The sequence below is a fragment of the Myxine glutinosa genome, chromosome 9 (assembly GCF_964187855.1).
Source record: "Myxine glutinosa chromosome 9, kmMyxGlut1.1, whole genome shotgun sequence".
NCBI classification, from domain to species: domain Eukaryota; kingdom Metazoa; phylum Chordata; class Myxini; order Myxiniformes; family Myxinidae; genus Myxine; species Myxine glutinosa.
The window spans coordinates 97,374,161-97,446,249 of record NC_136269.1 but is presented as its reverse complement, the minus strand read 5'-3'; the positions used below and the strand labels follow the sequence as shown (position 1 = coordinate 97,446,249).

The following is a 72,089-nucleotide window of genomic DNA, read 5'->3' as shown; positions in this document are numbered from 1 at the left end:
TTGAAAAACCACTTTTCGCACTTGTGTTAGTTTTGAAAAACCACTTTTCGCACTTTTGTTGGTGCAGGAAACCACTTTTGCACTTGTATTACTGTGGAAAAAACACTTTTTGCACATGTGATAGTGTTGAAAAACCACTTTTCGCACTTGTGTTAGTGTTGAAAAACCACTTTTCGCACTTGTGTTGGTGCAAGAAACCACTTTTGCACTTGTATTAGTGTGGAAAAAACACTTTTTGCACTTGTGATAGTGTTGAAAAACCACTTTTTGCACTTGTGTTAGTGTTGAAAAACCACTTTTCGCACTTGTGTTGGTGCAGGAAACCACTTTTGCACTTGTATTAGTGTGGAAAAAACACTTTTTGCACTTGTGATAGTGTTGAAAAACCACTTTTCGCACTTGTGTTAGTGTTGAAAACCCACTTTTCGCGCTTGTGTTGGTGCAGGAAACCACTTTTCGCACTTGTGATAGTGTGGAAAAACCACTTTTGCACTTGTATTAGTGTGGAAAAACCACTTTTCGCACTTGTGTTAGTGTTGAAAAACCACGTTTCGCACTTGTGTTGGTGCAGGAAACCACTTTTGCACTTGTATTAGTGTGGAAAAAACACTTTTTGCACTTGTATTAGTGTGGAAAAACCACTTTTCGCACTTGTGTTAGTGTTGAAAAACCACTTTTCGCACTTGTGTTAGTGTTGAAAAACCACTTTTTGCACTTGTGTTTGTGCAGGAAACCACTTTTGCACTTGTATTAGTGTGGAAAAAACACTTTTTGCACTTGTGATAGTGTTGAAAAACCACTTTTCGCACTTGTGTTAGTGTTAAATAACCACTTTTCGCAATTGTGTTAGTGTTGAAAAACCACTTTTCGCACTTGTGTTGGTGCAGGAAACCACTTTTGCGTTTGTATTAGTGTGGAAAAAACACTTTTCGCACTTGTGTTAGTGTTGAAAAAACACTTTTCGCACTTGTGTTAGTGTTGAAAAACCACTTTTCGCACTTGTGTTAGTGTTGAAAAACCACTTTTCGCACTTGTGTTGGTGCAGGAAACGACTTTTGCACTTTTTTAGTGTGGAAAAAACACTTTTTGCACTTGTGATAGTGTTGAAAAACCACTTTTCGCACTTGTGTTAGTGTTGAAAAACCACTTTTTGCACTTGTGTTGGTGCAGGAAACCACTTTTGCACTTGTATTAGTGTGGAAAAACCACTTTTCGCACTTGTGTTAGTGTTGAAAAACCACTTTTCGCACTTGTGTTAGTGTTGAAAAACCACTTTTCGCACTTGTGTTGGTGTTGAAAAACCACTTTTCGCACTTGTGTTGGTGCAGGAAACCACTTTTGCACTTGTATTAGTGTGGAAAAAACACTTTTCGCACTTGTGTTAGTTTTGAAAAACCACTTTTCGCACTTGTGTTAGTGTTGAAAAACCACTTTTCGCACTTTTGTTAGTGTTGAAAAACCACTTTTCGCACTTTTGTTAGTGTTGAAAAACCACTTTTCGCACTTGTGTTGGTGCAGGAAACCACTTTTGCACTTGTATTAGTGTGGAAAAAACACTTTCTGCACTTGTGATATTGTTGAAAAACCACTTTTCGCACTTGTGTTAGTGTTGAAAAACCACTTTTCACACTTGTGTTGGTGCAGGAAACCACTTTTGCACTTGTATTAGTGTGGAAAAAACACTTTTTGCACTTGTGATAGTGATGAAAAACCACTTTTCGCACTTGTGTTAGTGTTGAAAAACCACTTTTTGCACTTGTGTTGGTGCAGGAAACCACTTTTGCACTTGTATCAGTGTGGAAAACCACTTTTCGCACTTGTGTTAGTGTTGAAAAACCACTTTTCGCACTTGTGTTAGTGTTGAAAAACCACTTTTCACACTTGTGTTGGTGCAGGAAACCACTTTTGCACCTGTATTAGTGTGGAAAAAACTTTTTGCACTTGTGATAGTGTTGAAAAACCACTTTTCGCACTTGTGTTAGTGTTGAAAAACCACTTTTCGCACTTGTGTTTGTGTTGAAAAACCACTTTTCGCACTTGTGTTGGTGCAGGAAACCACTTTTGCACTTGTATTAGTGTGGAAAAACCACTTTTCGCACTTGTGTTAGTGTTGAAAAACCACTTTTCGCACTTGTGTTAGTGTTGAAAAACCACTTTTTGCACTTTTGTTGGTGCAGGAAACCACTTTTGCACTTGTATTACTGTGGAAAAAACACTTTTTGCACATGTGATAGTGTTGAAAAACCACTTTTCGCACTTGTGTTAGTGTTGAAAAACCACTTTTCGCACTTGTGTTGGTGCAGGAAACCACTTTTGCATTTGTATTAGTGTGGAAAAAACACTTTTCGCACTTGTGTTAGTGTTGAAAAACCACTTTTCGCACTTGTGTTAATGTTGAAAAACCACTTTTCGCACTTGTGTTGGTCCAGGAAACCACTTTTTCACTTGTATTAGAGTGGAAAAAACACTTTTTGCACTTGTGATAGTGTTGAAAAACAACTTTTCACACTTGTGTTAGTGTTGAAAAACCACTTTTCGCACTTGTGTTGGTGCAGAAAACCACTTTTGCGCTTGTATTAGTGTGGAAAAAACACTTTTCGCACTTGTGTTAGTGTTGAAAAACCACTTTTCGCACTTGTGTTAGTGTTGAAAAACCACTTTTCGCACTTGTGTTAGTGTTGAAAAACCACTTTTCGCACTTGTGTTGGTGCAGGAAACCACTTTTGCACTTGTATTAGTGTGGAAAAACCACTTTTCGCACTTGTGTTAGTGTTGAAAAACCACTTTTCGCACTTGTGTTAGTGTTGAAAAACGACTTTTCGCACTTGTGTTAGTGTTGAAAAACCAATTTTCGCACTTGTGTTGGTGCAGGAAACCACTTTTGCACTTGTATTAGTGTGGATAAAACACTTTTCGCACTTGTGTTAGTTTTGAAAAACCACTTTTCGCACTTGTGTTAGTGTTGAAAAACCACTTTTCGCACTTTTGTTAGTGTTGAAAAACCACTTTTCGCACTTGTGTTGGTGCAGGAAACCACTTTTGCACTTGTATTCGTGTGGAAAAAACACTTTTCGCACTTGTGTTAATGTTGAAAAACCACTTTTCGCACTTGTGTTAGTGTTGAAAAACCACTTTTCGCACTTGTGTTAGTGTTGAAAAACCACTTTTCGCACTTATGTTGGTGCAGGAAACCACTTTTGCATTTCTATTAGTGTGGAAAAACCACTTTTCGCACTTGTGTTTTTTTTTTTTAAACCACTTTTCGCACTTGTGTTAGTGTTGAAAAACCACTTTTCGCACTTGTGTTAGTGTTGAAAAACCACTTTTTGCACTTGTGTTAGTGTTGAAAAACCACTTTTCGCACTTGTGTTGGTGCAAGAAACCACTTTTGCACTTGTATTAGTGTGGAAAAAACACTTTTCGCACTTGTGTTAGTTTTGAAAAACCACTTTTCGCACTTGTGTTAGTGTTGAAAAACCACTTTTCGCACTTTTGTTAGTGTTGAAAAACCACTTTTCGCACTTGTGTTGGTGCAGGAAACCACTTTTGCACTTGTATTAGTGTGGAAAAAACACTTTTTGCACTTTTGATATTGTTGAAAAACCACTTTTCGCACTTGTGTTAGTGTTGAAAAACCACTTTTCGCACTTGTGTTGGTGCAGGAAACCACTTTTGCACTTGTATTAGTGTGGAAAAACACTTTTCGCACTTGTGTTAGTGTTGAAAAACCACTTTTCCCAATTGTGTTAGTGTTGAAAAACCACTTTTCACACTTGTGTTGGTGCAGGAAACCACTTTTGCACTTGTATTAGTGTGGAAAAAACACTTTTTGCACTTGTGATAGTGTTGAAAAACCACTTTTCGCACTTGTGTTAGTGTTGAAAAACCACTTTTCGCACTTGTGTTGGTGCAGGAAACCACTTTTGCACTTGTATTAGTGTGGAAAAACCACTTTTCGCACTTGTGTTAGTGTTGAAAAACCACTTTTCGCACTTGTGTTAGTGTTGAAAAACCACATTTCGCACTTGTGTTAGTGTTGAAAAACCACTTTTCGCACTTGTGTTGGTGCAGGAAACCACTTTTGCACTTGTATTAGTGTGGAAAAAACACTTTTTGCACTTGTGATATTGTTGAAAAACCACTTTTCGCACTTGTGTTAGTGTTGAAAAACCACTTCTAGCACTTGTGTTGGTGCAGGAAACCACTTTTGCACTTGTATTAGTGTGGAAAAAACACTTTTTGCACTTGTGATAGTGATGAAAAACCACTTTTCGCACTTGTGTTAGTGTTGAAAAACCACTTTTCGCACTTGTGTTGTTGTAGGAAACCACTTTTGCACTTGTAATAGTGTGGCTAAACCACTTTTCGCACTTGTGTTAGTGTTGAAAAACCACTTTTCCCACTTGTGTTAGTGTTGAAAAACCACTTTTCGCACTTGTGTTGGTGCAGGAAACCACTTTTGCACTTGTATTAGTGTGGAAAAAACACTTTTTGCACTTGTGATAGTGTTGAAAAACCACTTTTCGCACTTGTGTTAGTGTTGAAAAACCACTTTTCGCACTTGTGTTAGTGTTGAAAAACCACTTTATGCACTTGTGTTGGTGCAGGAAACCACTATTGCACTTGTATTAGTGTGGAAAACCACTTTTCGCACTTGTGTTAGTGTTGAAAAACCACTTTTCGCACTTGTGTTAGTTTTGAAAAACCACTTTTCGCACTTTTGTTGGTGCAGGAAACCACTTTTGCACTTGTATTAGTGTGGAAAAAACACTTTTTGCACATGTCATAGTGTTGAAAAACCACTTTTCGCACTTGTGTTAGTGTTGAAAAACCACTTTTCGCACTTGTGTTGGTGCAGGAAACCACTTTTGCACTTGTATTAGTGTGGAAAAAACACTTTTTGCACTTGTGATACTGTTGAAAAACCACTTTTCGCACTTGTGTTAGTGTTGAAAAACCACTTTTCGCACTTGTGTTGGTGCAGGAAACCACTTTTGCACTTGTATTAGTGTGGAAAAACACTTTTTGCACTTGTGATAGTGTTGAAAAACCACTTTTCGCACTTGTGTTAGTGTTGAAAAAACACTTTTCGCGCTTGTGTTGGTGCAGGAAACCACTTTTCGCACTTGTGATAGTGTGGAAAAACCACTTTTGCACTTGTATTAGTGTGGAAAAACCACTTTTCGCACTTGTGTTAGTGTTGAAAAACCACGTTTCGCACTTGTGTTGGTGCAGGAAACCACTTTTGCACTTGTATTAGTGTGGAAAAAACACTTTTTGCACTTGTATTAGTGTGGAAAAACCACTTTTCGCACTTGTGTTAGTGTTGAAAAACCACTTTTCGCACTTGTGTTAGTGTTGAAAAACCACTTTTTGCACTTGTGTTGGTGCAGGAAACCACTTTTGCACTTGTATTAGTGTGGAAAAAACACTTTTTGCACTTGTGATAGTGTTGAAAAACCACTTTTCGCACTTGTGTTAGTGTTAAATAACCACTTTTCGCACTTGTGTTAGTGTTGAAAAACCACTTTTCGCACTTGTGTTGGTGCAGGAAACCACTTTTGCACTTGTATTAGTGTGGAAAAAACACTTTTTGCACTTGTGTTAGTGTTGAAAAACCACTTTTCGTACTTATGTTAGTGTTGAAAAACCACTTTTCGCACGTGTTGGTGCAGGAAACCACTTTTGCACTTGTATTAGTGTGGAAAAACCACTTTTCGCACTTGTGTTAGTGTTGAAAAACCACTTTTCGCACTTGTGTTAGTGTTGAAAAACCACTTTTCGCACTTTTGTTGGTGCAGGAAACCACTTTTGCACTTGTATTAGTGTGGAAAAAACACTTTTTGCACATGTGATAGTGTTGAAAAACCACTTTTCGCACTTGTGTTAGTGTTGAAAAACCACTTTTCGCACTTGTCTTGGTGCAGGAAACCACTTTTGCACTTGTATTAGTGTGGAAAAAACACTTTTTGCACTTGTGATAGTGTTGAAAAACCACTTTTCGCACTTGTGTTAGTGTTGAAAAACCACTTTTCGCACTTGTGTTGGTGCAGGAAACCACTTTTGCACTTGTATTAGTGTGGAAAAAACACTTTTCGCACTTGTGTTAGTGTTGAAAAACCACTTTTCGCACTTGTGTTAGTGTTGAAAAACCACTTTTCGCACTTGTGTTGGTGCAGGAAACCACTTTTGCACTTGTATGAGTGTGGAAAAACCACTTTTTGCACTTATGATACTGTTGAAAAACCACTTTTCACACTTGTGTTAGTGTTGAAAAACCACTTTTCGCACTTGTGTTGGTGCAGGAAACCACTTTTCGCACTTGTGATAGTGTGGAAAAACCACTTTTGCACTTGTATTAGTGTGGAAAAACCACTTTTTGCACTTGTGTTAGTGTTGAAAAACCACGTTTCACACTTGTGTTGGTGCAGGAAACCACTTTTGCACTTGTATTAGTGTGGAAAAAACACTTTTTGCACTTGTATTAGTGTGGAAAAAACCACTTTTCGCACTTGTGTTAATGTTGAAAAACCACTTTTCGCACTTGTATTAGTGTTGAAAAACCACTTTTCGCACTTGTGTTAGTGTTGAAAAACCACTTTTCGCACTTGTGTTTCGCACCGCGGCCCACAGTTCACGTCCGAACTGTGGGGCGCGGTCGCCCGCACGTTGGGCGTTACCCTGCACCACACCATGGCCTACCACCCCCAGGCCAACGGGTTGTGCGAGCGGTTCCACCGCTCCATGAAGGCCGCACTCATGGCCGGCCTCCAGGACGACAGCTGGGCCGACCGGCTCCCGTGGGTCCTTTGGGGCCTCCGCACGGCTCCAAAGGAGTACCTCCAGGCGTCCACCACCGAGCTGGTGTACGGCCAGGCCCTCCGCGTCCCGGGCGAGTTTGTGCCCGACACCACCAACCCCTGGTCCGCCGCGCGCCAGCGCACGGACTTCCAGGCGGCCGCCCAACGTTTCGCCCCGGTGCCCACGTCCCGCCACGGCGACCCCCCAATCCTACGTCCCCCCAGCACTCCGCACGGCAGAGTACGTCTTTGTGCGCCACGACGTGCACCGGGGGCCGCTCCGGCCACCATACGACGGACCCTTCCGGGTCCTATCACGGGACAACAAGTCCTTTGTCGTCAGCATCGTCGGCCGGGTGGACCGGATTTCGGTGGACCGCCTCAAGCCGGCCCACATGGACGTCGGCCAGCTGCCACGGCTGGCTCTCCCACCACGGCGCGGCCGCCCCCCGTCCACTGCACCCCCCGCCCGGCCACCCACCACCACACCGGACCCCCCCCCCCCCCCCCCGCGACCAGCCAGGGGTCGTTTCGGTCGGGTCATCCGGACCCCCCTCAGGTTGACCTTCCTGGACCAAGTCGATTCTGGGGGGGGCGTGTGTAGCGACCCATGGGTCCCCCAAAGCTCGAGACCAGCAACATAATCTCCTTGCCCCAGCCGGTGACGTAACCGGCGGACAAACCGCGGCGCCGAGGTTATAATTGCTTGCACCTGTCAGTCACATGACCACCAAAGCGTGCCTCGCCTGAGAGGCGTGGCTTTGGTTCTGACGTGTGCTTTTTGGCTTGGATTATATGTATGCGAACCCGATAAACGGGTTTTCAGAGTTCCCGAGTTCATTATACATTAAACATCTTCTCGGACGAATTTGTGTCTTGTCCGTCACTTCGTCCGTCTCAAGCAGGAGCACTGCTCCTTCAAAGTCATGGTGTATGTGTTCATGAGAGCCAGAGATGCCATCCGACTTTCTCCCATGGAATTTCTTAGGTAGGTCTTCAGACGACGCAGGTAAGAAAATGAGCGTTCGGCCTCACAGGAGCCTCCAGGGAGGGTGGGTGCATCCAATATGGAGTAGGACTTTGGTGGATGGAAATTCGCCTCCATCTACTGCGCAGAAACAATCCATGAATGTGCTTGGAAGCGTGTTGTTGGGTTTCCCTCTCCAAAACACCTGCCGCTCTCTCAGCTCATTTATCAGTCCTGCGGGATGTTCCACGTCGTTTTTCCAACGCAATAGCTTCTGATGTAGGGCTGGAATGTCGCAGGTATCGGCGATTATTGTAGATGGCATCAGCACAAACAGATCACGACCTTCCCGATTTTCAGCACAGAATCGGGTGTCCATTTCCTGGCTGAGGTGGTCGAGAAATGGAATGCACATGCTTCTGAGGTAGAAGAGCAAGGGAGTATTGGCGGCAGTGTTTGGACGATGGATTTGTCGTTTTACAACTCTCCGCATTACATCCATGCCGTTGCGTTGAAGAGGGGGGGGTGCGCACCCCCTGCACCCCCCCCCCCACCCCCTGGATCCGCCCCTGCAGCATACTCTGGGACCTTTCCATACGACGTAGCCATGGTCCGAAAAATCCTCGTCGCCAATTGTAATGTCTTTGTTATAAAGATGCGGACACGCGGAGAGGATCAAGCATCATCTTTATTCCAGGCAACGGCAACGCAACCCTCACTCGGCCCCGCCCACAGCGGCCTCACTCGGCCCCGCCCACAGCGGCCTCACTCGGCCCCGCCCACAGCGGCCTCATTCGGCTGTACACGGCACTAGAGGAAAGTAATGGCAAACCACCCAGTGTCGTGCTTGCCAAGAAATTGCTTCTACAGCACCAACGCTCTGTCAAGAGTTCGATACATCAAAATTCATCTACATTTACATCCTCGATGACGCGCTCGCCCCGACGTCACCACTTGCCTTCAGACCCATCTCTGTACACAATTGTCTATCGGCCTAATTATCAGAAAGCTGTCGAGGCGGGGTTCGAATCCCGACTCAGCTATAAACTGCCATCCTGGTGCTTCACAGGCGAGGTGGTTCATCAATGTGTGGCGTCAGTCGGACGGACGTCAAACTGGCGCCCCATCGGTCGGCATTAGTTGGTGGACGTGAATGTCCCACAGAACCCTTGGCCAAGAGTCGGCGAGCTATCGCCGGCACCCTGAACCAAATGTCAAATTCCTGCCCTGACCGGCAGGGGGCACTGCATGATCGTCACATCCGCACACTCAGCAAATAATGTCTCCCACAGCCTTGTGCTGAAAACGACAGAAAGCAAATTTGTGACGTCACTCAAGTTGAATTATTAAAAATTATTTGTCCACAAAAAAGTGGAAAGTTGCACTGTCAAACAAAACTCACAATCTTGGGATAACGGATTGGACATGTTCGCTGTGATTTTCAAACCTTGAAAGTGAGAGTCAGTCGATGAAAGCGGCTCGGACAATTTGCAATTGGAAACCAGAACGGTACTCGGTAGAGAGCACACCTCCGTCAGGTTGAACAGTTTACGTTTTGTATCCAATGATAGGCCGGATCTGGATTCGGACCTGAACCAAAATCTCATCGGTTTGTTCTCGTCACCAAACCAACTTGTCCATCAAGTTTAGTCATAACTCGTCCATAACTTTTTTTAATAACATGTTATATTTCGCTTTTCACCCGATCTCTCAATGGTGAAGAATCACTTAAAAATTAAATAATCATTGTAGCCGAATCCATATTCAGATCTTCACCAACATCGAAAGGATTAGTCCTTTTCACACACCCAACCTCTCCACCAAGTTTCGTCCAAATCCGTGCACAACTTTTTGAGATATCCTGCTATGTATCATTTTTGGCCGTATCACTCAATGGTGAAAAATCACTTTTAAAATTCCACTAGCCGGATCCGAATCCGGATCTTCACCAAAATCTAATCGATTCTTCCTTGTCACGCACGCAACATGTCCAACAAGTTTCGTCCAAATCCATCCGTAATTTTTTGAGATATCCTGCTATATGTTGGTTTTAGCCCTATTTCCCAATGGTGAAGAATCACTTAAAAAATTAAATAATTCTCCTATCCGAATCCATATTCAGATCTTCACCAAAATCGAATCTATTTGTCCTTGACAGACACCCAACCTGTCCACCAGTTTCCTCCAAATCCGTCCATAACTTTTTGAGATACTAGGGCATGCCCGTACTATATATATATCTAAAATTATATCCCCCCCCCCTCTATTTACATGAAATGGTTTGGTCCATTCGCAAAGCCAAAGCGAACGGCTTGCGAGTCCGGTGACAATCCCCCCCCCCTCTATTTACATGAAATGGTTTGGTCCATTCGCAAAGCCAAAGCGAACGGCAGTTACGAATCGCAGTTACGATGAATCGCAAAGTAGTTTTAATTAGTTTTAAAACATAGTTTAACGCCAACATAGTTTGCCAACGTGAAATAAATGAATACGCTCTCAAATGTGCCGTCCGAGGCAGAGTCTGTTCGCCACGTTCGGCACACGTGATAACTCGCTGCTCTCTGATTGGTTGAATCGTTTTTTGGACATAGCTCGGTAACTACTTGTCCGATTAATATGAAACCTTGAAAAGGCACATCCTCGGGTCCCCAGCAATATACCTGGCAAGTTTCAAGTATATCGGACCGGTAGTTGTCGAGAAACAGCGGTCGCATACACACACACAGACAGAGATTAGTGGAATTATAGATAGATGCTGCTATGTATTCTTTTTGGCCCTGCCTCCCAATGGTGAAGAATCACTTTAAAAATTAAATAATTCTCCTATCCGAATCCACATTCAGATCTTCACCTAAATCGAATCTATTTGTCCTTGATAGACACCCAACCGGTCCACCAAGTTTCCTCCAAATCCGTCCATAATATTTTGAGATCTCCTGCTATGTATCATTTTTGGCCCCATCTACCAATGGTGAAGTATCACATAACAAATTCTTCTAGCCGGATCCGAATCCTGATCTTCATCAAAATCGAATCATTTCGTCCTTGTCACACGTGCTACATCTCTGCCAAATTTCGGCAGAATCCGTCCACATATTTTTGAGATATCTTGTTCACAAACGGACAAACAGACAGACAGGGGTGAAAACATACCTTCGATCCACCTTTGGTGGCGGAGGTAATGAGATGTATGACGTAACAAACACGAAGTACTGGAACGCCCTCGTGCGTGGATACCGGATCGTTTACCTTTGTGTTGATGCCTTCTGAACCTGACTCGGAGGTGTAACCAAACGGTTGTCTGTAACGGTTCGAACCCCCAGGAATTGTGAAGGCAATGGCAAACCACCCAGTGCAACCCTTGCCAAGAAACTGCTTGGGCAGCACGGACGTTTGCGATACGAACTCCCATTGCGTTGTACAATGTAAAGAAGCTTTAACTACACAAAGCTCGTCCGATGAGCATTTGAAAAAAACAACAACACGAGCAGTCCATTTATCATTCGTACTAATCGTGCGACGTCAAAGAATCGTTATGACGCATGCACTTGAATCACGTGTTTTGTTTTTGTTTCATCGCTCGCTTAACGAGCTCCTTGTTGTGAAACATTTTCAAGCTTTTAATTGTTTTCTTAAATATTCAAATTTCACTGCTTTGCATTGGACAAGGTAATGCTGGAGGGAAAGGGGGCGAGGTGTGCGAGGAGGGGTGTATCAAAATATGTATATGAGGTGTGGTGAAGGTGGGGTAGGGGTGGTGAGGAGTGGGATGACGGGATGGATGGGGAATCCGGTTTATAAACCATGGAAGTTGTTACGATAAAAAAATATTTATTCCCATGGGAATTGATGGATCGATTTAATCTGTGTTTGGTGCAGCGCAGGTACGATGGCCTCAAATTGTTATGATTACCTTCACCACCGAAGGTGCACCGAGCTCATGTTTTCACACCTGTCTGTCTCTATGTTTGTGAGCAAGATATCTCAGAGTTGTGGACGGATTGCGACGAAATTTGGTGGATAGGTTGGGACAATACATTATTCAATTTTGGTGAAGATTCGAATCCAGATCCGGATTTGAAGATGAATTTATTCTTTTTCTAGTGATTCTTCACCATTGAGAGACAAGGTAAAAACCAAAATATAGCACGATATCTCAAAAATGTGTGGACGGATTGGGACGAAATTTGGTGGATAAGTTGGTGTGGGACAAGGACGAAATTATTCGATTTTGGGAAGATCCGGAAGCGGATCTGATTTTTGTTTTCAGTGTTTCTTCACCATTGAGAGACAAGGTAAAAACCGACATATAGGACGACATCTCAAAAAGTTGTGGACGGATTCGGACGAAATCTGGTGGACTGTTTGGGTGTGTGACAATACATTACTCAATTTTGGTGAAGAGTCGAATCGAGATCCGGATTTGAGGATGAATTTTTTTTTTTTTTAAGCGATTCTTCACCATGAGTGATAGGGACAAAAACGACATATAGCATGATATCTTTAAAAGTTGTGGACGGATTCGGACGAAACTTGGTGAACATGTTCGGTATGTGACAAGGAAGAATGTGTTCCATTTTGGTCAAGATACGAATCACGATCCGGTTACAGGAATTTTTTAAGTGATTCTTCACCATTGAGAGATAGGGCTAAAAATGATATACAGCATGATATCTCAAAAAGTTATGGACGAGTTATGACTAAACTCGGTGGACAAGTTGGGTGTCTGACAAGGACGATTCGATTCGATTTTGGTGAAGATCTGAATATGGATTCGGATATGAGAATTATTTAATTTTTAAAGTAATTCTTCACCATTGGGAGATCGGGCCAAAAACTATACATTGCAGGATATCTCAAAAAGTTATGGATGGATTTGGACAAACTGACAAGGATTGTGTGTCTGACAAGGAAGAATCGATTTGATTTTGGTGAAGCTCTGGATCAGGATAGTATAATTTTTAAAGTGATTTTTCACCATTGGGAGATCAGGCCAAGAACGATACAGAGCAGAATATCTCAAAAAGTTGTGGACGGATGATTTTGATTAAATGTGATTATGTATTGTGATTTTCTGGTCTACTCTGGGATATAAAAGGTAAACTGTTCACCTGGCGGAGGTATGCTCTCTACTGAGTGCCGTTCTAGTTCCTTGTGATTTGATTTCTTGCGAATTGATCAATTAAACGTTTCCTTTCGTATCGACGAACATATTAAATCCGAGCTTGTGTAACGAAATTAAAGGGTTAATTACACCGAGCGACCTGCGTTGATCCACACGCACCACGAGGACCGTTGGAAAGATTTCTCAGAGTCGCAATCGAGATCCCAATCATCGATCCAATGAACTGATTGATCATCGAGCCATTCGATTGATTGGGAGCGCTTGTTGTACGGAGACCTGGTCGTCTGGTCTTGTGTGTTTTGGGATTTTCAGCACCTTCTCCACCGATATAAACACCGAATCAGGTCGGCATAGGTATCGGAATGGGATTCCAATTTAACGACGAAAATCAAACGGGCATCGAACAAACCAGCGAACCGTTTTGGAACGTGAATCCCGAGATAAATACACCGCCTGCCAAACAAACAATCGATTAATAAACGTTTATTAATTTATTGATTCGTTTATTAATTTATTGATTCGTTTATTAATTTATTGATTCGTTTATTAATTTATTGATTCGTTTATTAATTTATTGATTCGTTTATTAATTTATTGATTGATAATGCTGCAGATCTGATAATGAACTTCATTTCTATACTATGGTAAGTAATCATGAATATGTCTAATTTCATTCCAATGTCATCGATTCCCAATAAGCACAAATTAATAAAAGTGATTATTAATATGTTAATTGTTATTAATTGACGCTCCATTATAATTTTATTCGATTGCACATACCAATTGATAACGGGGGAATGCTTCTTCTTCCTCTTCTTGATTTAAAACAAATATAAATTCTTTCATTGCATGAATGATGAATGAGTTTAGGTAAAATCTTGGTGAAATAATGTAAACATTCCATTTTGTGGAATGTTAATATCGGTTAACCCTTTACGTGCAGAACGAGGTGTAGTTAATACAACCATTAATTGTTCAGACGTCGATTGTGAATTGCAAATGAAAATGCACCTCGTTGTCGATGAGGTTGTACACATTGACCTCGTTGTCGATGAGGTTGTACACATTGACCTCGTTGTCGATGAGGTTGTACACATTGGCCTCATTGTAAACAATTTAATCTTTCGAGCTCGACGAACGTTTCGTGAGCGAAGGTTTCTATCGGGGTGATTAACACGTCGTTTGTTAATGAAAGCCGCTTCATGCAACTGGGTCGGTTAACGTTAACAACTACAATGGTCGACGGTGTAATACGAATGAGATAAATAGGCACGCGCACGCGCTCACCTCTTGTTCACACCTCTCGTCAGGTGGGGGTTAATGAGCGAGCACCTGCGCTCGGTTACCTGCGGGCGTTCGATGGTCGCAGCTGAACGAGTTCGGACGAGGATTTGAAGAGTTTGCTGGGAGAGGGCGACTCCGCCCGAGCCGAGATTCACAATCTCCCGGCGGACTCCCACCCGGACTACCTTTCGCCCCCACCGGGAACCTCCGCTCCGGCCCCGTGTGAGCAGTCGCTTGGCGTGGTGGTGCATGGCCGCGTTCGCCGGGCCCCCTACCCTGTGCGAGCTCGCCCGCATGACGGCCACACCTTCCCTGCAAGACCTCGGCGCCGCGTCCGTGTCCGCCGAAGGCTCCCGGACCGTCGAGCTCCTGCCGGCGTCGAGTCTCCGCGCGGACCCTCCGTCGGGAGACGACTCTGCGAACTCCCTCGGCTTAAATGACTCCGAACTGTCGCAAAACGAGTCGGGCGCCGAGCACCTAATGCCCAACTTCGTCATCAGCACAATCTTGGACATGGTCTCTTCGGCCGAGGAGGAGCTCGCTGCCTGCAGACTCACCTCGTACTCGGGAGCGGCGCGGTCGAGCCGGTGTCACGCCTGCACCTTCGGCTCGGCCGCCCTGGCAATGTGCCTCGACTGCAGCGAATGGTTGTGCGCCGACTGCGTGCACGCTCACCAGAGGGTCAAGCTCACCAAGGAGCACCGTATCCGCTGGTCGAGCCCGGAGATGCAGCACGAAGACCTTACCTCGGACAAAGATGCACCGAGCCCCGTGATTCGCGAGGAGCGCTCCGGGTACTGTCGGCTGCACGAAGGAGAGGTCAGTTGTGCTGCGCTTCAGGTGTCCCGGACGAAAGGTGCTGCTCGTGCAGGTTACCTACCGTTAGATTTTTTAAAATTTAACGACTTTTTGAATGTTTCTTGGAATTCGTGCTGTAGTTCCTCCACGTGAAATCGAGCGCGATGTTTTGCTTATTAAATGTCCGAAAGTTCCTCGAAAGTTTACACTTTGAAGTTTGAACGTCTCCGCACTTCCGTCCGGCTCGTCCCTAGTGGTTGCTCTTCGTGCTCTAGTTGTCTACAACGGATTCTAATCGAGACGCACGTGGATAAAACGACATATATATACACACATATCCGATTCTCTGGTATTTTTTGTCCAAAGGTGTCGAACGTCTCCATCGAATTGCACGAAATTGAGTCGCGCAGGATTTATTTCCAGTGAACCTTTGACCCCGGCTTGAGCATTCGTCTTCGTGTCGACAAGTTTTCTCGTGTTGCAAAGCGGATGTTCATTTGTGTTGGTGTTGTGACGTCATTTCGGAGTTTCCCTGAAATGCGGAGCTATTCGCTGTGGTGCGATGTTTGAGTTGGTGTTTAATCCTGGTGTGTGGACGATGTAAAGATGCTGCAATAGGTAAACGTTGGTGGTGGTTCATGTTGTAATGGCAGTTGAGAACCAAGGTTCAAATCTCGTACCAATCACCATGTTTGTCTATTGTCGTTGGAATTTGTCTACTGGCATGTCCTTGATGAACATTGAAATATTAGGAATCTGTCCGTAGGAGTCGTGTGTACGTCCTTTGTGGAGTTGAGGACAAAACTTTGGCAATTGTAACCCTCGTTCAGGCTTTTCATTAATGGCTGAAAGTTTAACTGACCTGTTCGTGGTATATTTGGACTCAATTATTATCTCCACTTTTACTCTGACGTTTGTCATTGTTGTACAATGGACCTTCGTGGGCAGCAAGTTTGTAAATTTGTATTTGCTACAAGTGTAACATTTGTGATGAGCTCAAGTTTATTTTTGGGGTGGTTTGAGGTTTATGGAGGAGATTCTACCTTGACCATATGCAGGATGAGATTGAAGCCCACCTACAACGTACTTTTTTTCTTTTTTTTTTTCCTGTATACCTGCACTGTTAAGCTCCCATTGGCTCTCCGCTTGGAACTGCCCGTAACGGACAAATTTGAACTTTAAGCGAAGACTTGAAGTGTGTGTGTGTGTGTGTGTGTGTGTGTGTGTGTGTGTGTGTGTGTGTGTGTGTGTGTGTGTGTGTGTGTTTGTTTTGTGACCTGCCTGTTAATGGATGATTGTCTTGTGTGTGCGTGTTGTGACCTGCCTGTTAATGGATGATTGGTGTGTGTGTGTGTGTGTGTGTGTGTGTGTGTGTTGTGACCTGCCTTTTAATGGATGATTGTCTTGTGTGTGCTGTGACCTGCCTTTTAATGGATGATTGTCTTGTGTGTGCTGTGACCTGCCTTTTAATGGATGATTGTCGTGTGTGTGTGTGTGTGTGTGTGTGTGTGTGTGTGTGTGTGTGTGTGTGTGTGTGTGTGTGTGTGTGTGTGTGTGTGTGTGTGTGTGTGTGTGTGTGTGTGTGTGTTGTGACCTGCCTTTTAGTGTGTGTGTGTGTGTTGTGTGTGTTGTGACCTGCCTGTTAATGGATGATTGTCTTGTGTGTGTGTGTTGTGACCTGCCTGTTAATGGATGATTCTTGTGTGTGTGTGTTGTGACCCGCCTGTTAATGAATGATTGTCGTGTGTGTGTGCGTGTGCATGTTTTGTGACCTGCCTGTTAGTGTGTGTGTGTGTGTGTGTGTGTGTGTGTGTGTGTGTGTGTGTGTGTGTGTGTGTGTGTGTGTGTGTGTGTGTGTGTGTGTGTGTGTGTGTGTGTGTGTGTGTGTGTGTGTGTGTGTGTGTGTGTGTGTGTGTGTGTGTGTGTGTGTGTGTGTGTGTGTGTGTGTTGGTGTTGTGACCTGCCTTTTAATGGATTGTCTTGTGTGTGTTGTGACCTGCCTTTTAATGGATGATTGTCTTGTGTGTGTTGTGACCTGCCTTTTAATGGATGATTGCCGTGTGTGTGTGTGTGTGTGTGTGTGTGTGTGTGTGTGTGTGTGTGTGTGTGTGTGTGTGTGTGTGTGTGTGTGTGTGTGTGTGTGTGTGTGTGTGTGTGTGTGTGTGTTCTGACCTACCTGTTAATGGATGATTGTCATGTGTGTGTGTGTGTTCTGACCTACCTGTTAATGGATGATTGTCATGTGTGTGTGTGTTCTGACCTACCTGTTAATGGATGATTGTCATGTGTGTGTGTGTGTGTTCTGACCTACCTGTTAATGGATGATTGTCGTGTGTGTGTGTTGTGACCTGCCTTTTAATGGATGGTGTGTGTGTGTGTGTGTGTGTGTGTGTGTGTGTGTGTGTGTGTGTGTGTGTGTGTGTGTGTGTGTGTGTGTGTGTGTGTGTGTGTGTGTGTGTGTGTGTGTTCTGACCTACCTGTTAATGGATGATTGTCATGTGTGTGTGTGTGTTCTGACCTACCTGTTAATGGATGATTGTCATGTGTGTGTGTGTGTTCTGACCTACCTGTTAATGGATGATTGTCGTGTGTGTGTGTTGTGACCTGCCTGTTAATGGATGATTGTCTTGTGTGTGTTGTGACCTGCCTGCTAATGGATGATTGTCGTGTGTGTGTGTGTGTGTGTGTGTGTGTGTGTGTGTGTGTGGGGTGTGTGTGTGTGGGGTGTGTGTGTGTGGGGTGTGTGTGTGTGGGGTGTGTGTGTGTGGGGTGTGTGTGTGTGTGGTGTGTGTGGTGTGTGTGTGTGTGTTCTGATTATCGTGCTTTGGATGGTTCGGAACACGGCCTTACACGAAATGACTCATCTTGGTCTGCAGGTGCCTTTACCAAAGAAACGTATTCTCTGCTTTTTAGCTTTAATGTCAGTCATGAATTGTATTTTTTTTTTTCCAGTGTTTGGACATAATTATGTTTCTGATTAGGCAAAAATACCTTTTGTTTTTCCTCGAGTTTTCTTATTATTCTTCCACCCCTATTTTTGACCTTCGAAAACTTTAAAATTAATGTTCTCAGCAACCGTTGGTCTGATTGACATGAAATTTTCACCGTGATCGGCTCGGTGCGAATAAATTTATTTTTACTCCTAATTATGACGCACTAGGTCGTGGTATGGGCGCCATCTTGGAAAATATCTTCAACTTTGCCTCTCTATCTCAAACGGCTCAATGGGAAAAAAAATTGTCATTTAGTCTAGTAGGAAGACTAGGTCCCCCTGCACCCCCCGGAGATATACTTCTAATCAGTGTTTCTAGATTGGAAAAAATGTGTAGAAAATGACTAGCTATGGCCCCAAGCTGAAAAAATGTCCCACATACCATTTTTATGCAAATTACTGCTGCAAATTTTATGCAAAATTATGCAAATTTTATGCAAATTTTTGATGAGGAGTAGAGTTGAGGGGTCTTTGAGGGCTTCATCGAGGTGCTCTCGGTTGCAAGACTGGGTCATTCTGAGAAGCACAGCAGGGTCAGAGATCATGATGTTCTCCTCCTCAGTGAATCTCTCCATCAACAGCCTCTCCATTGCCTCACACACTGTTTTGAGGCAAAAGAGGGACTTTGCGTAGGCCTTTCCACTGAGAACACCTTTGAGAGATCCACTTGTTACTAGTTGTGCCTCAAAGAGAATCTCTGCATATCCAGAACCACGCATCTTGTGTCCAGTGAGCATCCCGATGTAGTTCATGGATGTGTGGAAGGGTCCAATCGTTACTACATGACTAGCAAATTCATTTGGCCAGCGCCAGATGATGGGAAGGGCTTTCATGCAGACACCCAGATCAAATGTATTCAGGACCCATCTCTGACCCACCTCAGCAGTTGCTGCCTCGGAACGCTTCAGTAGCTCACGAACAACTGCGTTGTCTGTGATCGGTTGGTGGATAGGCGTGCAGTAGTCGACTGTTGATTTGCTGGGTGGGGGAGAACCAGTTGCAGAGGTGAAACCCCCTAGCCCAGGCACAGGCTGCAGGCCATTGCCATGCCATGCAGGCACCAGGCACAGACCGATCACAGACAACGCAGTTGTTCGTGAGCTACTGAAGCGTTCCGAGGCAGCAACTGCTGAGGTGGGTCAGAGATGGGTCCTGAATACATTTGATCTGGGTGTCTGCATGAAAGCCCTTCCCATCATCTGGCGCTGGCCAAATGAATTTGCTAGTCATGTAGTAACGATTGGACCCTTCCACACATCCATGAACTACATCGGGATGCTCACTGGACACAAGATGCGTGGTTCTGGATATGCAGAGATTCTCTTTGAGGCACAACTAGTAACAAGTGGATCTCTCAAAGGTGTTCTCAGTGGAAAGGCCTACGCAAAGTCCCTCTTTTGCCTCAAAACAGTGTGTGAGGCAATGGAGAGGCTGTTGATGGAGAGATTCACTGAGGAGGAGAACATCATGATCTCTGACCCTGCTGTGCTTCTCAGAATGACCCAGTCTTGCAACCGAGAGCACCTCGATGAAGCCCTCAAAGACCCCTCAACTCTACTCCTCATCAAAAATTTGCATAAAATTTGCATAATTTTGCATAAAATTTGCAGCAGTAATTTGCATAAAAATGGTATGTGGGACATTTATTCAGCTTGGGGCCATAGCTAGTCATTTTCTACACATTTTTTCCAATCTAGAAACACTGATTAGAAGTATATCTCCGGGGGGTGCAGGGGGACCTAGTCTTCCTACTAGACGCTCATTCTAAAGAACTCTGCAATGGGACCAAAAAATGTTTATTTGGGCTATTGAAAGTGCGAATGCTATGAGATTAGAATTCGACAAATAGATCCCTTGCTCCCATTAACATATATTTTTTTCCATGACCTAAGTGAAAAAAAAACTAAGAATGAAAAAAATGTCAACATCGTACATCACATGGTTCGGCCGCCATATTGTTTTAAAACCCCTTTTTCTATGCAATGGCTGAACAGATCGAGCCCAAACCTAGCATGCATAATCGCATATCCATGACGAACAAAAAGTTCAGCGATCATGACGTCATGCATCACATGGTTTTGGAGTTGACATTTTTAAGCATAAACTTTAAAATCTATCTCCTCCCTACTTTTTGAAGTGGAAACTTCAGGCAAATATTCCCTATGTGGTGTAGTTAAAACGTTACTTGAGAAGTTTCAATAAGTCACATGGTTTGGTCACAATAAATAAATTCAACGAAAATCTTAAAGCCTCCATCTCGAACTGCTGCATTGATTGACTTGAAATTTAAATGTAATGTAGCGCTCATCAAGGCTACTACCTCGTCCCTCTATACAAGGGGAAAGGTGACACTCTGGAGTGTGGCTTGTCTGAGCAATGAAGTTATTGGAAAGGGTGTTGGAGAGGAGGATAAGGAAGAAGGTGAAGATTGACGAAATGCAGTTTGGATTTATGCCAGGAAGAGGAACGACAGACGCGCTCTTTATTGTGAGGCAGTTGCAGGAGAAGTACATGGAGAAGAGGAAGAAGTTGTTTCTTGGGTTTGTTGATCTGGAGAAAGCATTCGATAGGGTTCCATGCAAAGTATTGACATGGGCATTGAGGAAGTTAGGAGTGGAGGAATGGTTGATCAGAGTAGTGATGGCAATGTACAAAAGAGCGTGCACAGCTGTAAGGACGAAGGATGGGAACAGTGGTGAGTTTGAGGTGAAGGTGGGAGTGCATCAGGGGTCGGTACTAAGTCCACTACTATTTGTAGCTGTGATGGAGGTGCTGGCTCAGAACGTAAAGGAGGGTTTACCGTGGGAGTTGTTGTATGCAGATGATCTGGTGTTGATTGCGGAAAGTAGTGATGGACTGAAGGAAAAGATGAACAAGTGGAAGGAATGTTTGGAGACAAAAGGTCTGAAGGTGAATATAGGAAAGACGAGGGTGATGGCAAGTGGTAAAGCATGTGGTGAGGTGGAAAGAACTGGGAAGTGGTTCTGTGCTGTGTGTAGGAAGGGTGTCGGAGTGAACGCCATTCAATGTACAATGTGCGCTGAGTGGGTTCATCAAAAATGTAGTGGTCTGAGAGGGTCATTAACCAGTGTGGCAGCTACATTCAAGTGTAAGGTGTGCACTGAGGGAGCTGCAGATGGAGGAAATGTTGAGTTGGATCTTGGAGACAGCGTGAGGCTGGAATGTGTGAAAACATTTTGCTACCTCGGAGACATGCTGAATGGAGAAGGTGGATCAGACCAACGGTTGCAAGAGTGATGTGCATGGAAGAAGTTTCGGGAACTGAGTGGCGTGCTGATGAGGGGAGTGGCGTGCTGATGAGGGGAGTGTCATTGAAGCTGAAGGGAAAGGTGTATGCTGCATGTGTGAGAAGTGTTATGATTTATTGGAGCGAGACATGGGTAATGAACGTAGAGCAGCAACGAAGGCTGGAAAGGGTGGAAATGCGAATGGTTCGGTGGATGTGTGGAGTATCATTGAGAGAGAGGAAGACAAATGATGAATTGCGAAAGATAATGGAAATAGTCCCTTAATTGTGTCCAACTGGGTGGGTGGGGTTGGGGGGGGGGGTCTGGTAGGCCCAAGGCAGTGGATAATTGGTCTGTCATAGGTCATTTTGTATACCCCAAGGTGTGATAGATCATTTAAACTTGGTTTCAGCTGGTACCTACAATATCTAGGCTAGCCTAGTTGGACCGCAGGGTCTAGGGGGTCCATTTTTGGGGTGTCTGGTACCGGTAGTGCAGCGGACTATTTGTCTGGCGTAACCCATTTTGTACTCTACGAACTCAACTTGTTCATTTGGCATTATTTTTTAGTGTTACCTCGCTCGTTTATGCGAGCCCAATTTTTTAGGCCCTTTGTGGGGGGGGTCTGGTGGGCCTTTGCAGTGGGAAAAATGTCTGCCGTTTGTGTTGTTGATATAGGCGTGGCAGTGAGCACACCATGGTGGTGGATTTAAGTGGTACCTCACTCATCTATGTCGCACCCATTTTTTGTCCCCTTGGGGGGTCCCCCAGGTCTATACGCAGCGGGTGGTACCCGGCAGACTCCCATTTCCATTCATTTCAGGTAACCCACTACACACTCCCATAGTCCCATAGTCAGATATTGGTACCTTGTTCGTCTAACAATGTCTCTGGGCTGACGGTCTATGAAAGAGCAAACATTTATCACACAAACAAATCAAACAGACAAACAAAATATATAAAAAGAGGGAGCGGTAGACAAGATGGGGAGAGAAGGGGAAGCACACAAACAACATTTGAGAGCAGGGACATCGGGAGATGTGTGGGAGGGAGAGGGCTTGGGGGGAGGAGGCGTGGGAAGGAGGGGAGGGAGGGGTGGGAGAAGTATAAAATACAAGGACACCAAGGACTTCCAGGAAAGAAGTTGGTATTTCAAAAAAGTGGATTTGGGGTGAAATTAGCGGGCGTAGAAAAGATCAAGGTTTTGGATGGGGGAAGATAAGAGATGGTGGTGAACAGCTGTTTTAAAGACCTGGAGGGAGGAGTGGGATTGCAGAGAGTAGTGAGGGAGTTTGTTCCAGAGGTTGGAGAAAAGAGGACTGAAGGAGTGAAGGTGAGCAGAGTCTTGATTTTGGCAGTTTAACCATAAGATGGTTGCAGGCAGATCTTGTGCGACCTGTAGGAATATTTGGGGGACAGAGCCCAGAGAGAGCTGGGGGTGGCAAGGCCAGAGAGGAGTCGGTAGAAGACGGAAAGACCACCAACCTGCCTGCGGTGAGTGAGTGAAAGGCCCTCGGAGTTGGCTTCATCGCGGGAGATTCCAATGATTCTGAACGCTTTGGTTTCAACAGCGTGAAGACGAGCTAGGTGTGAGGCAGGAGCACCAGCCCAGAGGGGAGAGCAGTATTCCATTGAGCTGTGGATGAAAGCCTTGTATGTGGTGAAGAGCTCAGGTGTGCCAAGGGAAGGACATCGCACGACGGAGGATGCCCAGTCGGCGACAGATTTGAAATGTGGTTTTCCCAGGAAAGATCATGGCAGATAGTGAGCCCCAAAAGCTTGAGTGACACAACTTCTTGGAGAGGATTATTCAGAAAGTGGATGGGAGGGTTGTCCAGTCCGTCTTTTCGGAGAGACATCGTAAGAGTGTGAGATTTGTCAGGATTGAAAGACATGTTCCACTTGTTTGCCCAGTCTGTGATTTTGTCCAGGTCTGCAGAGAGTGGTGAGGCTGCAGACTGCCGTTCTGAGGGATGAAGAATGGAGCGACAGAGTGGAGTCATCAGCAAAGAGATAGAGAGGATTTTCAAGAGTCAGAGAGATTATTGATGAAGACCAGAAAAAGCACAGGGCCCAGAACACTGCCTTGGGGAACTCCAGCCTGAACAGGAAGAGGAGATGAGAGAAACCCATTCAGGGCCACACGTTGACTTCGACTAGAGAGGAAGTCCGCCAGCCTTGCGTGGAGATTTCCATGGATACCAAAAGAGGAGAGTTTGGTGAACAGAGCGGGGTGCCAGACCCTATCGAAGGCACGTGATATGTCAAGGGAGACGGCTCTAATTTCCTGTTTGGCATTGAGGACCTCCATCCATTGTTGAGAAAGCAGAAGCAGCATGTCCAGAGTAGAGTGACCAGGTCTGAAACCAAATTGATGATCAGAGATCAAGCCATTGGAGAAGAGGAAAGATTTCATATCTGAAGCAATGATGGATTCCCTGACTTTGCTGATAATTGGGAGAAGGCTGATTGGTCTGTAGTTGCTGGGATCTGTTTTTGCACCTTTTTTGTGCAAAGCAGTGATGGCAGATTTCCAAGCAGATGGCAGATGACCTTGAGCAAAAGAGGGTGAAGAGAACAGAGAGGGAGTGAAAGAGCGGCAGAAAAGGATTTTAGGAGCCGTGGGCTGATGCCGTCAGGTCCAGTTGCAGAATCAGAGTCGAGGGTTGATAAACTTTTCCACCTTATCAGGAGGAAAGGACACAGAGTCCAGGAGCAGCTGGGTATGACTGGGTACGGTGGGTACAGAGAGGGATGGGTTTGGGACACAAGATTTAGAGGCAAACAGAGTTGAGGCATTCAGCTTTTTCACGTGTGGAGTCAGCCGTGTGGCCGTGTGGCCGTTTGAGGTGAGGGAGTGGATGGAGGGGGAACAAACACCAGAAACAGATTTGACCAGACACCACCAGGATTTGGAAGAGGGAGACAGATAAGAGTTCTGTCCTGAGAACGGAGCGATATTGTTTCCTGGCTCTCCTGAGGGTGGACACACACTTGTTTCGGGCTTTGTGAAAGGAAATGAGATTTGCTTCCGTTGGATTTGCTTTCCAGGAGACGAAAGCAAGCTGTTTCTGGGCAATAGCCTCACCACAAGATTCCGTGTACCATGGACGGGAGGAAGGGTATGACAACTGAAGACGAGATGGGATAAATCTGTGCATGAGAGAGCAATTTACTTTGGAAGAATTCCCAGGATGAGTTGATGTCAAAGGCGGTAGAGATGGGAGACCAGTCCAGATGATTGATGGCTGCTTGAAGACCATGCCAGTTGGCCTGAGTGAAATGCCAGACTCGTCGATGCTGAGGAGGCTCTCTGAGAATGGTCAGAGAGATGTCCACTTTAACAAGCACATGATCAGATGAGCCGACATTTTCAGGGAAGTTAGTCACAACCAAGTCCAGAAGATAAGATGCTCCGTTGACTGAGATCTGGGTCAGGAAATTGACATTGTGTCAGTCCCAGTGAGTCCCAGTGAGTCCCAGTGAGTCACAGAAGTCCTTTGCTGAAGAGCCATGGCTGGTGAGAGGTACCCACACCCAGCCAACTGGCATGGTGACAATTGAAATCACCACATATGAGGAAGAGAGAGTTGGGATGGGTAGATAGAAGTTGGTCCATATCAGACAGCGAGATGTAGATTGAGTCATCACTGTTTGGTGGACGTTACAACACACATATGAACAAAAGGTGGGAGCGAAGGGGAAGCCGTAGCCAAAGGTATTCCTGGGGGTGAGGTGGAGAGAGGGCAGTGCAGGGCGAGTGAAGAAGAGTTTTTTATATAGATAGCAACCCCCCCCCCCCCCCCCCCCCCCCCCTCCAGGACGAGGCTCAGGTCTATCATACCAGAGGAGGGAGTAATCTGGGAGAGATAGCAAGGAATCGGAGACATCATGAAGGAGGAAAGTTTCTGTTAAGCAGATCACGTCTGGTTTGTCAGAAGCAACCTGTATGGAGAGATCAGTCAAGTTTGAGCGAAGGCCCCGGATGTTTGAGGTCCATACTGTTAAAGAAGAGGAAGGGGGAGCATCGGATACAGAACGGGGGGGGGAGCGGTAGGGTAAGATGTGGAAGAGGAGGAAGAGGTAGGGAGAGCTGTTGAAGGTGTCAGTTTTCAGAATAGCTTGGAGAAAGGGAAGGATGGGGCAGACAAAAGGTTTGATGGTGATTGGGTGAGGTGCAGTGAGGTGTTATTTGAGGAGGGGGAAGAGTGTGGCAGAAGGTTGAGGGAGATGAAGTTGGAAGGGGGAGGAAGCAGGGAGGACACTTTGAGGAGGAGGGGTGAGAGGGGAGTCTAGAAGGGGAGGAGTGAGGGAGAGTCTCGGAGGGGAGGGGTGTGGGGGGAGTTTAAGAGGGAAGGGGCAAGGGGGGAGATCTGAAAGGGATGGGTGATGGGGAAGATTTGGAGGTGAGGGGCAAAGGGGGAAGATTTTAAAGGGATGGGTGATGGGGAAGATTTGGAGGGGAGGGGCAAGGGGGTGGATTTGGAGGGGAGGGGTGATGGTTTTTTTATAAAGATAGCAACCCCACCTCCAGGACGAGGCTCAGGTCTATCATACCGGAGGAGGGAGTAACCTGGGAGAGATACCAAGGAATCAGACATGAAGGAGGAAAGTTTCTGTTAAGCAGATCACGTCTGGTTTGTCAGAAGCAACCTGTATGGAGAGACAAGTCAAGTTTGAGCGAAGGCCCTGGATGTTTGAGGTCCATACCATTAATGAAGAGGAAGGGGGAGCATCGGATACAGAATGGGGGGAGGGGTCGGGTGATATGTGGCAGAGGAGGAAGAGGTAGGGAGAGCTGTTGAAGGTGTCAGATTTCAGAATAGCTTGGAGAAAGGGAAGGATGGGGCGTACAAAAGGTTTGATGGTGATTGGGTGAGGCACAGTGAGGTGTTATTTGAGGAGGGGGAAGAGCAAGGCAGAAGGTTGGGGGAGATGAAGGTGAAAGTTGGAAGGGGGAAGAAGCGGGGAGGACGCTTTGAGGAGGAGGGGTGAGAGGGGAGTCTAGGAGAAGAGGGGAGGGGTGAGGTAGAGTCTCGGAGGGGAGGGGTGTGGAGGGAGTTTAGGAGGGAAGGGGCAAGGGGGAAGATTTGAAAGAGATGGGTGATGGGGAAGATTTGGAGGGGAGGGGTGATGGGGAAGTTTTGGAGGGGAGGGGTGATGGGGAAGATTTGGAGGGGAGGGGTGAGATTGGATTTTAGAAAGTGTACGATTAATGGGAAACGAACATTTATTGCAAAATGAGTTTCCTGTGACCGAGTCAAAAATACGTTTGAGGACGCTGGAGGAGGGGTGGAGTACAGGAGAGTTTCGGGAATGTAGAAAAGAGGAACTGTAAGAGATGGATTTTTTTTTTTGGAATGAATAGATTTGGTGAGCAAGTCGAAAGCATCCTTTTTTCGAAGAAGAAGAAAAAGGTGTTCTCTTATACGACAGAATACAGTACTTCAGGGGAAAGTTTAAACATTTTTAAATTGAGCAGTGAAAACTATCTGGGGAAATGGAAAAATGGAAATGGGGGTGAAACACGTGATCGAAGAACGAACTAACAAATAAGAACAATGAATAAACGAATAAGAACAATGAATAAGAACAGAGAAGGAAATATTTTTTTTGTGTTGTTTTTTTGTGAGTTGAGATTTTAAACAAGGAAGTATGGGGTGAAAGACGGACAAAAACAGAGAATGAAAGTAATTGCAGCACAATCAACGGACCGCTGAGAAAAACAAAGCCTCAAGGTAGGACACGGTAGCCTACTAGGCCTCAAAATACGCGACATGAATTAACCGACGATTTTGCATACAGGTATGAAAAATTAACACCGATAATCTTAATGACACACAAGAGGTACACACACCGAAAGATAAATACAGTTTCGACAAAAACACAATTGTGAAAAGTTACTTAACTTTTCGAAAGCGTGAGCGCATGGACAGCTTCGAAAAGACGTCTATTCCTCCCTTACCTGCTCGGGTGCTTTGGATGTTCTCCTACCGAGGATCAGCTAGACTGCCATGAGAAAGTACGCCATCTCCGGTTCAAGCCAACCAATCACCTAGAGTTTCAACGATGCATCTCTTTCTCTATTGTTGTCACTCATTGTTGATATTGAAAAATTTTTGAAATTGATACTGAAATTGATATTCAAATGTTTGTGATCATATGACCACAATGCATCCCTTGGTTGGAATGCTCTGGAAGTGGTGCTTTTGCTTTGAAAAAGTTCAAACCTTGCAAACACCTTCCTAAAGTCATTTCGATGATAGACAATAACTATTTATATTATCGATAGTCAGTTTGTTCATCGATTTTCTTTGTGTTGGATCTTCCTTGTTGATTTTTTTTTTTTGCTGCGTTATCATTACTAGTCTATCTTGGAGGTGATTATGGTGCATATGAAAAGATTTCTCTATTGGCACATTTCAACCTTGTGTGACTTTACATTTGATGTAGGACGTACTTTGATTCTTCTTATTTGCATCTTAAAGGAAGAGCATGTGATAACCAGTTTAGCAGGTATTCGAATTCTTCCACATTTCCTCTTCCATTGTCAGGACAATATCCGATACTGAATATAATGGAATTGTGAGGGGACCGAGGAGGAAATTGCAATATACTGACAGTGGGGCCACCTTTATTTAGATGCACATATGATTGTAAAGAACCTATATTGGGGAGGGGAGAAAATTGTCACCTGCAAGTGACATGATCAGGTTGGTGAAGACAATAGGATCACTGGTATGGATTTGGGTGTGGGAGTGGACATGATAGTGCAATGCTTCTTTTTGATGCCTTGGGTGGAAGAGTGAAGTTTAAGTTCTTCAGATGAGGGAAGTGGAGTGAGGCATACAGTAAGCCTTGAGTTTGGGTTTAAATGTGTGCATCCTGCAGGTGCAGGATCTGGAATGGGTCAGAGGTTTGAGGTGTTAAGAGAAGGGCTTCAAAATAAGAGCATCAACCCATATGACAAAAGTCTTGTTTTGTCCTTGTCCTTGTGTTTTGTGTTTTCTTGTATGAATAAGTCCTTGTTTTGGCCATATTGTGGGAGATTCTAATGTTGAGCTTTTAATTCCACACAATCCAGGAGAGATCTCCCTCCCCCAAGGGATTGTTTGGACCAATTGAAAACCCGTAGCCTGCTGTTGTGTACGAGCCTTTGCCATGTTGCCGGATTAGGGGCAGCCATTGCTGATTATTTAGAAGTCGAGAAACTTGAACATCTTCCAGTTGATTTGGAGGTGGATTATTATTATTTTTCTTTTTTTTTGATCATTTCACAGTGACAGGTGAAAAAATTTCCCTAAGTTTTATTTATCAGACTATTACATTTATCAGACCAGCATCTAATATATTCTAGATCAGCAGAAAGTGACCGTAGCTGCGACTCCCTTCCAGTAGCATATGGTCGTGTACAACACAATGCAGCTTCTTGGTATTCAGAATTGCAATACTCTCATCCATAAATTGGTTACCTAGGCTCTGTCTGTTTCTGGAGATGACTTCATGTCAATCTCGGCAACTTTGACTTTATTTGACATCTTCCTTCAGCTTGATTAAAAGAAAATTGATATTCAAATGTTTGTGATCATATGACCACGATGCATCCCTTGGTTGGAATGCTCTGGAAGTGGTGCTTTTGCTTTGAAAAAGTTCAAACCTTGCAAACACCTTCGTAACGTCATTTCAATGATAGACAATAACTATTTATATTATCGATACTGTCAGTTTGTTCATTGATTTTCTTTGCGTTGGATCTTCCTTATTGATTTTTTTTTTTTTCAGGTGGTGCGGCTTTTCTGTGAGACGTGTGCTGTTCCCATGTGCAGAAAGTGCACCATTGGATCTCATGCAGGCCATGACGCAAGTTACCTGCAGGATGCAGTGACGAGTGCACGGACAACTATAATGCAGCTCTTGGGAGAAGCTCATCGAGGCCGCCAGGCACTGCTGGTAATTTTAACTGCATCAAATTGTTAGTTGGCGTCACCTGTTCCTGAAGAAATGGGAGAGGCTATTGTAATCTGCTTACGAAAATCTATCGACCAACATGAATGCGTCACCAACGGTTAATTGTCATTTGATCTAATCCTAACAGATGACAAAGTTCATCAAAGTTGTCTAATTTCACCATAGTTTTCTTTCCCAATTTAAACCCTAAGTTTGTACTTTGTGTACTATGTTAAAGTTGGTGACAATCTCTTGTAATCTATACCTTGCTTTCAAATGTCTTTACCAAAAATAATAATAATAATTGTCACACCCTCACACCTTTGCAGAGCAATTAAATATCATTTAAAACAACAGCAAGAATAGCTTTGTAATACGTGTCAGTTCAATGTCAGAAAACATATCCCCCTTTATTTGGGGATGTGGATGTGCACGTATAATGCTGCGTCTGGTGCCCAAAAAAAATAAAAAATTAACCCGATGTGCATACATGAAGCGAAAACGCATATGGCTTATGAGCATATATAATTCATCAGTTATATACTTGGGATCATTCCAATTGCACTGGGCCATGGACTAACACACAGACATGTGGCCTGCTGAGCTGTGCTGCCTCATTTGGGGTGGTCGGGCCAGCTGTAAAGCCGGTGGGGTGGGGGGGGGAGGGAGGGAGGGGAGAGGTCAGGGCAACTGAAAACTGACCAATGGATAATGTGATGTTTTCTAAGTTAAAAAAAAAAAAAAAAAAAAAAAAAAAAAACTTTCCACGTTCATACCTCTGTGGTGGGGGGGGGGGGGGGAGGGAGGAAGTTGGCCAAACATCCCAAAACTCCAACTTGTTCTGTAACTTGTCAAAATAAACACATGCACCAAGTTTCAGTTGGACATGTTAACGGGTATTGAAAAAAAGTGCAAAGATAATAGGTGGGATGGATGGACAGAGAGCAAACCTATGGTCCCCTTCAGGTCGGGGACTAATAAATGTACAAAATAATAAATGGTGATCTGCAAAATGTCAAAGGGATCACCTAGACAATTTGATGACAACTTTGGTCGTGGTTTGTTCATTGGGTTTATTTATTTTCTTCCTTGAGCCATTCCTGAAGCATTAGTAAGGTGATTCCAGATGACGAATCTGCACGTTCAGTACAGTAAACCTTTGTAGTTCTGCATGGGGGTAATGTGGGGAGAGGGTGGGTTATATTCCTGGAAACTCCCACAAACCAAATCAGCATAAAATAAGACCAATGGCCTATAGAAAAAAGGGGTTAAGTTCCGGACTTGGTCCTCTTTCCTATAAACTCGCACGTCATGCACTGTGGAGCAGTTTACAGGAATTGCCCTCGTACGTGGCCTAAAACCAGGGCATTCACTACCCCCTGTGTTTTCTGCACATTTAATTTGCAGATACTGGACCTGACGCCATAATGTTTGCCTGGTGATGCTGCACTGTTGCCTCGACCAGGCTTTTCCAAAACCTCCACTTTGTGTCAGACATCACTGTCCTCAATGTTTCTTGTTTTTGTTTTTTTCACTTGTTTCACCAGTAACAGTTTTCCTTTTGGGAGCCATGCTTACAAATCACTAAGGGACAATAATAACCGAAAACCAAGGGATTTTTACGATTCCATGGAGTGCAGTGTTGACGTAGAGTAGAGTAGAGTATACGCTGTATGTTTCCACCTGCACAGCAGCAGCACCACCAAGCTCACATGACATCACGGCAAAAGAAGTATACTTACCAGAGGAAGAATACCACTTAAAAGCGAGACCAGGCATGTGTAAAAACAGAATGGTAGACAAAGTTCTGTGTAAAGCTGAAACTGTGTGACTCAAACTCGCATAAAAGAAGGGCTTTTACTGTGCATCTCTAAAGTCTGTTGATGTGAAGGACCCTAACCAAATTTTGGAACTGGAAAGGCTAGCGTTTACTATATACAAACTATAACTAATGTAGTTTTCATGATGGGCACCTGTGAATATATTGGCTGACTTGATGGCCTCCCATTGGCCCAAAGGAACATGGTGCTTTGTCAGTTTCAGCGAGCACACTTTGGTTTTCAGATCTACTGTCATCTATATACCCCGGAAAGGCTCTGCATTCAATGATCTTGTTTACGAATGGTTCAGCTGCTCGATGTTTAACCCAATGCTGCATTGCTTTCCCCTATAACCATCAGCGTGGCATTGAGAACGTCGGAGCCGCTACAACCCAGGTGGACAAGAGGATGCAGGTGACCTACTCTGAAGTGAAAGTCATCACCTTTCAGCACAAGAAGGCTTTGGAGGAACGTGAGGTTGTGCTGCTACAGAAGGTGAAATAGTTGGAAAGATCCATATTGAAGCGCCTGTCATGAAGTTTGATTGAAAATAATAGCTTGGGCTCAACATTATTGTGTGCGTACAAGTTTTTTGTTTTTTTTGGGGGGGGGGGTGGGGGGGGCAAGAGTGCAGTCTTTCGATATAGTTCCAAGTTTGATATTGTAAACCAACTTCTTCTTGTCATGTTTTGTCACATTGAACATCTAATTATCGTGGAATGCAATGTGCTTTGCCAGCTCGTGGACTTATTAAATCTACTTGAGGATAAGTTGGAACCAAATCAATTATGTTTGTAAGTGTAGTTTCTCCTATACAAGTTCAAAGTAATTGATTACAGGTGTTTTGAGTTTTGATCTACCTTCTACTTTTGCCGTCCAGAAGTTTATATTTTTATATATTTATATATTATTGTGAATATATTTATATATTATATTTATATATTTGCTGGGGAAGGTAGATATATCTATATCTATATTTACATCGATAATAATAAAAGGCAGTGTCTGTCTGCTCCATAACTCCAGTTGCAATTGCTAAACCAGAAAGAATCTGAAAATTCAAAGCCCGTCCGCGTCCGTTTGTATTAAGACTTTTTCTTCCTCCGTATGCTCAAAATAACAAATGGTTTAAAAAAGAGAATACAAAATGAAAATTGATTTTATACAGCCTTGACCTTTGAGCTTTAGATCTGAAAAAAACAATCTACTTCCAGCTTTTGATTGGTGAACAAATGAATTGATCCAATATGCAAATGATAAAATTTCAGGTCAATCATGAAATTGATGATTTTTATGTGATGTTGACCTTTTGACAACATTCTTGATTTACCTTCTCCATATTCTCATAATAAAGCTTTGGTGAAAATTTGACAAAGCTCAAATGGTAAAAAGGTTACAGCCCTGACATGGACACAGCACACTCGCTGCGGACTCGCTGCGGACTCGCTGCGGACTCGCTGCGGATGCACGGCCACCGCACGGCCACCGCACGGCCACCGCACGGCCACCGCACGGCCACCGCACAGCCACACGCACAGCCACACGCACAGCCATACGCACAGCCACACACACAGAATTTAAAGACTTGTGTGAAGTTAGAGGGGTGGCAATTTGACATCTCGCCCGAGCATCATTTTTCCTATGCCTTTGCTCAAGTGGTACTTGCGATCTGTTTTTAAAATTCCCTCTAGATAAAGAATCCACATTGCATATATAATATTCCCATCAGGAAGCGACCCATTGTTAGCCGGCAATGACGGGTAATTTTGCCTGTCTATAATAATAAAAGGCAGTGTCCGTCCGTCTGTCTATCTCCTCCATAACTCCAAATCCATGAAACCTAGCAGCTCCAAACTTTGCATACATACACCTGGATCTCCAACAGATTGCAAGGCTTAAAACTGGGTGTGTTTAGGTGTGTTATAACACCCTGTTTGAAGATTATTAACGAGGTGCTCATAAAAGACGACCCCCCCCCCCACCCACCCCCCCCCCCCCCCCCCCGACGTGGTGGCTTACCAATATGGTGGCCCACCATCTTGGTCAACCCACTGCACCTTGCTGGGTTCTCAAGCCGCCATTTTGTTTCGGCCCACTCAAACGTTCCTTGCCTTGGAAACACGATTGATAATTATCATTACATAATTCAAGCATATCAATATCTGGATTCGGATATGAGGATTGGATGCTGTAGACTAAATCTCCAAATCTGGAGTGACATCTGACAAAATTTACTATAATCTAGCAATTTGTGAACGCTATTCAGGCTGCTTTTGCAAGCTATAGCGTTGCAGTAGACACCTTTTTTGCTTTTAGTCAAGGCCGGGGAAGGTTGTGTGTGTTATAACACCTTTTTTGAATTGGTCTGCTCTCAGTGGTTTCCACATTTGCTGCTTGAAATTATCTGTTTTTAAATTTCCTCGGCCATTTCAACCTGAAGCAATCTGCTTGCTATCGCTTGCCAAGCCAGCTGTTCCTTATCACACATTTTGTTGTAGTGCTTGCTGGAGTGCTTAAGCCGTTTGGCGAGGGTTCTACAAATGAAGTGAGAAATGCTTGTGTACTTAATTGGTCACAAGGTTGGGGAAGTTTGGGTGTGTTATAACACCCTTTTTTAATATGATTAATGAGGTGAACCAACACTTGGTGAACACTTCAGGTTGCTTTTGCAAGCCATGGCATTACAGTAGACAGAGCTGCCTTTTATTAATTTTTTTCATTGACATTTTTGTGTGATATTGTCACTCCCGCTTCCTCGCTCCACCCTCCCTTTCTCTCTCATCCTGCTCCTCCCCCTGCTTGCTCCCCCACCCCTGCTCACCCCCCTCCCTCACTCTCCTTTTTCCTCTCCACCCTCCCTTCTCTCTTCCCTCATTTCTCTCCCCCCCTCCCCCCTCCACCCTCCCTCCTCTCCCTCCCTCCCACTCCATTCCCTTTCCTTCCCCCTCCCTTCCCTTCTCACCGTGGCTTTTGTGTTGCTTGTTTGGTTTCTCTCACCCCAAAGGGGATGCAAGACTATTTTAATGTGTGTGTGAGTCTGGGTATATTTTTGCTTTAAAATTTGATTTATCTGCAACTGCTTGGTCGATTGATGCAAACCTTTAACCATAGGAGGGACTTCCCACGCATAATACAGTAGTTTATTAATCCTGATGTCATAGGTCATGGTGTGGCAGCTATATTGGATTAAAGGATTTTTGGATTAAATATATTGGATTAAAGGAGCTATATTTTGGCCATTCTCAGAGAGCCTCCTCAGCACTGATGAGTCTGGCATTTCACTCAGGCTGACTGGCACAGTCTGCAAGGAGCCATCATTCATCTGGACTGGTCTCCCGTCTCTACTGCCTCTGACATCAATTCTTCCTGGGAATTCTTACAAAGCAAACTGCTCTCTCTCATGCACAGACTTATCCCATCTCGTCTTCAGTTGTCTTACCCTTCCTCCCGTCCATGGTACACTGAGTCTTGTGGTGAGGCAGTTGCCATGAAACAACTTGCCTTTGCCTCTTGGAAGGCAAATCCAACTGAAGGCAATCTCAGTTCCTTCCACCAAGCTCAGAACAGGTGTGTGTCTACCCTCAGGAGAGCCAGGAAGCACTATCTCTCCACACTCAAGAATGAACTCTCAAACCTGTCTCCTGCCTCCAAATCCTGGTGGCATCTGGTCAAATCCGTTTCTGTTTTGTTCCCCTTCCGTCCCCTCCCTTACCTCAAATGGCTACACAGTTGACACCGCATGTGACAAAGCCGAATGCCTCAACTCTCAACTCTATGTTTGCCTCAAAATCTTGTCCCAAACCCATCTCTCTCTGTCCCCACCTTACCCAGTCGAACCAACCTGCTCCTGGACTCTGTGTCCTTCTCTCGTGACAAGGTGGAGAAGTTTTTGTTAAACCTCGACTCTGATTCTGCAACTGGACCAGAAGGCATCAGCCCACGGGTCCTAAAATCCTGCTCTGCCGCTCTATCTCACCCTCTCTCTGTTCTATTTACCCTCTTTTGCTCAACGTCATCTGCCAGCATCTTGGAAATCGGCAAACATGACCACTTTACACAAAAAGGTGCAAAGACAGATGCTTGCAACTACAGACCAATCAGCGTGCTCCCAATTATCAGCAAAGTCATGGAATCCATCATTGCTTCGGATATGAAATCTTTCCTCTTCTCCAATGGCTTGATCTCCGATCATCAATTTGGATTCAGACCAGGTCATTCTACTCTGAACATGTTGCTTCTGCTGTCTCAACAATGGATGGAGGTACTCGATGCCAAACAGGAAATCAGATGTCTCCCTTGACATATCACATGCCTTCGATACGGTCCGTCACCCAGCTCTGCTCGCCAAACTCTCCTCCTCTGGTATCCATGGAAATCTCCTCGCATGGCTTGTGGACTTCCTCTCTGGTCGTAGTCAACGTGTTGCCCTGAATGGATTTCTCTCATCTCCCCTTCCTGTTCTGGCTGGAGTTCCCCAAGGTCGTTTTCTGGGCCCTGTGCTATTTATGGTATTCATCAATGATCTCTCCGACTGGAAAATCCTCTCTATCTCTTTGCTGATGACTCCATTCTCTGCCGCTCCATTCCTCATCCCTCAGATCGGCAGTCTGCAGCCTCCTCACTCTGCAGACCTGGGGAAAAAAATCAGACTGGTCAAACAAGTGGAACATGTCTTTCAATCCTGACAAATCTCACTCTTACTATGTCTCTCCGAAAAGGCTGACTGGAAAACCCACCCATCCACTTTCTCAACAATCCTCTCCAAGAAGTTATGTTGCTCAAGCTTTTGGGTTTCACTATCTGCCATGATCTCTCTTGGGAAAACCAAATTTCCAAGCTGGCCTCCAAAGCCAGTCGCCGCCTGGGTATCCTCCGTCGTGTGAAGTCCTTCCTTGGCACACCTGAGCTCCTCACCACATACAAGGCTTTTATCCGCAGCTCAATGGAATACTGTCCCCCCCCCCCCCCCCCTCTCTGGGCCGGTGTTCTTGCCTCACACCTTGCTTGGCTTCACGCTGTTAAAACCAAAGCTTTCAGCATCATTGGAATCTCCTGCGATGAAGGTAACTCCGAGGGCCTTTCACTCACTCACCGCAGGCAGTTTGGTGGTCTTTCTGTCTTGTACTGACTCCTCTCCGGCCTTGCTCCCCCAGCTCTCTCTGTGCTCTGTCCCCCAAATATTCCTACAGGTCGCACAAGATCTGCCAGCAACCCTCTTATGGTTAAACTGCCAAAATCTAGGCTCTCTGCTCACCTTCACTCTTTCATTCCCCTTTTCTCCCACCTCTGGAACAAACTCCCCCAGTCACTTCAATCCCACTCCTCCCTCCAGGTCTTTAAAACAGCTGTTCACCACCATCCATCTTCCCCCATCCAAAACCTTGATCTTTTCTACCCCTGCTAATTTTCACCCCAGATACTCTTTTGAAATTCCAACTTCTTTCCTGGAAGTCCTTGCTGTGTCCATATGTTTTATACCTCTCCCTCCTCCCCCCAAGCCCTCTCCCTCCCACAGATCTCTTGATGTTGCTGTTTTCAAATGTTGTGTTTGTGTCCTTCCTCCTCTCCCCATCTTGGCTACCGCTCCCCTTATTTTGTGTTTTGTGTGTCGGTTTGACTTTTTGTGTGATTAATTTTTATCCCTTTCAAGAGCCCCGATCTTGTATACAAAAAAAAAAAAAAAAAATTTGGACATTTTCTCTGAAACTGCGTAACAAAAAAATTTAATTGAAACTTGGCACATGTCATCAACTCCACACCCTGGTGTTTATAGATGAAGGTGGAGTTGTATTCCATTCATTATTGGGTCAATTGAAATCTTTATCTAAAAAATCTTAAATGTTGTACATCTGATTGTGACCAATGACCTGATGAGTGAAGAATTAAATTTAGGACTTTTATAGCTATAGAGGTTTAAACCTATCGTGGTTTTGGAGTTGTGGAGGACACGCACCCACATCCGCTGGCATGCACGTGCACACACGCTCTGACACGCACCCACGCACTGACACGCACCCATCCATGCACACACTCAGACACGCACCCCCCCCCCCCCCCATGCACACACCGGCACGCACCTACCCATACACACACATACACTGACATGCACTCACCCATGTGCACACACTCTCACTGACATGCACCCACCCATGTACACACACTCAGACATGCACACACACACTCACTGACATGCACCCACCCATGCACACACACTCTCACTGGCATGCACCCCCCCCCCCCCTCCCCTTGCACACACTCTCACTGACATGCACCCACCCATTATTACACATAAATGAGTGGGTTTTGATTTATGTTTATCACCATATATGCAATTCGTCTGTTCTAAAGGATATGTGGCCCTTTAATTTCATATTTATTTTATTTTTGCAGACATTATGCAGCAAATACATAACCTAAGCTTTTGGTACCGGTGAGTTTTTCGCAACTCTACTTGTTCTTCATGCAGTTTAGATTCTAAATTTTGAACTGTTTATTTTTAGGCTGGCATTCATTAATGGACTTTGAAGAACCCATGTTGGTCTTTGCAAGATTAGTCATTGTGTGCCAGATGCCTTCGTGAGATGTTTTGTAGCCCACTGTACAGGCAGAGATGAAAGGTTGCTGTTTCCTTGATAATTTACTCCCTTTGGCAGCCAGTGGTGGCTCAGAACTGGGCAGCCAGTGGTGGCTCAGAACTGGGCCGCCACCTTCCTGATTTTTTTTTTCTCCTCAATTCTGTTTTTAAAATGCAGTTAAGTGCCAGAAACCTGTTCCAAATTTCTTTCGAATTCCCAAGTGGTATGAGTCGGTTTGCCAACTTGTGCAAATGCAGAATATAATTGATATAAACTATATATTGCATCTAGCTTTGTTCAAATGTGTGATTTAATTATTCTTCCACAAATGTTGTGCTGGAATTCACTTTTATTATTCTATTTTTGATTTACCAATTCCTTATCATTCATCCAAATAATTATTCTCTTACTTTTATCATTAATTATATATTTAATTGGTTGCATCAATATTGTGAGACTGGTTACTGTACTCAAGTAGCCGAGATTCGAACTTTGTGGAATTTGTTTTGTTTTCTCAATCTATGAACAAATGTTAACATTTATTTTGTGCGTGTTCGGTGTTACAAATGTGGGATTTTTTTTTTGGGTGTTTCTAGGAAGTGGCCATGAGGTTTAAATACATTTGACCCTCAACTACTTTCTTCCTATAATCTGTTGATGCTGTGGCTATCGATTTAGACATCTGTTTTTTGCAGTAGCTCAGCTAATTTTCATTTTTTTACATTGTGAGTGAGCAGACAAGGTACTCACCGCTTACGCACCTCTTTCCTGCACGGCTTGCCTATCACCGAGTTATCTATCTATAATTCCACTAATCTCTGTGTGTATGTTTGTTTGTATGTTTGTCTGTGACCGCTGTTTCTCGACAACTACCGGTCCGATATACTTGAAACTTGCCAGGTATATTGCTGGGGACCCGAGGATGTGCCTTTTCAAGGTTTTAAATTAATCGCAGAAGTAGTTACCGAGCTATGTCCAAAAAACGATTCAACCAATCAGAGAGCAGCGAGCTATCACGTGTGCCGAACGTGGCGAACAGACTCTGCCTCGGATGGCACATTTGAGAGCGTATTCATTTATTTCCCGTCGGCAAACTATGTTGGCGTTAAACTATGTTTTAAAACTAATTAAAACTACTATCTATAATTCCACGGGTCCGATAAAAAACACCGTACTCGCAAGCCGTTCGCTTTGGACCAAACCATTTCATGTAAATAGAGGGGGGGGATTGTCACCGTACTCGCAAGCCGTTCGCTTTGGACCAAACCATTTCATGTAAATAGAGGGGGGGGATATAATTTTAGATATATATATAGTACGGGCATGCCCTAGTCTAGTAAATGTCATTAGATGTACAAGGGTGAACCTGGGCTGGTTAAGTATATTTGTGTACTGTATAGATGTTGATACAAACCAATTGATGTTACGTAAATTAATCTGTCGTACAATCCAAGCTCGAACAAGCATAGACTGTACTGCCCTTCCCTTTTGGGTTCTCTGAAGAGGTCTTCTACTTCCAATACAGAAAATGGTGAGTTTGTCTTCCACAATCTGCCTTTTCTTTCAGGCCCACTCATCAGGCTGCCCTCCTCTGGTAGACAATTTTTGGGGGGTGGGGTAAGAGGTGGAGGAGGTTGTGTTGTAACTTTTTCACCCTCGTCATGCATCGTCTTCTGTGCACTTGAAGGTGTTTGGATTGGTCAATTGTACTTGTAGTTGGGGAAGACAATTTGTATTTGACCAGAGTGCCAGTGATAACTTGCATGCTCTTCTTCAAAAGCCTCCTTGGGATCCTTGGCAATTATCTCCCAACTTTTTCTATTTGAGGCACCGACACCATCATTGTCCAGATTCGAGGTACATCATTGATTTGAGGAACAGCAACCACCCTGCTTTTGAAGCCCCAATCTGATAACCAATCACTCTGCTAAGAATAGAACTCTAATGAGACCTAGAAGGTTGGATGAATCAGATAATGTGTGTTTATCCTGCCGGTCCATTCTTATACAACCTCTATGGTCTTTCACCTCTATTTCATTCAACTAAAAGTTGCATATATTGAATCCACTCTTTAGCCACTCTTGGTCAACGCACCTGCAAATGAGACCTCGACAAGCTCTCACCTGACCCCGAGGAGTCCCTGCCAAAAGTAAGCAGCAAGACATGGCCCAACTGGCTGTCCCAAACACCTCAGGACTGGGGTTGGATGCTGCAGAGCCATTGTGGAGAAGTGGGGATGTTGTCAAAATTGCCCTACCGATCTGAAGGTTTTTTCAGTGGCTGGGAAAAGTATAGTGACGTGAGGAAGAAGATTATCAACTTTATTTCATTCTACCTTGGGAATCAATGTTAACCTTTTGTTTCTCAAACTGAAGATGGTGCCTCACCACTTCCTGTAATCTAGTATGCTGACTAAGGTGTATGCACTCTGTCTCTAGCTTGAATGGGTTACTAGGCACTTTTGTAGAATTGTTAAAAAGATGCAAATTAAAAAAATCAAAACAATTTTGGGCAACAATCTCGGTCATGCTTGTATCTGGTCTCACTAACTCACTCACATACAACTCGTTTTGCTCTGCATGCCAGATAAGGTAGAGTTGAAATGTCTTGTTTGCTTACCTGCTGGATTCTTTAAAATATTTTTCCCAAATGTTTCATTTTTAGCATCCATGTTTTCTGTAAATCTTTTCACTGGTCAGGTAGAAAAGATTCGGCAGATGAAAATTGCTGCCCTAAGAGAACAGTGCGCAGAATTGAAACAACACTTGACTCGTTTAGAAGCCGTGACATTGGCCACACAGCGCCTCATCGCTCAGTCTTCGGACGTTGACCTCCTCGAGGCCAGGAAGCACATGTTGAACCAAGTTCGTGAGCTGAAGGCTCTTGATCGTTTGGGTCGGCTCGTGCCATGTGAGGATGACCGTGTTTCTTTTACCGCACCTGATAGTGCGCTCTCCAATGCTCTCCGGTGAGGATTTCCAATGATGTGCAAAACCAGCATTTATCATTGTAGTCATGTACATAGTTCCTAGTGGTAGGAATTAGGGTTTTAAAATCATTTATTACTTGCAAAATCGAACATTTTTCAAGTATATCGGTTGGTTTTGTGCGTTATTCTGTCAATTGCTTACAGGTCAAAATTTAAAACCGATCTTCATTAAACTTCACCAGATGGTAGTTGTTTATAAGGAAGAAGCCTATTGATTGAGGTCAAAGATCATTTTGAAGTCGAATGTCTACAATTGTCATTTTTTCATCTAATTTACTTGGAAATTGAACAGCATTTGCATATCGAGGCACTGAATTGGGAAACCAATTATTTTTGAGGTCAAAAGGTCAAAGGTCAACTCAACGTTAAACTTGTAATATCAATTTTCATCTGAAAGTCATTAATTTTAATTTAATTGACCTGAGTTTTGAATATTGCCAATTTTAATTTTGATGAAATGGACAACTTGATGTATCCATGGCAACTCTTTTGGGCGGGGGCGGGGGGGGGGGGTTGGATTTTGCAAGTATCATGCTATGCATGACGTCTATTTATTTGGAGGTAGCTGACACTATGCCCATATTATGTCGGTGCTGTATTATGCCTTTAATTTTGTGAAATTCGCAATAGTTTTGTGTTGGTTTATTTTTTTTCTATTTTGTGAATTTTGATCTCAAATGGTGCTGAAAAGCACCAAATTATATGGAAGAGCTAAATTTTGAGTCGATGTTTTTACCTATACGCAAAAATTTAAATTTTAACATTGCATAATTGATAGCAACATTCGAATTTACTTCTGGGGAAATGATGGCAATTGATAAGTATCATTTGCAAGTGAAGATCTACTACAGTAGGAGAGCGTAGCATATGGCAAATTAAATAAATAACCAAGTGAAACTGCCTTTGTCTGGCAGTTTACAATTAAAGTGAAACTCCAATTATGAGTCAGTGAAATGTGGTTTCAGAAGATTAAAGAGGATAGCTTTGGGAAGATTCCTTCATTGACAGAACTGCAGACAAGAGAAACGAGTGGGTCAGAAAACTAAATTTGATGCCATACTGGTCTCGATGAAAAGGTGAAATGGAGCTGGGCCGGACAACACGGCAAGATAATGAGAACAATCGAACTGTAGGAACAACAAATATTTATTTATTTATTTTCAACACTGCTGCTTCTATTGGCCTTTTGACTTTTAGAAAGACTTCCATCTGTTTCATTGTTGTGTGGGAATGTTTTAGCACTTTTTAAAAATAACTGCGGTCGTAGTTTCATCCCTGTTTTCCATGTTTGAAAGAACCATGCTTTTGAGATTAAGGGTGCGTAATGTGTAACAATTTGAAGATTAAGGTGTTTGAGCAACAAAACAAGTGTACAGAGCCTAGTCAGTGCTGTGACGCATAACATGGGCATCAACCGTTTGCTCTCGGCCAGTTCTTCCTCCCAGCTCGTCGCCATAGTAGATATAAATAATTAAAAATGTTTTATCACCCACTGACCCGGAGCTTAGTGTAAACTATCCTTGGTTTTAGTTTTTGTTTTATACTGATTTTTAAACTGCGAGATCGATGCAGCTTATGCATTACATAGTCAGGCATTGTATATTGAAAGACTATGGAACAATATGCAAATTGAATACACGATGTGGAAATCTATCCCTTCGGGTGTGTTTCTCCATGTAGAAACAGTCAAACAGGCACATAAAATGTAAATAATTACGGCATTGTACTTCAACCTGATTTGTGTGGTGTTATTATAATAAGGTTCAATGGTGTTTTAAATTCCCTGTTCTCCTCCTCCACCTCCTCACTCTTATTCAGCTTTATGGGTCGAGTGAGCAGTGGAGCATGTGCTCTGCTGTCGGTGGTGAACGGTTTGGGCATAAAGAATGCAGTACGTGGCATCCAAGCTATGTTCAATGTGACTGTGAATGACCATGGTGGGGAGGTGCACAATTCGGGGAGTGACAGCCTTTCGGTTACAGTGACAGAACCTAGCGGCACCCTGTGTCTAGTTCAAGTGAGTTTTGGTATTTTGTGCAGCTTTGAGTTCGTTTAAAAAAAAATTTATTATTGCTGTTGTGTTGTTTTTAAATGCTGAATGCCACAACAGAGTTGAAGTTTCTAAAGTTCCACCTCTATCCATCACCTTTAATCCCCATGAAGGTAACTGACAAATCTGATGGGACATACAGTGTGCGCTACTGGCCACGAGTTGAGGGAATACATCGAGTGACGGTGATGCTTCGTCCCAACAAGCCACTTGTCGGTAGCCCTTTCTCGGTGTCTGTCCGTGAAGAACGCAACTACCGTGGAATTATGTTCCCATCGATGATCTTTGGCGGTGAAGGGGATGCTGAAGGCAAGCTGTGCCGTCCATGGGGAATCTGTATCGACTATGATGGACGCATCATCGTTGCAGATCGTAGCAACAACCGCATTCAGGTGAGCGTGTGCTGGCCTGTGATTACCTTGTCATAAACTTTGTGGCCAAAATAATTTTGGAAGACTTTTAACCCTTTCATCCAGTTTAATCCTTCTGTAATTGCAAACACCTTCATTGTGTAACCTTGTTGAAGCTCATGAGTTCTTCCACTGAAAGAAAAATTAGGTTAATTATTACCCCCGCCACCGAAGGTAGATGGAGGTTATGTTTTCACCCTTGTCTGTCTAAGGACTTAAAGATGCCATGAAAAGAAAGGACGACAAGTGCATCATCCCATCTAGACTCAAGAGAAGCTGGTTGTGTGGCAGTGTTGGCCAGAATAGGGGCCAAGAGTAGACTGACCTGAGAGGGCCAAATGTATTCTAAACTGCAGCATTTCCTATTGCCTTTATGAAGATTAGGCTTCTTTGGTGAAGCTAAACTATTAAAATTGTCAATAAAATAGCCTTGTCAGCTTTTATTCATTGTATCCTCCGCTTCTCTTCCAGGCAATTCAAGTCTATGAATACTTTTGCACATTTTAACATTTTACTACATTATGTATAATGCCATTATGTATAATCCTGGTGTGTACCCGGGTTAGAATAGGTACACCGTATCCCTGCGTGTCGTAAAGGCGACTAAGAGGGTTGGCGTCAGGAAGTGCATCCGGCCATAAAAACATTGCCTCAAAAAGGGAACCATGACGATTACAACTACATATGGGCAGGGTACAGCCCGAAGTGGAGATCGGTTTCTGAGGTTTGGGACATGGAATGTAGGGACAATGACAGGGAGATCAGGAGAAGTGGTGGAAGTATTGATCAGAAGAAGAGTGGACATATGTTGTGTGCAAGAGATGAGATGGAAGGGAAGTGGTGTGAGAATGTTGAAGGGTAGGCAGGGTCAGAAATACAAGTTTGTGTGGCAAGGGTGCCCGGAGGGTGTGAATGGTGTTGGTGTCCTGTTTTCTGAGGAGTTTGTAGACAGTGTGGTGAGTGTGACTAGAGAGTGATAGGTTGATGGTGAAAATGATGATTGGAAAGCTCTTGGTGAACGTCATCTCAGGATATGCTCCGCAGGTTGGTCGGAGCGATGAAGAGAAGGACAACTTGTGGTGTGCGATAGAGAAGCTGATGGAAAACGTGAAAGATGAGGAAGTTGTTGTGGTAGGAGGAGATCTAAATGGACATGTGGGAAGGAGTATGGACTGAGGGAGTTCATGGGGTTTATGGATATGGTGTGAGAAATGGAGAAGGTGAAAGGATTTTTGGAGTTTGCTGATGGAGCTGATTTGTTGATTTGTAATACTCAGTTCCAGAAAGAGGATAATAAGCTTGTTACATGCACGTCAGGTGGGTCGACGACAACCGTTGACTACCTGCTGATGCGTAGGCGAGATAGGGGGCACCTCCGGGACACAAAGGTGATCCCAGGGGAGGAGGCTGTTTCACAGCACCACTTCGTTGTCTGCGACATAAGGGTGAAAAGTGCGAGGAGAGCTCGGCCTGTGAAGTACCAACCGAGAATGAAGGTGTGGAGGTTGAAAGAGGTGACAGTAAGGGAGGCATTAAAAGAGAGGCTGAGTAGGGTAGAGGATGATGTGGTTGAGCTTGAAAGTGATTGGATGTCAATGAAAGATAGTCTGTTGGGAGCCGTTGGTGAGGTATGTGGATGGACAAAAGGACCACCGAGGCACTCGGAAACATGGTGGTGGGATGAGGAAGTTGGAAAGAGGATTGACGAGAAGAGGAAGTTCAAGGAGTGGCAGAAGGCGAAGGGTAAGGGAGCAGAAAAAGCAGAGCATGAAAGTTATAAGGCAGCCAAGAAGGCTGCAAAGAAAGGTAGCAAAGGCGCAGGAGGCATGTAGGAAAATGTTCGGAGAAAGCTTGGATTCGGAAGAGGGTCAGAGGGATATTCAGGATTGCAAAGCAGATAGCGAAAGAGAGGTGTGATGTGATGGGGGTGAGTTGCTTGAAGGATGAAGTGGGGCAAATCGTTGTGGACCGAGATGGAATTAAAGGAAGATGGAAAAGATATATGGAAATGCTGTTGAATACAGAGAATGAATGGGATGGCAACATAGAGAGTAACCCAGTTTTGGGACCAGCAGAGAAGATAACTGAGAAGGAAGTTGAGGAAGTGATAAAAGCAATGAAGAGTAGAAAAGCGGGAGGGCCGATGGGAGTTGTGGGAGATATGTTGAAGGCAGCAGGAAGTTGGGGTGTGAAGAGAATGACAGAGATCTGTAATCTGGTGGTGAAAGAAGGCCGCATTCCAGTGGATTGGGAACCGAGTACCCTCGTCCCTCTATACAAGGGGAAAGGTGACCCTCTGGAGTGTGGCTCGTACCGAGCAATAAAGTTATTGGAGCATGGAATGAAGGTATTGGAAAGGGTGTTGGAGGGGAGGATAAGGAAGAAGATGAAGATCGACGAAATGCAGTTTGGATTTATGCTAGGAAGAGGAACGACAGACGCGCTCTTTATTGTGAGGCAGTTGCAGGAGAAGTACATGGAGAAGAGGAAGAAGTTGTTTCTTGGGTTTGTTGATCTGGAGAAAGCATTCGATAGGGTTCCTCGTGAAGTATTGACATGGGCTTTGAGGAAGTTAGGAGTGGAGGAATGGTTGATCAGAGTAGTGATGGCAATGTACAAAAGAGTGCGCACAGCTGCAAGGACGAAGGACGGGAACAGTGGTGAGTTTGAGGTGAAGGTGGGAGTGCATCAGGGGTCGGTACTAAGTCCACTACTATTTGTAGCTGTGATGGAGGTGCTGGCTCAGAACGTAAAGGAGGGTTTACCGTGGGAGTTGTTGTATGCAGATGATCTCGTGTTGATTGCGGAAAGTATGGATGGACTGAAGGAAAAGATGAACAAGTGGAAGGAATGTATGGAGACGAAAGGTCTGAAGGTGAATACCCTTCCCCTTCTCTCCACATCTTGTCTTCCGCTCCCTCTTTTTGTATATTTTGTTTGTCTGGTTGATTTGTTTGTGAAATAAATGTTACCTCTTTCACGAGCCTCGATTCAGTATACAAAAAAAAAAAAAAAAAAGGAAAGACGAAGGTGATGGCAAGTGGTAAAGCATGTGGTGAGGTGACAGCTTTTTTTTCTTTTTTTGGTATACAGAATCAAGGCTCATGAAAGAGCTAACATTTATCAAACAAACAAATCAAGCAAGTAAACAAAGTATATAAAAAGGGGAGCGTTAGACAAGATGGGGAGAGAAGGGGAGGAAGCACACAAACACAACATTTGAGAGCAGGGACATCCGGAGATGTGTGGGAGGGAGAGGGCTTGTGGGGAGGCAGGATAGGTATAAAACGCAAGGACACCAAGGACTTCCAGGAAAGAAGTTGGTATTTCAAAAAAGTGGATTTGGGGTGAAATTAGTGGGGGTAGAAAAGATCAAGGATTTGGATTGGGGAAGATAAGAGATGGTGGTGAACAGCTGTTTTAAAGACCTGGAGGGAGGAGTGGGATTGAAGAGTATAGTGGGGCGGCTTAGCCCAAATATTCAAAAGAATTGTGCATTTTGTGATACAAGCACCAAATTTGGCACAAATGTACATTAATATGTTGTGAACATTTTCAGATATTGGGCCACTTGAAATTCCGTAATTTTTTTTTTCAAATTTTTTTAAATTTCGTAATTTCACATTTTTCGGGTGACACCGTCACAATTTCGGTCTTCGAGGCCGGCCGATAGGCAAAGTGTGACCGGAAGGGACGAGGTTCTCCTGACCACGTGGCCCTCGATCTGGGAAGCGAGAGGCGTTCCATTAGTGGACGCGCCCCTCACGCCCGACTTTTGGGCGGCCCCGGCAGGCCGTTTGTTTTTACGTTCCGTGACAGGGCGCACCCCCACCTCCGGGCCGACCGGAAGCTTGTGCTGAGTACATCATACCTGAACAACTCAGTGAGGTAGAACACAGCAGTGCACACCAGGGTGACCCCTTCAGTGCATAAACCAATTAACCTGTCCACTGCAGGGCATATAGAAATGAAGTTATTTTCTGCATATAATAATAATATAAGTTCAGTTCTATATAATAATTTCTGTTATCACCACTACCACTACAACTACCACTACTACAAGCTTTGTCTGGAATTTTGTGGACTAACAGACAAACAGACATACAGACAAGCTGGGATCAAAACATTACCTCCTTCCACCATTGAGTGTAGAGGTAAACATCATGGAAATTATATCATGCCCGAGATTTAATTCATGCTTACCCGTGTATTTGCTTCACTGGTTCACAAGGTCTTTTGCATACATGTAATTCAGACTCTCGTCTTCATTGCTGACCACACAATGTTCGCAACATATTCATGTACATTTGTGCCAAATTTGGTGCTTGTATCACAAAATGCACAATTCTTTTGAATATTTGGGCTAAGCCGCCCCACTATATCGGCCGGCCTCGAAGACCGAAATTGTGACGGTGTCACCCTAAAAATTTGAAATTACGAAATTTGAAAAAAATTGAAAAAAAAAATTACGGAATTTCAAGTGGCCCAATATCTGAAAATGTTCGCAACATATTAAATGTACATTTGTGCCAAATTTGGTGCTTGTATCACAAAATGCACAACAGGTTTGCTATGCTGCTACACTAGTAAGGGAGTTTGTTCCAGAGGCGGGAGAAAAGAGGATTGAAGGAGTGAAGGTGAGCAGAGTTTATTTTGGCAATTTAAACATGAGGGTTGCAGGCAGATCTTGTGCGACGTGTAGGAATATTTTGGGGACAGAGAGCTGGGGGAGCAAGGCCGGAGAGGAGTCGGTAGAAGACGGAAAGACTACCAACCTGCCTGCAGTGAGTAAGTGAAAGGCCCTCGGAGATGGCGTCATCGCAGGAGATTCCAATGATTCTGAACACTTTGGTTTCAACAGCGTGAAGATGAGCTAGGTGTGAGGCAGCGGCACCAGCCCATAGGGGAGAGCAGTATTCCATTGAGCTGCGGATGAAAGCCTTGTATGTGGTAAGGAGCTCAGGTGTGCCAAGGAAGGACTTCGCATGACGGAGGATGCCCAGTCGGCGACTGGCTTTGGAGGCCAGCTTGGAAATGTGGTTTTCCCAGGAAAGATCATGGCAGATAGTGAGACCCAAAAGCTTGAGTGACAGAACTTCTTGGAGAGGATTATTCAGAAAGTAGATGGGAGGGTTGTCGAGTCGGTCTTTTCGGAGAGACATCGTAAGAGTGTGAGATTTGTCAGGATTGAAAGACATGTTCCACTTGTTTGCCCAGTCTGTGATTTTATCCAGGTCTGCAGAGTGAGGAGGCTGCAGACTGCCGATCTGAGGGATGAGGAATGGAGCGGCAGAGAGTGGAGTCATCAGCAAAGAGATAGAGAGGATTTTCAAGAGAGTCAGAGAGATCATTGATGAAGACCAGAAAAAGCACAGGGCCCAGAACACTGCCTTGGGGGACTCCAGCCTGAACGGGAAGAGGAGATGAGAGAAACCCATTCAGGGCCACACGTTGACTACGGCTAGAGAGGAAGTCCGCCAGGCATGCGTGGAGATTTCCATGGATACCAAAGGAGGAGAGTTTGGTGAGCAGAGCGGGGTGCCAGACCATATCGAAGGCATGCGATATGTCGAGGGAGACGGCTCTAATTTCCTGTTTGGCATTGAGGACCTCCATCCATTGTTGACAGCAGAAGCAGCATGTCCAGAGTAGAGTGACCTGGTCTGAAACCAAATTGATGATAAGAGATCAAGCCATTGGAGAAGAGGAAAGATTTCATATCCGAAGCAATGATGGATTCCATGACTTTACTGATAATTGGGAGAAGGCTTATTGGTCTGTAGTTGCTTGGATCTGTTTTTGCACCTTTTCTGTGTAAAGCGGTGATGTTGGCTGATTTCCAAGCAGATGGCAGTTGACCTTGAGCAAAAGAGAGGGTGAAGAGAACAGAGAGGGAGTGAAAGAGCGGAAGAACAGGATTTTAGGACCCGTGGGCTGATGCCGTCTGGTCCAGTTGCAGAATCGGTGTCGAGGGTTCACAAACTTTTCCACCTTGTCAGGAGGAAAGGACACGGAGTCCAGGAGCAGCAGGGTACGACTGGGTATGGTGGGTACAGAGAGGGGTGGGTTTGGGACACAAGATTTAGAGGCAAACGCAGAGTTGAGGCATTCAGCTTTTTCACGTGCGGAGTCAGCTGTGTAGCCGTATGAGGTAAGGGAGGGGATGGAGGGGGAACAAACACCAGAAACGGATTTGACCAGACGCCACCAGGATTTGGAAGAGGGAGACAGATAAGAGAGTTCGGTCTTGAGAACGGAGAGATATTGTTTCCTGGCTCTCCTGAGGGTGGACACACACTTGTTTCGGGCTTTGTGAAAGGAAATGAGATTTCCTTCCGTTGGATTTGCTTTCCAGGAGACGAAGGCAAGTTGTTTCTGGGCAACAGCCTCACCACAAGATTCCGTGTACCATGGATGGGAGGAAGGGTATGACAACTGAAGACGAGATGGGATAAATCTGTGCATGAGAGAGAGCAATTTACAATTAACAAACTTTTGCTGATTACTTCAATAATCTTCGTCTGATTTTTCACGTTTAGTTGCATGGATAGATTGTAGATGGGGACACATTTTCTTTATTTACACTCCGTCCCTAAATGTTGAAGGTCGAGTTCATATGGTGGTCCAAAACAAATATGACCATCATTGAATCACAGGCCAAGGGTAAGTCTCAGGCAATCACAAGGGGTAAGCCTCTTCTGTTTGGGGGAGGCTTACCCCTGGCGATTGCTTTGTGATTGTTAATATCTAGTTATCTTTGCTTGTTGTATGCTGAAACTTATCGACTAGTTTATTTATTTTGAATTCTATTTTTATCCCCCATGCTTTTTAAAAAAAGATTGGGGGGAGGGGAAAGGAGGGGGGAGGAATATATTTTAATTGCGTCTGTCCTGTCTGTATCTGTCTGTCTGGCTCATGCTATCTCCTAAACGATTTGGTAGTTATCACATGTCAAGAAGGTGCATCAGTAGTGCCATTTTGGCCCCGCTCGCTGGGGTGGTGTCAAATGGTCAAATACTGAAAAATGCACTTACGGCACATTTTTAAATGAAGCTTTGTATATGCAATCAACCTTGGAAGACGCATGAAATATGTAATGTTTTTTTTATTTTGCATTTGACCCCTGGTTCATGCCCCCAGGGGGTGGGGACTGTAGTCACAGGGATCAAAACAATTTTTTTTTTTTACTCAAATTTGATATTTGGTCAATCCTGGTGGAACCTTATGCCATATTTCAACTTGGCTTTAGGTGGGGAAGTGTGGGGATTTGCGGTGGTGTGCCATCAACTTCCCTCTAGTTGAAATTGTAATTCCTATCGAGGAAAACTTTTTGTTTCACCATCTGGCCAACACAAAGAAATTTTATCTTTTCATTCCTGCAATTTTCCCTTTTATTCTTTGCCTGGATTGGCAAGCTATTTGTACATGGTACAGTTACTATACTTTCTGCCATTAAAAAAAAAAACTCAACATGTAGAACCACCTTTCGAGGCCATTTTTCCCCGCAGAGCAGCGGTTAGCCTTTTTGGGCACCATGGTCCCGTTTTTGAAGCAGTTTAATGGCCGGATGCCCTTCCTACCGCCAACCCTGTCAGTCGCCTCTTACTACAAACACGGATTTACCAGTGAACTGGTACTCAATTTGCCGACCTTGAAAGGATGACAGGCTGAGTGAACCCCCCTGGCGTTCAGCGATCGACCGGGATTCGAACCCAGGATCCTAGGATCCCATCCCGGCACCCTAACAGCTAAGCCAACACCAGGCTCAAAACCCAACATGTACCATTAATGTAATTGGTGAAAGGCTACTCCAGCTATTCCAGTATTTGCATTGTACACCGCTCCTTTCCTATTCCATCTCCAGGCGCTGCATGACGTCATTGCCAGACACCGAAGGGGACCCACCGATGACATGTGCTGAAAGGGAGTACTCAGTTTTCACTCTAGTTTCTTGTTTGTTTTCTTGTTTGTCCGGGCGATATCTCAGCCATCCTTTGAGCTCGGAAGCTGAAATTTCAGCACAATAGTGAGCACGTGCTTTGGCAAAAACAGTATTTTTTTTGATTAATCAATTAATTAATTATTAGCGATTAATTAACTACTTATTTATTTCCTTTCTCCTCTAGGCATTATCTCGGGCATCTTTTGAGTTAGGAAGCTGATATTTCAACACGGCAATGACCAAGTGATGTGGCTATAAAGGATATTTTGGATGTATTGATTAATCAATCTATTATTAAATTTTTGATTAATTATTTAATTCGTTTTCAAAAAGTTACAGATTCGGATGAAACTGGTGGTTTAGGTACGATATTAGCCAATTGATTAAGAAATTAAGTATTTTACGATTATTATATATTCATTTTAATATCACAATCAATTATTGTACACCTCTCCCTCCCTATACCATCTCTATGCACTGCATGGTGGGATTACCAGGTGCCGAAGGCGTCCCAGCAATTCCCCTCTAGAGGATGTTTATTTATTTGGCATGGGGGCGGTGTACTTTGTATCTGTACTTGTCTTGTGTTGTTGTTTGTCCGGGCGATATCTGAGCCATTCTTTGAGCTGAGAAGCTGAAATTTCGGCGTAATAGTGAGCACGTTCTTTGGCAAAACAGTATTTTTGGTTTTTTGATTAATCAATTAATTTGTTAATTACTTAATATCGATTTAGTAATCACATATATTTTCTTTCTCATCTGGACAATATCTTGTGCACCTTTTGAGTTAGGAAGCTGATATTTAGACATGGCAATGACCAAGTGATTTGGCTGTAAATGGTATTTTTGCTTTATTAATTAATCGATTAATTATTTAATTGTTCGATTATTTTTTAAAGTTAGATTCAGATGAAATGGTGGTGGTTTAGCTATGCTATTAGACAATTGATTAATAATTTAATTATCATTTATTTATTTTCATTATTCATCACTATTTTCTCATCTGGGCAATATCTCGGGCACCTTTTGAGCGAGGAAGCTGATATTTGGACATGACAGTGACCAAGTGATTTGGCTATAAATGCTAATTTTGATTTATTGATCAATCAATCAATAGATAGTGGTGTTTTAATGGGGGTCCAAATTATCCTGGTTATGGATGGTGGAAGATCTAATATTGTGATGAACAGCTGTCTTTAACATCTGGATGGAAGAATAAGATCGAAGCGAATATAGAAGTTGGTTCCACAGGTGGGAAAAATAGGAATGAATGAGTGCAGATGAGATTTGGTGAAATTAGCTTTAAACATTGCAACTGATGTCAAAAAAACCAATATTGCACTGTACCATCTGGTGCTTTGTGTGCACTCGTGCTTAAAAATCCTTTAAAGAACCACACCCATACTCCCAGGTGTGCTTCTCTGACATTGGTGAGAAAACAGTTTTCACTTATTTTGAGGCAAACTGAAATTTGCTCATTGGCAGAATTATTGTGACACCTAGATTTACTGGTAATGGGTGATTTTGGATGTTATGTTCATGGAGGTGCTCTTACTGCACAGTTTGCCAGATTGGCCAGAGGAGAAACACTTGGACAAAAATGTTTAAAATGATCTCTGCTTGCTTTGGTATGAGAAAGTGGTTTGGTGTTAGAGTTGGCATATTGAGGTGAATGATCGTCTTGGAAGACAGGAGGTAAGAGCACAAGATTGACACATGGACTCTTTTCCGCGGATGAGAAAAAGTATGATAAAACTAGATATCCAGCTCAAACTTGGGGGAGAGTAACCAGGTGTGATCCTGGAGGAAAGGGTGGATGTGGTGAGGCCAGAATGTACCTATTTGCTTGTGATGAGTAATGGAGCAAACCGTGGGTCTTGGCCTCTTGCTGAGATGACAATAACTCTTACCTGCAGGGTAGAGCAACATATTGTTTGTGGAAGAACCTTGTTCATTGTATCGCATTTGAAAGTTTCCTTTTAACAACATTTTTTTTTTTGGCAAGTGTTAGTAGCAACTACAAGTAGCCTCCATTTGTGTACAATGTAAGTCTTTCTCGGCCAATTGTGAGTTCATTTGTGGAGCTTTTCGATTGCCCCTTGTATGTAGTTAACCAAGGAAAAAAATTCCACCCCAACAGTCATGTATACATTTCTTCTGCAGTAAAGAACCCTTCAGCCAAGTACGGTAATGTTGACTTATTGCTTTGGTTCCATTTGCAGGTGTTTAAATCCAATGGAATATTCCTGTTTATGTTTGGCACCGGAGGAAGTCGACATGGCCAGTTTGATAGACCTGCAGGTGTGGCTTGTGACGAAGATAATCGAATAATAATAGCGGACAAGGACAACCACCGTGTGCAGATCTTCTCTCCACGTGGACACTTCGTCCTGGCTTTTGGGGAGCGTGGCAGCAACAATGGTCATTTTTGCTATCCTTGGGATGTTGCAGCTTGTCCAGGTACCGGTGTAATTGCGGTGTCTGATACCCGCAACCATCGGGTGCAGATATTTCGGCCCGATGGTGTGTTTCTCAACAAGTATTGCTTGGATGCACCTTTCTGGATTCACTTTGATTCTCCGCGAGGCGTTACTTTCGATTCCAATGGCGCGCTGTTCGTAACAGATTTCAACACTCATCGACTATACGTAGTAAGGGATCGATGTCAGACTGTGCACTATGTGGGCTCTGAAGGTTCCATGCCAGGCCTATTCTTGCGGCCACAAGGTGTGGCTGTTGATGCGGAGGGCCGTATTTTGGTGGCGGATTCTCGAAATAACCGTATTCAGGTCTTCTGGCCTTCTGGCGTCTTTATCTGCCAGTTTGGTTGCCCCGGCCAAATGGATCGTCCATCGGGTATTGCAGTTGCCCCAAGTGGTCAAGTTGTTGTCGTAGATTTTGGCCATAATCGTATCCTTGTATTTTAATTTTGGTTGCCAAAAATTGATAATGCCGTTGGTTGAACACCTTTCTCCATCGTCAATATAAGTGTGCTATTTCGTCCCCCTTCCATTTGAACCTCAGGGAATCTCTTGGCACTGTTTGCGCTTTCTCTACAATGTTTGGTTCTCCACTATCAGTTATTCTTGGTGATCCTCTTTAATGCCGGACCAAATGTGTTCTTAAACACAGGTCATCCGAAGCCAATGTCTACCTCTTAAATCGTTTTGGAAAAAGGTTTGTTGTTGGTTTGTTTTTTACACCTTCTCTAGTTTTTAGGACTTTGTTTTCTCAAATAGCTAACATTAAAGTGCAAGTTTAAAGGTGATATCTTTTTTTTCAATGTTTGTTTCTTTAGCCTAGTTTTTAACATGTCGGGTACTTATTTTGGAAATGCTAAGTGTGATTGACTATCTATTTTTGGGCCCAGTTTGTGAATGTTTGTCGTTTTACATGCAAGTTAAGTCTGACTCCATAAACCGCTAAGTTACGGCTGGCAATTTAATTTTGTGGCTCCGAACCGATCCCACATTGCAGCATGAACAACTTTTGCATATGCTGCGAAGGCTACCTCGGTAACATTTCCATTGGTGCTTTAGTTGGTATTTGTTGCCAAAGAATCAAGCGATTTGAAAGATTTCCCATTCGAAGAGTGAAAGGGTTTTTTTTGTTTTTTTTTAACATATTGCCTGTTTTGTGTAGGTTGCAAAATGCTACCACTGTCGTTCATGGATCGGCTGTTTTAAGGGTAACTCTGCCTGGCGGCATAAAAAGGAAATCCCCACGATGAAATCCCACAAAATCCCACTACCCCCCATGCACCCTCCTATTGCCATTTCGTCTTTAACTTGCTTTGAGCAGTTGTGCATCTTTGTTTCCTCTCCCCATAACGGATATCAAATTGCTTGCGTTCTCTGCTCTGCGCGTTGTTTGATTTTTCTTTTAAACCACACTAGCACTGCACGCAAAAGCAAAACTTTGCCATGGTTTCACCATCTAAATATGCCAAGGTCGAAGACCCAACCATTTTGTATATGATAGTTTTAATATTTGTTTTGCAACTTTGAAGACTATGAATGTTTTGTTTTCTTTACTTTTTCTTTTGTTTACAGACCAATGCAATAGTTTTCTCTTGGAAAATGTGCACATCCTGTTTTTGTACGATGTCCAAAACAATGTCTGTGCACATTCTGTGCTCATTTATTAAGATAGTTTTAATCTCGAAGGAAATTCTCCCGTTGATTCCTTAAATGGCTATTTTCTGCAGTCGAGACTAAAATTGTACCGCAGGAACAACCTTGCCATTTTGTTTGCATCTCGGGGGTTGTCTTTAAAGGGTTGCTTTTAGAAGCATTGTTTGAAGTTTTCAAGTTATTTTGTTGTTTTTTTCCCCTCGCCCCATCGCTCTGGTTGAGATTTCTAATCTATTTCCAAAGCAGTTTGTGCAATTGTTGTTTGTTTCCCTTTCAAAGAGAATAAACGTTTTTTGAAATTTGCCTGTTGCTATTGTTCAAGTTGGTGCAATGGCAAATTGCTTTTGCTGGTTGTAACAATTGCTGTTGAATGTTGCAGCACTGAGGGTGGGTGATGTGGCCACGCGACGATGCCAGGAATGCACGATTTCTGTGCCGTTGGAAATTAGGAGGGGAAGTTCGTGTAGAAGTGCAAGTAATGTTTTTTTGAGGGTGATGGTAAACTCGGATGTGAAGCCAAAGCAGGATTCGCCATATTTTAGGGTGAGAAACGTGATTGAAAAGCCTCAAAGTAGCCTGTGCGAAACACGAAGGCTGGAGATTGGTGAGGGCAAAAGTCTTTTGGTTGAATTGTGAGAAGCCACTTAGACTTGCCCATCCCAGGTAAGTTTGTGCCAAGCTGGACTAGACCATATCAATGACACCAAAAGCCCTGATCGGAGGCTCTTGATAGATCAACTACACCCCTGACGGATCAATGAGGTGCAAAGGCCTTTGCCTGAAGTAGTTTTGCTCGATTACCAATTCTTCAAGAGGAAGTTTGGCCAATCATCTTTTGTGCTTGGAACAACCATCTAAAGTGGTTGAAATAAAGGGAGTGGTTTGTTGTTGTTGTTGCACAAGTGAATATGGTGGTTATAACTTCACAAGCCCCTTGCTATTAAGCTCAAATTGGAACTTTTTTTTTTAATACCACACTATTATAACTTCCTTTTTGTGTAATGTCGTGCTTCATGGTAGAGCGAGAACACAGAATGGATCAGGATACAACCAAACAAAAGGAACAGTGGAGGGGGAGAGAACTCCAATGGCAGAGTTTAAGGACAACATAGAGGGAGACTTTGACAAATAAGAGTAGGGGAGGATACATGATTGATACAAAAGCAAACTCAGGAAGGAAAGATTGGACATTTGGAAGGGGTTGGTTTAATGAGGGAAGAAGAGATCGTGGAATTGGATTGGGGATGATCTGCGATGGTGGTGAACAGCTGTGTTGAAGACCTGGAGGGAAGGATGAGATTGAAGCGAATGTGGAAGTTGATTGTAAAGGCGGGGAAAACGAGGAACAAATGAATGAATGGAGGTGAGCAGTGATCAAATTTTTTGGGAGTTTCACCAGTAGGGGGGTTATGAAAGATAGGAGTGGGAGGGATGACTTGCAATTTTGACCGAATCTCCAAAGTTTTAATAGGTGTTGCTTTGGACCCTGGGTTAGGTCTAGGTAAAAGGAACCCCTCCCCATCTCCATGCCAACCTGTGAATTTATATAGAACAGTTCTATAGAATGTTCTAAATTTCTGTAGATTTTATTGTACACCGCTCCTTTCCTATGCCATCTCTAGGCGCTGCATAACGTCATTGCCGGGCACCGAAGGGGGCTTGGCAATGACGCACGCTGAAAGGGAGTACTGAGTTTTCACTCTGGTTGGTTGTTTGTGTTTTCTTGTTTGTCTGGGCGATATCTCAGCCATCCTTTGAGCTAGGGAGCTGAAATTTCGGCACAATAGTGAGCAAGTGCTTTGTTAAAACACTGTATTTTTGTTTTTTGATTAATTAATTGATTAGTTATTTAATTATTAGCAATTAAGTACTTGTATATTTCCTTTCTACTCTGGGCATTATCTCTGGCACCTTTTGAGCTGGGAAGCTGATATTTGGACATGACAATGACCAAGCGATTTGGCTGTCAGGGCTATTTTTGATTAATCAATTAATCGATTAATTATTTGATTAATGACTAAAAAAAATTTTTTTTAAGCTCCACATTCGGATGAAATGGTGGTTTATGTGTTGTATTAGGCAATAGATTTTTTTTTTTTAAATTATTTATTTATTTTCATTATTCATCATTTATTTATTTTCTTTCTCATCTGGGCAATATCTCAGGCACCTTTTGAGCCAGGAAGCTGATATTTGGACATGACAGTGACAAAGTGATTTGGCTGTAAATGATATTTTTCATTTATTGATTAATCAATTTGGTTTTTTTTCAATTAATGGCTTATTTAATTTTTTCAAAAAGCTACAGCTTCGCTGGTGGTTTAGGTATGCCATTAGCCAATTGATTAAGAAAATATTTTATGTTCGTTATTTCTTGATTTTAATTATGCAATTAATCAATCAATTATTGTACACCTCTCCCTCCCAATACAGTTTCTATGAGCTGCAATGCCGCGCTGTAGGATATTTATTTATTTGGCATGGGGGGCGGTGTACTTTGAATGTATCTGCTTGTTTTTAACTTATTTTTTGCAGGGTTTGAAGGCCTTTGTTTCCACACCGGCAAGTGGAGCTCGGTGAGACGGGGGTACCAGCCCAGAGGAGAGAGCAGAACTCAAAGCTGAGGATTAAGACCTTGTAGGTGGATAGGAGTTCAGGTGTGCCAAGGAAGGACGTTGTACAACGGAGGATGCCCAGTCAGCGGCTGTCTTTGGAGGCCAGCTTTGAAATGTGTTTTGCCCAAGATCATGGCTGATAGTGAGACCCAAGAGTTTGGATAATTCAACTTCCTCAAGAGGATTAAGTAGATAGGGCTTGCCAGGCGGTCCTTTCGGAGATGTTTGGTATGAGATTTGTCAGGATTGTAAGACTTATTCCAAGTGTTCCCAAACTCGTGCCATTATCACATCTTAAAATTGTCCGCCATACTAGTCATACGAGTCCATGCAGTGAGATGCATTTTGATCAATTCTGTAGGGAGCATTGGCTGAGATCACTGACAGTGATGTGCAAACAACAACAACAACCAAAACAAATGTGAAATATAATTCAATAACCTAATCACTTTTGTTTCCTTTGGTGACCTTTGGCATTATTTGTGGTGTTGTTCCCAAGCTCCAGGCAGACTGCAAAAACCAGGAAACTTTATTTGATTGGGAAGTTTACAAAACATTGTACAAAAGAGTTGCCAAAACTTTTTTAAACCTTCATCCAAACAAAAGAACAAAAATGAAGACTGGAACCTTTCTCATTAAAACATTCCTCATGACCAAGGCTCCAGGAGCCATAACATGTCTAACAGAGATCTAGCCAAAAGGTTGGAGTAATACCTTGGCATGAGCACCCATTCCCTTTATTAGTTAGTGAGGGGGTGGGGGGGAAGTGTTAGTTGTGCTTTCCAAAATTCCATGTTAACCGTTTTTAAATGTTTGAAAATTGAAATGAAGATTCGATTACCATTTGAACATATTCTATACTACCTGTACACCTAGCACATCACATCCCCCCTACCTGTGCCATTCATACGAAGCACACCTCAGTCGTCCATTTGTAAATGGTTTTCTATTGTTTTGATTAACTTCCAACGGTTTTTTGATTTGTTTACAAATCGGTAAAAGTTAACTTTTTATCGGTTCTGTGAATGGTAATGATGACCACGTACACGAGCTTGAATGCTCATTAAGAATGTAAGTTCTTTTGAAATGCTGATTAGTGATTACCCTCTGGTGTCACGCTGGCTTCGTGTTCCACTTTGTGCTTGGTAACATCCAATGGATCAATTGGCTTCATTACGATTTAAATGTCTCGTTTACACCGTTCGTTTTGTATTACGATGCGAGGCACGAAGTTTTTGTTTTTCAGGTAGGATCTCTATAGCCTCTAGGTGTGCGCGACGAACAGTATGTGGTTCCCTGCGAAATCGCGGGCAGTGGGTGGGGTTTGCGAGAGGGAGGAGGGACCTTCTATGGGAGGACCAATCAAATGACAGATCGTCAGTTGAGTAGATTTGTTGCAATAATTACACAATTGATGTGCTGCACGTACTTCTGATACCTGGAGGAAATGATGTAAGTTCGATGGTGATTGTTATTTTTGTGGGTGGGAGTCCTGCGGCCATAGTCTCCACAGGCCTCTAATGGAGGCCTTGATTGCAGGTGTAGTTCCATGGAAGGAGGAGGGACGTGGGTTTGGAGTTGTTGAACCCGAGCCCTCCCCACATCCCTTTGACCAGAAGTAAATTGAAAGGAAGCTCAGGTATGATGTCGGCCCTCCTTGATGCACAACTCTGGCAAATGAAATGTTAAAGTAAAATAAAACTATAACTGCATTGGGTAGAGAGCATACCTTCACCAGGCTGAGCAGTATCCGTTTTGTTTCCCACTGATAGACTGGATCTGGATTCGGACCTGAACCAAAATCTAATCATTTCGTCCTGGCCACATAGCCAACGTCTCCACTAAATTGAGTCGGAATCCGTCCACAACCTTTTGAGACATCCTGTTCACAGTCAGACAGACACAGTTCGACAGACACGCACATACCTATGACCTCCATCCAGCTTTGGTGGTGGAAGTAAAAATGTAAACATGAACAAAGTTTATGTACATTTATTTTCAAACTGATGCTCCCAATCTTGTCCATGCACAAGGACTACTCCAGTTCCCCTTTTCAAAAGGTTTGCCAGCTAAAAACTTGACCTGATCCCAACTAAAACAAAAAATGCTGGCTGGACTTGCTAGTAGAATGTGTAGAAATGATGCAACAAATGTATGGATGTGCCATCCGAGCCAAGGATTACCAGTGCTTGATGAAGGGTTGACGTCAGACATGTCACCTTCTTGGTTCTCACGGTGGTTGTAGCACACCTCCATCAATGTCGTTGATTTCATCCATTCTTACTGGTACTGATGGAGGGAAACTTTTTGCCCAACTTGGACGAGTATATTGTACTTTGCGAAAATGGTGGTTTAATGTACATTTTACCTGCCTGATGATTGGGTACCTTGACAAATGCCAAACTCATGGAATCTTCCAAGGAACCTGAATATTGCACAGAAGAAGCGACTGTCTTGCCATGTTCAGGTGGACTGTGAAAAATACATTTCATGGAATGAAATGTTTGCAATCCCTTGTGATGTCTTGTACTCCATTTTGACCAGCAGATGAATGACATTTACTGTGGGTGATTATGCAGGTGAGATGATCACTCCAGAATTGCTGACCTGTACAGTACTAACCTTCGAAGAACTGTCACTGAATTTGCTGATCTGGGAGGTGGATCCGCCATGACCAGACAAATGTAAGGTACGAAATTGGTCATTGGTGACGATAGTGGGCAGACAATGCAGATATGCTTGCTGCCTGCAAAGCCAGTCGCCGACTGGGCATCCTCCGTCGTGCAAAGTCCTTCCTGGGCACTTCTGAGCTCCTCACCACATACAAGGCTTTCATCTGCAGATCAATGGAATACTGCTCTCCCCTCTGGGCCGGTGCTCCTGCCTCACACTTAGCTCGGCTTCACGCTGTTGAAACCAAAGCTTTCAGAATCATTGGAATCTCCCACGATGAAGCTAACTGAGGGCCTTTCTCTCTCAGCGCAGGCATGTTGGTGGTCTTTGTCTTCTACCGACTCCTCTCTGGCCTCGCTCCCCCAGCTCTGTCTGTGCTCTGTCTGTGCTCTGTCCCCCAAATATTCCTGCAGGACACACAATATCTGCCAGCAACCCTCTTCTGGTTAAACTGCCAAAATCAAGACTCTCTGCTCACCTTCACTCTTCCATTCCTCTTTTCTCCCACCTCTGGAACAATCTCCCACACTCTTCAATCCCTCTCCTCCCTCCAGGTCTTTGAAACAGCTGTTCACCACCATCTCTTATCTTCCCCCATTCAAAACCTTGATCTTTTCTACCCTCGTTAAAACACCCCAAATCCACGTCTTTCAATCTTCAACTTCTTTCCTGAAATTCCTAGTCGTGTTCATTTGCTTTATACCGTGTACCCCTTCCTAATTTGCTTTATACTGTGTATCCCTCCCTAATTTGCTTTATACTGTGTATCCCTCCCTAATTTGCTTTATGTCGTGTACCCCTCCCTAATTTGCTTTATATCGTGTACCCCTCCCTAATTTGCTTTATACCGTGTAACCTAATTCACCCCATATCCACTTTTCTGAAATACAGACTTCTTTCCTGGAAGTCCTAGCTGTGTCCATGTTTTTTTTTACTTCTCCCCCCGCCCCCCTTCCCACGCCTCCTCCCCCCAAGCTCTCCCCCTTCCACAGATCTACCGACGTCCCTGTTCTCTACTGTTGTTGTGCTTGTGTGCTTCCCTCTCTCCCCATCTTGTCTCCCGCTCCCTTCATTGCATGTTTTATGTCTGTGCATCTTTTCATGTTCAATGTGTTATGTATTACATTAATGTTCAATGTTTTACACGAGCCTCGATTGTGTATATATATAAATAAATTTAAAAACTGATTGGTTGTCTGAAAATTCTGACAGATTGATTTCCAAGTGTAATGCAGGTCCCTGATCATCTCTCGTGATATGTACAACTTTTGAAACCAATATTTTTGGACTCCATTTGTGAACCTGGCTCTCAAGGCCATCCTAGGAGGATGCCCGACCATCCCAGGAGAATGCGTGACCATCCCAGGAGAATGCGTGACCATCCCAGGAGAATGCGTGACCATCCCAGGAGGGTGCGTGACCATCCCAGGAGGATGCCCGACCATCCCAGGGGGATGCGTGACCATCCCAGGAGGATGCACGTCTATCAGACAATTTTACCCCAAATTCACACTATCCGCCAACTGTCACTCACTGAACCGAGCCTCATCTGCTAAAACAGCGATTTGTAAACCCCAGTCGTGGTGTATGCTCAATGCAGATTTTTCAACAGGTCGCGGTGTCCTGTGGGGTCACTTTGAGTGCTTCTCAAGAAACCCATTTTGAGTGTAGACTTCATTTCACAGGTTTGTTCACTCCAACTTGTATTTATTCTACCAAATATGTGGAGGTGATTTGGCCAGTCCAGAACTCGCTCAGTCATCATTTGAATTTGTTAAAACAACTTGTTCTGGGTTCACCTCCACAGATAGCCTTGCACCTTTACCCCAAATATTGGGTGAAGACTCTTTTAGGACACTTTCCCCTTACCTTTACCTCTACCTCGGTCACAAACGTTAGATCTACCTTCACATTTCATAACACTAATAAGGATCTTATTTTGCATGAATTACAGCTCACACCGATTCGAGTCGATGTACCTGGAAATTAATTCATTTGGCAATGATATGGTGAAAGTTCAGATCATCGAGAATATAATATCTATTTTAATCCTCGGGTATGATGAGGTGAGCAGCTTGACGAAGGGATGGGATGCAGGTACTTGCTATGGGGAGGGAAGGGAGTTCTGTTGTGGTGCCGGGAATTGTAAGTTGTGGAGGTGGTTATGAGAATAACGGTTGTTGTGATGATTATGAGTTAGGGCTGCTATTATTTGAGGAACCTGTTGCAAGGTTTGATGTTTAAACAGCTTCTTTTTTTTTTCTTTTATTACCTCCACCACCTATGGTGGACGAAGGTTATGTTTTCACCCTTGTCTGTTTGTGAGTCGAATATTTCAAAGTTCTCGACGGATTCGGACGAAATTTGGTGGACAGGTTGGGCGTGTGACGAAGAATTTAATGGAATTTGGTGAAGATTTTTTTTTTGTGATTCTTCACCATTGAATGATCGGGCCAAAAACGATATATAGCACGATATTTCAAAAAGTTGTGGACCGATTATGACAAAACTACCTGGATTCGTTGGTTAAGCGACAAGAACGAGCTGATTCGATTTTGTTTCAGATCCGAATCCAGATCTGGCCTATCAGTGGGATACAAAACGTACCTGTTCAAACTGGTGGAGGTATGCGTTCTACCGAGCGCCGTTCTAGTTTACAATATACACAAAGAATTAAGTTAAGCACCCCCCCCCCCCCCGTTTTTTTACAACCTCGCACATTACAAGTTTCTTGTCGTCAAAACAGTGTAATATACCCATGTTATTGCTATATTTTCTGGAGAAGTGATATTATGGTCACATAAAAACATAACAATCATGCCGTTTTCAATATTTTATTCTGAATAATTTAAGGTGAAATTTTTTGGGAATTTTAGGCATATTTTCACCTCAATTTAAGTATGGAGCTATAGGTCCATCACGGACAGTGTGGATGACGTTTATGTTTTCTAACGTACAGTCATTGTTCTGAGAAGACCTCTAGCGATCTTTGCGTCAATAACGTGTGTAGGACCCACGTGATCGGATCACTGACTCAACCCTACGTCTCATAGACCCTGTAAGCCGTCGTATGCGTTGCTGTGGCAGGTTGTTCCATTCCCGATGTAATGCACGTTCCAATTCATCCAGATTGGCTATTGGAGGGACCATCTTCGCAATTTGTCGTCCCAACATGTCCCAAACGTGCTCGAGGGGGTTCAGGTCAGGACTGTACGCAGGCCAGGGGATGGTTGTCACAGCACCTTGCTCCAGCAAGGCTCGGACGCGTCTCGCACGGTGAGGCCTGGTGTTGTCATCCATGAAGATGGGTCTGCTGGCGAGGTTGTGGTCATCGAAGTGCGGGATTACGGTGGTATTCAGGATTTCCTCGGCATATCGCTCTCCGTTGAGGTTACCTCGCACAGTTATCAGGTCCAACTTACAGTCATGGGAGAAGCATCCCCAGACCATAATCGAGCCACCACCAAAGGGTACCGTTGGTTGAATGTTTTTAGGTGCATACGCGGTGTTTTTGTGGCGCCACACCCGAACACGCCCATCTGTCACGTACAGCAAGAACCGGCTTTCATCCGACCAATGAACTCGCCTCCAAGACCGGATGTTCCATCCACGTCGCGCTAGGCACCATGCCAAACGCTCCCTCTGATGTCGTTCGAGTAGCCTTGGACGCTTGATCACTCGTCTTGACCTTAAACCGGCCGATTTCAGGCGGTTCCTCACGGTACGGTGACATAGCCTTCTGTTGGGCAGCCAGTTGTCCTTCAGGAAATGGTTCGAGGCGAAGGGATATCGTCGCACCAGTCTCAAAAGCGCTCTATCTTGGCGGACTGTTGTCACGCGAGGTCTTCCAGACCTTGAGCGGTCCTTCACCGCATCCGTTTCCTGGTGTTTCTGCACCAACCGACTGATCACCGAATGGTGGTAACCAAACGTTCGAGCTACAGCTTTTCTGGACATTCCGGACTCGATCATGCCTATTATCCGCCATCGTTCTCCGTCCGACAACCGTCTACGAGCCACCATTACGAGAAAATGACCATGTAACCCCCACACGAGCTCAGGCGTGACTTGCAATAACCCGTGATGATAGTGCATTTACAGAAAATCACGACCACGTGGATGATAACACGTGCTGCACGAGCGATGGGCGTCACAGATGAGTGCACTCATCTGCATTTCATCAATGGATAATTGCTAATGTCATACCAATCATTATTTGATCTCACATACCTTAGAATATATGCCAATGTATACATATACACAAAGAATATATATTAGGGGGTGCTTACCTTAATTCGTTGTGTAGGGGTGCTTAACTTAATTCTTTGTGTATACATTGACAAGGTGGTGTGAATTGTATTTTCTTACCCAGAGTGCAAAGTGTTAGATTCTTCTAAATCTTATATTGTAACTTCCCTTTCTACTGTTTTGTTATGTTATGTCCCCATCCGTTCTATGTTCTACTTTCTCCATGAGCCTCGACATTGTATAAATCAAAGACGTCTCTGACAAGTTGATATTTTAAACTTTTACATTGACTTCGACATTACAGGTCTCTCTCTGGCTGTTGTGCTTTGACAGCCACATGCTTTGAGTAAATAATTTGCAAGCCATGGATGGCCAACTGCTGGGCTAAATATTCTTTTTCATGCACATGTTAATTACATGACTTGAGGCTCAAGTTAATTCACTTAATACACCAAATCTCTTGAAGTGGGAACAAAACGGTTCATTCGATAAAATTTGCAGCCTTAATGACTTCATTGCTCATTTACATTATTTACCCTTTGCATTTGAAAGTTTAATGTGGGTGAAATAATCCTTCAAATGGATTTATGTAAAGGCAAACCTATCACCTGCATGTCATGTGCAAAGAAGATTAACTACCCGCAGGTACAGACTACAGGTGTGGTGTTCTGTGGCCTGCGAGGTTGTCCAATGAAATAAAGGCAGGATTTTGGTCTGCACTTCACAATAACCTTTTCATCAAAGGCAGGAGAGTTGCAACGAGATCTGTATGAGTTTTCAAACCAGACTTTGTTGGGTAATGGTTAGAGCGACCCCTCTGAGTCTGGGAGGTCGGTGGTCTGAACCCCGGCCGAGTTATACTAAAGACTTTAAAAATGGTACTTGCTGTTTCCTTGCTTGATGCTCAGCTTTTATGGATAGGCTGCAGACAAAATCATAGGTTGGCAACCATTGCGCACACCTAGTAGCTAGCCTCCTGCGTTGTACCTGCAAGGGAACTCTTATTTAACCTAAAATTCAACGGGCTGCTTTTTTGCTCGACGCTCAGCATTTATGGATAGGCTACTGACGATGCCATAGGTTGGCAACCATTGCGCAGACCTAGTGGCCTCCTGCGTTGAACCTGCAAGGGAACTCGTATTTAACCTAAAATTATACGTGCTGCTTTTTTGCTCGACGCTCAGCATTTATGGATAGGCTACTGACGATGCCATAGGTTGGCAACCATTGCGCAGTCCTAGTGGCCTCCTGCGTTGAACCTGCAAGGGAACTCGTATTTAACCTAAAATTATACGTGCTGCTTTTTTGCTCGACGCTCAGCATTTATGGATAGGCTACTGACAATGCCATAGGTTGGCAACCATTGCGCAGTCCTAGTGGCCTCCTGCGTTGAACCTGCAAGGGAACTCGTATTTAACCTAAAATTATACGTGCTGCTTTTTTGCTCGACGCTCAGCATTTATGGATAGGCTACTGACAATGCCATAGGTTGGCAACCATTGCGCAGACCTCGTGGCCTCCTGCGTTGAACTTGTTGGGGAAATTGTATGTAACCTACTCTTGGCAGACCAGCAATAGACACAGGGCCATAGGGTGGATATCTATTCTGTTTTTGGATTTGATGACCTGAACCTAGGGATTTGGCAAGAAGGGTGTGGGATGAAGCCTTATGACCTCCAAAACATCTTGTTTTTTTTCACAAGCGATATCGTGGTACGTTACCGAGAACCGCTGCCCCAAAACACCAGTATACACCAATTGTATGTTACATTTGAAATACCCATTTACACAGTAAAAAAAACAACACAAACTATATGATGTCATGTTCACATTGATCTTGGCAGCAATATTTATTAATTCAGACCCCCAAAAGTAGTAAAAATGTTGTTTTAACGACTTGGTAAAATAACATGCTGTTGATGCATTTATCAGAAAGTCATATTTTTGGACCTTAAAACCTGCATAATTTTAAATTTTTGTACAATGTTTGTGATTGGTGTTGCTACTACGATCCATGGTGGTTTACCAATGCTATTTTGAAACTGTTAATAGGTCCAATAAGTGTGTAAGGGGTGATATTTTAACCCATCAAAGACAATTACGCGGCGTACAAGCGAACCAGTGCGCATTGACGTCATGATAAACTCGAGATGGGCTGAACTATAGCCACAATTTGTCTCTTCGGCTTGGTCATGTTGAAACTTGTCCAAAACATCATACAAATAGTGCAGTTATTTCATCCTCTTCAGCATCAGAGTCTTCCTCATCTTCAGATCTGGAGTCTTTATCATCATTCTTATCATCAAAGTCAACATGGCCAGTTATGTTTGAGCAGTCGTTCCTGCCGCACTTGCACAAATCTGTGCACGGAATGTTATTCTGTAGGCAAGTGCATGTAGTTTCGTTGCTGCATCGTGTCTTCTTGCAGCTTCCAGTGCAGTTAGCAAGCTCCATCACGCTGTCTGGTGCAGGTGGAAGTGTCATCCAGTCTATGGCAAGTTCCTCTTCCATCATCCATCCATAGCCATCAGGGTCGGGAATGTCAGGGATGGGCTGCAGGCTCCTCTTGTAAATTCCTGAAATATTGAAGTGATCAATAACATTAGGAATGGAGATATACATATTTCCAAAACAACATCAGAGGTATATCATTAACACTAATAACAGTACAATCATATTATTGGGAAATTCTGTGTAGAGAAACATGCGAAATCCAAAACATCCTGCTCTGACTGAGTGTGGAGCAAAAAAATCTCTGGATCATCTACATGTCATGTTATCTTAACCACTCAACTGTACAGATAGTTACTTCAATTACTCTTTCAATAGACCTGTTAATTTTGAACATTTACAAAGCATTGTTGTGACATTCAATATTTTGTTTTCAATTCAATAAACTTTCCAAATAATCATCTTCATTAACACATGCTGCACCATATACTAGTACTCCTGTCCAAACATAAATTACAGGTGACGTTCAATATTCAAAGAAACAACCAATTAACTTACCAGCTTGGTAATTGGCTCTCTTGATGTGCTGTCTCAGGGCATCTTGGTTGGGAGGCATTCTGAGTGTATGCTTCTGTGTATGCTTCTGAGTAGTTGGAGTCTCCTTGTTGCTCTGCATTAGGTGTTGTTGCTAGCTTGCCTAAATACCGGGTATACTCCTTGTAGCAGCGACCATGGTATTTTATCTCCATCGCAACACAATCGCGGTCTTGAATTTGAAGCAGCAGGTTTGTATTGTTGTTGTCTTTAGCAGCTTGCTGCAGTCTTGGTGCCTCAATTGTTGAGCACCTTGTTAGAGGCTCTTTTCTTCGGCCCCTTTTGCCTGTATTGATTGTTCTCTCTTTCTGACAAAGGATGCATATATTAGGCAACACATATTGGGATCTGGCTGAACATTTGGGCTTGCCTAAGCTGGAGCGTAGAGCACGTTTCTTGACTGGTTGTGGGCCTTTATGCATCTTGTCAATGTTGACGTTGATGTCATTGCATGTTGAAGCTGCAATAAATACACATAAAAGAAAACAATTAAAATTATGTGAGTTTAAAATGTCTAGACCTCAAGTCATGGTTAGCCCGACTAGATTCCCTGCCCCCCCCCCCCCCTTCCTCAGACTTCCTTTTAAAAAATTATTTGTTTCACCTCGGCCCTACCTCCTTGCATAAATATTGGACAGTTCCTTCAATTCAAAATCGTTCGACTACACACAAAATCATTTTACATATACCTCACAAAAAAAAAAATCAAACTAAGTTTTGAAGCATTGTCATGATTTATTATTCAAGTTATTCAACCTACCAGTATAGGCTGCATTTTCTTCTCTCTTTTTCATGCTGCTTTGCACCCTGCTCACTCGTTGTTTATCGGTAAATCGTGAATAACACACTTGATGAAACGCTGCATCATGCGGTATAGCTATAGCAGGTATTGTTACCATACTGTTGCCACGTTCGCCGAATTCGTCAGCGTGGTTCTTCACGAAATTTCTCGCAATTTCAGCTTGATCACCTTCTAAATTCTGCCACGTAAGAACAAATTGCAAATATCGCGGCCATGTTATATCACTAAAAGGTATTAAACTTGATCTTTTGGCCGGAGAAATGCACATATAACAGCGTTTCTCGCTCCCACCCTCGTCACCGTCGCTGCTACTGGAGGCCGCCATTTTGTTTGTCCTTGTCAGACACCCAACCGGTCGGGCCACCAGGTTTCGTCCAAATCCGTCCACAACATTTTGAGATATCCTGCTATGTATCGTTTTTGGCCCGATTTCGCAATGGTGAAGAATCACATAAAAAATTCTAGTAGCCGGATCCGAATCCAGATCTTCACCAAAATCTAATCATTTTGTCCATGCCACATACACCACATCTCTGCCAAATTGTCAGAATCCGTCCACAACTTTTTGAGATATTTTGTTCACAGACAGACAAACACACAGACAGCGGTGAAAACATAACTTCGAACCACCTTTGGTGGCAGAGGTTATGAACAAAATCATCATCATCATCATCATCATAAGCATCATGATCGTCATGAACATGAACAAAATCATAATCATGAACATGAAAAATCATTAACATGAACAAAATCATCATGAACATGAACAAAATCATCATGAACATGAACAAAATCATCATCATCATCATCATCATAAGCATCATGATCGTCATGAACATGAACAAAATCATCATCATTAACATGAAAAATCATTAACATGAACAAAATCATCATGAACATGAAATAAATCATGAACATCATGAACATCATCAAAATGAACATGAACATCATCATAAACATCGTCAACATAAACACGAAGATCGTCAACATGAACTCGAACACCGTCAACATGAACTCGAACACAGTCAACATGAACTCGAACACCGTCAACATGAACTCGAACACCGTCAACATGAACACGTAGATCGTCAACATGAACACGAACACCGTCAACATGAACACGTAGATCGTCAACATGAACACGAACACCGTCAACATGAACTCGAAGATCGTCATCATGAACACGAACACCGTCAACATGAACTCGAACACCGTCAACATTAACTCGAACACCGTCAACATGAACTCGAACACCGTCAACATGAACACGAAGATCGTCAACATGAACACGAACACCGTCAACATGAACTCGAAGATCGTCAACATGAACACGAACACCGTCAACATGAACTCGAACACCGTCAACATGAACTCGAACACCGTCAACATGAACTCGAACACCGTCAACATGAACTCGAACACCGTCAACATGAACTCGAACACCGTCAACATGAACTCGAACACCGTCAACATGAACTCGAACACCGTCAACATGAACTCGAACACCGTCAACATGAACTCGAACACCGTCAACATGAACGCGAACACCGTCAACATGAACTCGAACACCGTCAACATGAACACGAAGATCGTCAACATGAACACGATCACCGTCAACATGAACTCGAAGATCGTCAACATGAACACGAACACCGTCAACATGAACACGAACACCGTCAACATGAACTCGAACACCGTCAACATGAACTCGAACACCGTCAACATGAACATGAACACGAACACCGTCATCATGAACACGAACACCGTCATCATGAACACGAACACCGTCATCATGAACACGAACACCGTCATCATGAACATGAACACCGTCATCATGAACACGAACACCGTCATCATGAACACGAACACCGTCATCATGAACACGAACACCGTCATCATGAACACGAACACCGTCATCATGAACACGAACACCGTCATGAACACGAACACCGTCATGAACACGAACACCGTCATGGACACGAACACCGTCATCATGAACACGAACACAGTCATCATGAACAGGAACACCGTCATCATGAACAGGAACACCGTCATCATGAACACGAACACCGTCATCATGAACACGAACACCGTCATCATGAACACGAACACCGTCATCATGAAAACGAACACCGTCATCATGAACACGAACACCGTCATCATGAACACGAACACCATCATCATGAACACGAACACCGTCATCATGAACACGAACACCGTCATCATGAACACGAACACCGTCATCATGAACACGAACACCGTCATCATGAACATGAACACCGTCATCATGAACACGAACACCGTCATCATGAACACGAACACCGTCATCATGAGCACGAACACCGTCATCATGCGCACGAACACCGTCATCATGCGCACGAACACCGTCAACATGCGCACGAACACCGTCAACATGCGCACGAACACCGTCAACATGAGCACGAACACCGTCAACATGAGCACAAACACCGTCAACATGAGCACGAACACCATCAACATGAGCACGAACACAGTCAACATGCGCACGAACACCGTCAACATGCGCACGAACACCGTCATCGTGAACACGAACACCGTCATCGTGAACACGAACACCGTCATCGTGAACACGAACACCGTCATCGTGAACACGAACACCGTCAACGTGAACATGAACACGAACACCGTCATCATGAACACGAACACCGCCATGAACACGAACACCGTCGTCATGAACATGAACACCATCAACACGAACACCGTCATCATGAACACGAACACCGTCATCATGAACACGAACACCGTCATCATGAACACGAACACCGTCATCATGAACACGAACACCGTCATCATGAACACGAACACCGTCATCATGAACACGAACACCGTCGTCATGAACACGAACACCGTCGTCATGAACACGAACACCGTCGTCATGAACACGAACACCGTCGTCATGAACACGAACACCGTCGTCATGAACACGAACACCGTCGTCATGAACGCGAACACCGTCGTCATGAACGCGAACACCGTCATCATGAACGCGAACACCGTCGTCATGAACGCGAACACCGTCGTCATGAACGCGAACACCGTCATCATGAACGCGAACACCGTCATCATGAACGCGAACACCGTCAACATGAGCACGAACACCGTCAACATGAGCACGAACACCGTCAACATGAACAGGAACACCGTCAACATGAACAGGAACATTGTCAATATCATGGACATGAACAGCAAGGCTTTTGTACCATTACTATGTGGTTCGTGGATATTCGAGTTTATACTGTTTGCATGTCTTTCCTGAACCTGCTGGCGAGACCTGACATTGAATTCCAGCCATGACAGGAATTTGTGCTGGGTACAGGCAGACAATGACCAATTCGTGGTGAAGGACCAAAGTGAGATATTTTAACATGTCCACCAACGATCGATGCTGGCAGGAGTCCCCTATTTGACAATCCATTGGTCGGCGCACTCATTGATGCAACATCTTACCTGTGAAACAACAGGTTCCAGTCCGAAATGGAATCCAGACTAGACGGTTCAATAAGCCACTTCAAAGCTGTCCTAAATACAATAACGCAGACATATTGTTTTCAATTATGAGGAAGGATAATAAATATATTACTTGGTTG

The 72,089-nt window shown here is 43.8% G+C and overlaps 1 protein-coding gene across 1 annotated transcript; it reads left to right on the top strand.

Annotated features, from left to right (window-relative positions):
- Positions 1-28,812: 28,812 nt before the first annotated feature.
- LOC137434777 (E3 ubiquitin-protein ligase TRIM71-like) lies at positions 28,813-55,342 on the top strand. Its single transcript, XM_078785112.1, has 7 exons — positions 28,813-28,824; positions 28,997-29,164; positions 31,342-31,476; positions 40,256-40,524; positions 42,364-42,562; positions 42,709-42,987; positions 53,170-55,342. Exons 1-7 carry the CDS (start codon positions 28,813-28,815, stop codon positions 53,872-53,874), a joined length of 1,767 nt encoding a protein of 588 aa, XP_078641238.1. The 3' UTR covers positions 53,875-55,342.
- Positions 55,343-72,089: the final 16,747 nt, after the last annotated feature.

Coding starts and splice junctions, on each gene's coding strand:
- LOC137434777 (XM_078785112.1), top strand. Junction 29,165..31,341: donor GAGGCCGCCAGGCACTGCTG/GTAATTTTAACT, acceptor TATAACCATCAG/CGTGGCATTGAGAACGTCGG. Junction 42,563..42,708: donor GCACCCTGTGTCTAGTTCAA/GTGAGTTTTGGT, acceptor ATCCCCATGAAG/GTAACTGACAAATCTGATGG.